We start from the raw sequence: 72,089 nt of genomic DNA, 5'->3' as shown, positions 1-72,089 counted from the left end.
TGGGATTCGAACCCACGGTGGGAATAAGGGAGGAGATATGGGGAGGGGAAGGGGAAGGATGTTTCCTGGAACCAAACCTCACATAAACCCGGACACTCACACACACACACACCCTAACCCGAACACTCACAGGGGCACTCACACTCACACACACCCATAGACTGTGATAAGGGAGACCATCTGAGGGGACACAGATGGCCTCGTGGACCCACAGGCATAACCGGACACACACGCAACCGGACTCTCACACACTCACACGGACACTCACAGGGATAAACACACACACAGACACACATCCATAGACACAAACTGTGATAAGGGAGACCATCTGAGGGGACACAGATGGCCTCCTGGACCCACAGGTATATATCAATATTTAAATATACATACATATTTATAAATATAACATATTTTTAAAAAATAAATAAATAAAATAAAAAATAAATATATATATATATATATATATATATATATATATATATATATATATATATATATGTGTGTGTGTGTATATATCACGAAAATGAACACGTGATTAAGAATGTGACAATGTCAGACCACGGAGGAAAATGAAACAGGAATTTCCTTGAGTACTTTCGTATATTAAATACATCTTCAGAAGGAATCTTCTTTCTGAAGATGTATTTAATATACGAAAGTACTTAAAGAAATTCCTGTTTCATTTTCCTCCGTGGTCTGACATATATATATATATATATATATATATATATATATATATATATATATATATATATATATATATATATATATATATATATATATATATATATGTCGTACCTAGTAGCCAGAACGCACTTCTCAGCCTACTATGCAAGGCCCGATTTGCCTAATAAGCCAAGTTTTCCTGAATTAATATAATTTCTCTAATTTTTTTCTTATGAAATGATAAAACTGTTCATTTCATTATGTATGAGTTAAGTTCTTTTCATTTGAGTTAAAACTAATGTAGATATATAACCGAACCTAACCAACCCTAAAATGGTTAACATAAATTGATTGGAATATGTATGTGGACGCTCAGTTAGTGTTACTGTAATTTATATGGTTAACGTTTGAATGACATAGTTTCCCCTCATTGTCACATTTTTTGTTACTATTTCGCTGTTCATTCTCACTCTCTCTGAATCCCGTTGACTAATTGTGCTCACGAGTGTTTGTTTAAGGTACGGTAACCATAAGCTTTTCACACAATAATTTGCAACTATTTAAGAAGATACATTTCTAAAGATTATTTAAGTTTCTAATAAATATTCTTTTTCCTAACATACAAGTCAATCACACAGTACCTAACTTCAGTCAGAAACACTTTTCTTACTTTATCTCGCAACGTCTTTTGCATATATATCCTATCTGAAAAAAATAACAATTTTAATTCATAACTGGCAACCCCCCTCCCCTCCAGAGCTTTCAAGGCCACCAAACATCATTCCTTTCCCTTAACCTCTCCCAAATTATCTTTTGCACCAATACACAAACTAGGGGGCTTTATTGCTGAGTGGACGTCGCTCCCGACTCGTAATCCTAGCTCATTCGATCCCCCGGTGATGGCACAAACGGAAATCAGCAGAGTTTCTATCATTCTGATGCCCTCTGTTACTTAGCAGTAAATATGTAAATGAGCGTTAGACAGCTGTTGCGGGCTGCTTCCTGGGTGTGTGTGTGTGTCTGTGTGTGTGTGGAATTTTTTTTATTAGTTAATAATAATTGATTGATTGGCAGTTGAGAGGCGGGCCGAAAGAGCAGAGCTCAACCCTCGCAAGCACAACTAGGTGAACACAACTAGATAAATACTAACAAACCACGATCTCGTACAATCCACTACACACACAACCCAGCCTCCCCCCCAACTCCCTAAATCACTCTACCTAAGTCATTAAAAAATTAAAACAAATCAATTAATACACCAAAAATACTAACTATAAATAAAGGACCAAATTTGAGACATACAGCGACTCCAGCGTGGTCTAGTCGGAAGAGAACGTGTTCTCATCTGGATAGATTGCGATCGAGCCTGTCGGAACGGGTGTGTAACTGCAGGGCACAAATATTTGTGTGTCCCCTCCTGTAGCAGCCTCTGTTTCGACAGGTTTCCTGGATAGCTAGAATTGACCTGGCCCTTGGAAAGTGGGGAAGGGGTGAAATCCGTTGGGCTCACGAATGGATACCTTGGATCCATGGACTTAGGGCAGGTCTAATCACCTGGGATTCGAACCCACGGTGGGAATAAGGGAGGAGATATGGGGAGGGGAAGGGGAAGGATGTTTCCTGGAACCAAACCTCACATAAACCCGGACACTCACACACACACACACCCTAACCCGAACACTCACAGGGGCACTCACACTCACACACACCCATAGACTGTGATAAGGGAGACCATCTGAGGGGACACAGATGGCCTCGTGGACCCACAGGCATAACCGGACACACACGCAACCGGACTCTCACACACTCACACGGACACTCACAGGGATAAACACACACACAGACACACATCCATAGACATAAACTGTGATAAGGGAGACCATCTGAGGGGACACAGATGGCCTCCTGGACCCACAGGTATATATCAATATTTAAATATACATACATATTTATAAATATAACATATTTTTAAAAAATAAATAAATAAAATAAAAAATAAATATATATATACATATATATATATATATATATATATATATATATATATATATATATATATATATATATATATATATATATATATATATATATATATATATATGTGTGTGTGTGTGTGTATATCACGAAAATGAACACGTGATTAAGAATGTGACAATGTCAGACCACGGAGGAAAATGAAACAGGAATTTCCTTGAGTACTTTCGTATATTAAATACATCTTCAGAAGGAATCTTCTTTCTGAAGATGTATTTAATATACGAAAGTACTTAAGGAAATTCCTGTTTCATTTTCCTCCGTGGTCTGACATTGTCATATATATATATATATATATATATATATATATATATATATATATATATGTCGTACCTAGTAGCCAGAACTCTCTTCTCAGCCTACTATTCAAGGCCCGATTTGCCTAATAAGCCAAGTTTTCCTGAATTAATATATTTACTATAATTTTTTTCTTATGAAATGATAAAGCAACCCTTTTCTCTATGTATGAGGTCAATTTTTTTTTATTGGAGTTAAAATTAACGTAGATATATGACCGAACCTAACCAACCCTACCTAACCTAACCTAACCTATATTTATAGGTAAGGTTAGGTTAGGTAGCCAAAAAAAGCTAGGTTAGGTTAGGTTAGGTAGGTTAGGTAGACGAAAAAACATTAATTCATGAAAACTTGGCTTATTAGGCAAATCGGGCCTTGAATAGTAGGCTGAGAAGTGCGTTCTGGCTATTAGGTACGACATATATATATATATATATATATATATATATATATATATATATATATATATATATATATATATATGCCGTACATAGTAGCCAGAACGCACTTCTCAGCCTACTATGCAAGGCCCGATTTGCCTAATAAGCCAAATTTTCCTGAATTAATATATTTTCTCTAATTTTTTTCTTATGAAATGATAAAACTGTTCATTTCATTATGTATGAGTTAAGTTCTTTTCATTTGAGTTAAAACTAATGTAGATACATAACCGAACCTAACCAACCCTAAAATGGTTAACATAAATTGATTGGAATATGTATGTGGACGCTCAGTTAGTGTTACTGTAATTTATATGGTTAACGTTTGAATGACATAGTTTCCCCTCATTGTCACATTTTTTGTTACTATTTCGCTGTTCATTCTCACTCTCTCTGAATCCCGTGGACTAATTGTGCTCACGAGTGTTTGTTTAAGGTACGGTAACCATAAGCTTTTCACACAATAATTTGCAACTATTTAAGAAGATACATTTCTAAAGATTATTTAAGTTTCTAATAAATATTCTTTTTCCTAACATACAAGTCAATCACACAGTACCTAACTTCAGTCAGAAACACTTTTCTTACTTTATCTCGCAACGTCTTTTGCATATATATCCTATCTGAAAAAAATAACAATTTTAATTCATAACTGGCAACCCCCCTCCCCTCCAGAGCTTTCAAGGCCACCAAACATCATTCCTTTCCCTTAACCTCTCCCAAATTATCTTTTGCACCAATACACAAACTAGGGGGCTTTATTGCTGAGTGGACGTCGCTCCCGACTCGTAATCCTAGCTCATTCGATCCCCCGGTGATGGCACAAACGGAAATCAGCAGAGTTTCTATCATTCTGATGCCCTCTGTTACTTAGCAGTAAATATGTAAATGAGCGTTAGACAGCTGTTGCGGGCTGCTTCCTGGGTGTGTGTGTGTGTGTCTGTGTGTGTGTGGAATTTTTTTTTATTAGTTAATAATAATTGATTGATTGGCAGTTGAGAGGCGGGCCGAAAGAGCAGAGCTCAACCCTCGCAAGCACAACTAGGTGAACACAACTAGATAAATACTAACAAACCACGATCTCGTACAATCCACTACACACACAACCCAGCCTCCCCCCCAACTCCCTAAATCACTCTACCTAAGTCATTAAAAAATTAAAACAAATCAATTAATACACCAAAAATACTAACTATAAATAAAGGAACCAAATTTGAGACATACAGCGACTCCAGCGTGGTCTAGTCGGAAGAGAACGTGTTCTCATCTGGATAGATTGCGATCGAGCCTGTCGGAACGGGTGTGTAACTGCAGGGCACAAATATTTGTGTGTCCCCTCCTGTAGCAGCCTCTGTTTCGACAGGTTTCCTGGATAGCTAGAATTGACCTGGCCCTTGGAAAGTGGGGAAGGGGTGAAATCCGTTGGGCTCACGGATGGATACCTTGGATCCATGGACTTAGGGCAGGTCTAATCACCTGGGATTCGAACCCACGGTGGGAATAAGGGAGGAGATATGGGGAGGGGAAGGGGAAGGATGTTTCCTGGAACCAAACCTCACATAAACCCGGACACTCACACACACACACACCCTCACCCGAACACTCACAGGGGCACTCACACTCACACACACCCATAGACTGTGATAAGGGAGACCATCTGAGGGGACACAGATGGCCTCGTGGACCCACAGGCATAACCGGACACACACGCAACCGGACTCTCACACACTCACACGGACACTCACAGGGATAAACACACACACAGACACACATCCATAGACACAAACTGTGATAAGGGAGACCATCTGAGGGGACACAGATGGCCTCCTGGACCCACAGGTATATATCAATATTTAAATATACATACATATTTATAAATATAACATATTTTTAAAAAATAAATAAATAAAATAAAAAATATATATATATATATATATATATAAATATATATATATATATATATATATATATATATATATATATATATATATATATATATATATATATATATATATATATATATATATATATGTGTGTGTGTGTATATCACGAAAATGAACACGTGATTAAGAATGTGACAATGTCAGACCACGGAGGAAAATGAAACAGGAATTTCCTTGAGTACTTTCGTATATTAAATACATCTTCAGAAGGAATCTTCTTTCTGAAGATGTATTTAATATACGAAAGTACTTAAAGAAATTCCTGTTTCATTTTCCTCCGTGGTCTGACATATATATATATATATATATATATATATATATATATATATATATATATATATATATATATATATATATATATATATATATGTCGTACCTAGTAGCCAGAACGCACTTCTCAGCCTACTATGCAAGGCCCGATTTGCCTAATAAGCCAAGTTTTCCTGAATTAATATAATTTCTCTAATTTTTTTCTTATGAAATGATAAAACTGTTCATTTCATTATGTATGAGTTAAGTTCTTTTCATTTGAGTTAAAACTAATGTAGATATATAACCGAACCTAACCAACCCTAAAATGGTTAACATAAATTGATTGGAATATGTATGTGGACGCTCAGTTAGTGTTACTGTAATTTATATGGTTAACGTTTGAATGACATAGTTTCCCCTCATTGTCACATTTTTTGTTACTATTTCGCTGTTCATTCTCACTCTCTCTGAATCCCGTTGACTAATTGTGCTCACGAGTGTTTGTTTAAGGTACGGTAACCATAAGCTTTTCACACAATAATTTGCAACTATTTAAGAAGATACATTTCTAAAGATTATTTAAGTTTCTAATAAATATTCTTTTTCCTAACATACAAGTCAATCACACAGTACCTAACTTCAGTCAGAAACACTTTTCTTACTTTATCTCGCAACGTCTTTTGCATATATATCCTATCTTAAAAAAATAACAATTTTAATTCATAACTGGCAACCCCCCTCCCCTCCAGAGCTTTCAAGGCCACCAAACATCATTCCTTTCCCTTAACCTCTCCCAAATTATCTTTTGCACCAATACACAAACTAGGGGGCTTTATTGCTGAGTGGACGTCGCTCCCGACTCGTAATCCTAGCTCATTCGATCCCCCGGTGATGGCACAAACGGAAATCAGCAGAGTTTCTATCATTCTGATGCCCTCTGTTACTTAGCAGTAAATATGTAAATGAGCGTTAGACAGCTGTTGCGGGCTGCTTCCTGGGTGTGTGTGTGTGTGGAATTTTTTTTTATTAGTTAATAATAATTGATTGATTGGCAGTTGAGAGGCGGGCCGAAAGAGCAGAGCTCAACCCTCGCAAGCACAACTAGGTGAACACAACTAGATAAATACTAACAAACCACGATCTCGTACAATCCACTACACACACAACCCAGCCTCCCCCCCAACTCCCTAAATCACTCTACCTAAGTCATTAAAAAATTAAAACAAATCAATTAATACACCAAAAATACTAACTATAAATAAAGGAACCAAATTTGAGACATACAGCGACTCCAGCGTGGTCTAGTCGGAAGAGAACGTGTTCTCATCTGGATAGATTGCGATCGAGCCTGTCGGAACGGGTGTGTAACTGCAGGGCACAAATATTTGTGTGTCCCCTCCTGTAGCTGCCTCTGTTTCGACAGGTTTCCTGGATAGCTAGAATTGACCTGGCCCTTGGAAAGTGGGGAAGGGGTGAAATCCGTTGGGCCCACGGATGGATACCTTGGATCCATGGACTTAGGGCAGGTCTAATCACCTGGGATTCGAACCCACGGTGGGAATAAGGGAGGAGATATGGGGAGGGGAAGGGGAAGGATGTTTCCTGGAACCAAACCTCACATAAACCCGGACACTCACACACACACACACCCTCACCCGAACACTCACAGGGGCACTCACACTCACACACACCCATAGACTGTGATAAGGGAGACCATCTGAGGGGACACAGATGGCCTCGTGGACCCACAGGCATAACCGGACACACACGCAACCGGACTCTCACACACTCACACGGACACTCACAGGGATAAACACACACACAGACACACATCCATAGACACAAACTGTGATAAGGGAGACCATCTGAGGGGACACAGATGGCCTCCTGGACCCACAGGTATATATCAATATTTAAATATACATACATATTTATAAATATAACATATTTTTAAGAAATAAATAAATAAAATAAAAAATAAATATATATATATATATATATATATATATATATATATATATATATATATATATATATATATATATATATATATATATATGTGTGTGTGTGTATATCACGAAAATGAACACGTGATTAAGAATGTGACAATGTCAGACCACGGAGGAAAATGAAACAGGAATTTCCTTGAGTACTTTCGTATATTAAATACATCTTCAGAAGGAATCTTCTTTCTGAAGATGTATTTAATATACGAAAGTACTTAAAGAAATTCCTGTTTCATTTTCCTCCGTGGTCTGACATATATATATATATATATATATATATATATATATATATATATATATATATATATATATATATATATATATATATATATATATATATATATATATATATATATGTCGTACCTAGTAGCCAGAACGCACTTCTCAGCCTACTATGCAAGGCCCGATTTGCCTAATAAGCCAAGTTTTCCTGAATTAATATAATTTCTCTAATTTTTTTCTTATGAAATGATAAAACTGTTCATTTCATTATGTATGAGTTAAGTTCTTTTCATTTGAGTTAAAACTAATGTAGATATATAACCGAACCTAACCAACCCTAAAATGGTTAACATAAATTGATTGGAATATGTATGTGGACGCTCAGTTAGTGTTACTGTAATTTATATGGTTAACGTTTGAATGACATAGTTTCCCCTCATTGTCACATTTTTTGTTACTATTTCGCTGTTCATTCTCACTCTCTCTGAATCCCGTTGACTAATTGTGCTCACGAGTGTTTGTTTAAGGTACGGTAACCATAAGCTTTTCACACAATAATTTGCAACTATTTAAGAAGATACATTTCTAAAGATTATTTAAGTTTCTAATAAATATTCTTTTTCCTAACATACAAGTCAATCACACAGTACCTAACTTCAGTCAGAAACACTTTTCTTACTTTATCTCGCAACGTCTTTTGCATATATATCCTATCTTAAAAAAATAACAATTTTAATTCATAACTGGCAACCCCCCTCCCCTCCAGAGCTTTCAAGGCCACCAAACATCATTCCTTTCCCTTAACCTCTCCCAAATTATCTTTTGCACCAATACACAAACTAGGGGGCTTTATTGCTGAGTGGACGTCGCTCCCGACTCGTAATCCTAGCTCATTCGATCCCCCGGTGATGGCACAAACGGAAATCAGCAGAGTTTCTATCATTCTGATGCCCTCTGTTACTTAGCAGTAAATATGTAAATGAGCGTTAGACAGCTGTTGCGGGCTGCTTCCTGGGTGTGTGTGTGTGTCTGTGTGTGTGTGGAATTTTCTTTATTAGTTAATAATAATTGATTGATTGGCAGTTGAGAGGCGGGCCGAAAGAGCAGAGCTCAACCCTCGCAAGCACAACTAGGTGAACACAACTAGATAAATACTAACAAACCACGATCTCGTACAATCCACTACACACACAACCCAGCCTCCCCCCCAACTCCCTAAATCACTCTACCTAAGTCATTAAAAAATTAAAACAAATCAATTAATACACCAAAAATACTAACTATAAATAAAGGAACCAAATTTGAGACATACAGCGACTCCAGCGTGGTCTAGTCGGAAGAGAACGTGTTCTCATCTGGATAGATTGCGATCGAGCCTGTCGGAACGGGTGTGTAACTGCAGGGCACAAATATTTGTGTGTCCCCTCTTGTAGCAGCCTCTGTTTCGACAGGTTTCCTGGATAGCTAGAATTGACCTGGCCCTTGGAAAGTGGGGAAGGGGTGAAATCCGTTGGGCTCACGGATGGATACCTTGGATCCATGGACTTAGGGCAGGTCTAATCACCTGGGATTCGAACCCACGGTGGGAATAAGGGAGGAGATATGGGGAGGGGAAGGGGAAGGATGTTTCCTGGAACCAAACCTCACATAAACCCGGACACTCACACACACACACACCCTAACCCGAACACTCACAGGGGCACTCACACTCACACACACCCATAGACTGTGATAAGGGAGACCATCTGAGGGGACACAGATGGCCTCGTGGACCCACAGGCATAACCGGACACACACGCAACCGGACTCTCACACACTCACACGGACACTCACAGGGATAAACACACACACAGACACACATCCATAGACACAAACTGTGATAAGGGAGACCATCTGAGGGGACACAGATGGCCTCCTGGACCCACAGGTATATATCAATATTTAAATATACATACATATTTATAAATATAACATATTTTTAAAAAATAAATAAATAAAATAAAAAATAAATATATATATACATATATATATATATATATATATATATATATATATATATATATATATATATATATATATATATATATATATATATATATATATATATATATATATATATGTGTGTGTGTGTGTGTGTGTGTATATCACGAAAATGAACACGTGATTAAGAATGTGACAATGTCAGACCACGGAGGAAAATGAAACAGGAATTTCCTTGAGTACTTTCGTATATTAAATACATCTTCAGAAGGAATCTTCTTTCTGAAGATGTATTTAATATACGAAAGTACTTAAAGAAATTCCTGTTTCATTTTCCTCCGTGGTCTGACATATATATATATATATATATATATATATATATATATATATATATATATATATATATATATATATATATATATATATATATATATATATATATATATATATATATATGTCGTACCTAGTAGCCAGAACGCACTTCTCAGCCTACTATGCAAGGCCCGATTTGCCTAATAAGCCAAGTTTTCCTGAATTAATATAATTTCTCTAATTTTTTTCTTATGAAATGATAAAACTGTTCATTTCATTATGTATGAGTTAAGTTCTTTTCATTTGAGTTAAAACTAATGTAGATATATAACCGAACCTAACCAACCCTAAAATGGTTAACATAAATTGATTGGAATATGTATGTGGACGCTCAGTTAGTGTTACTGTAATTTATATGGTTAACGTTTGAATGACATAGTTTCCCCTCATTGTCACATTTTTTGTTACTATTTCGCTGTTCATTCTCACTCTCTCTGAATCCCGTTGACTAATTGTGCTCACAAGTGTTTGTTTAAGGTACGGTAACCATAAGCTTTTCACACAATAATTTGCAACTATTTAAGAAGATACATTTCTAAAGATTATTTAAGTTTCTAATAAATATTCTTTTTCCTAACATACAAGTCAATCACACAGTACCTAACTTCAGTCAGAAACACTTTTCTTACTTTATCTCGCAACGTCTTTTGCATATATATCCTATCTGAAAAAAATAACAATTTTAATTCATAACTGGCAACCCCCCTCCCCTCCAGAGCTTTCAAGGCCACCAAACATCATTCCTTTCCCTTAACCTCTCCCAAATTATCTTTTGCACCAATACACAAACTAGGGGGCTTTATTGCTGAGTGGACGTCGCTCCCGACTCGTAATCCTAGCTCATTCGATCCCCCGGTGATGGCACAAACGGAAATCAGCAGAGTTTCTATCATTCTGATGCCCTCTGTTACTTAGCAGTAAATATGTAAATGAGCGTTAGACAGCTGTTGCGGGCTGCTTCCTGGGTGTGTGTGTGTGTGGAATTTTTTTTTATTAGTTAATAATAATTGATTGATTGGCAGTTGAGAGGCGGGCCGAAAGAGCAGAGCTCAACCCTCGCAAGCACAACTAGGTGAACACAACTAGATAAATACTAACAAACCACGATCTCGTACAATCCACTACACACACAACCCAGCCTCCCCCCCAACTCCCTAAATCACTCTACCTAAGTCATTAAAAAATTAAAACAAATCAATTAATACACCAAAAATACTAACTATAAATAAAGGAACCAAATTTGAGACATACAGCGACTCCAGCGTGGTCTAGTCGGAAGAGAACGTGTTCTCATCTGGATAGATTGCGATCGAGCCTGTCGGAACGGGTGTGTAACTGCAGGGCACAAATATTTGTGTGTCCCCTCCTGTAGCTGCCTCTGTTTCGACAGGTTTCCTGGATAGCTAGAATTGACCTGGCCCTTGGAAAGTGGGGAAGGGGTGAAATCCGTTGGGCCCACGGATGGATACCTTGGATCCATGGACTTAGGGCAGGTCTAATCACCTGGGATTCGAACCCACGGTGGGAATAAGGGAGGAGATATGGGGAGGGGAAGGGGAAGGATGTTTCCTGGAACCAAACCTCACATAAACCCGGACACTCACACACACACACACCCTCACCCGAACACTCACAGGGGCACTCACACTCACACACACCCATAGACTGTGATAAGGGAGACCATCTGAGGGGACACAGATGGCCTCGTGGACCCACAGGCATAACCGGACACACACGCAACCGGACTCTCACACACTCACACGGACACTCACAGGGATAAACACACACACAGACACACATCCATAGACACAAACTGTGATAAGGGAGACCATCTGAGGGGACACAGATGGCCTCCTGGACCCACAGGTATATATCAATATTTAAATATACATACATATTTATAAATATAACATATTTTTAAGAAATAAATAAATAAAATAAAAAATAAATATATATATATATATATATATATATATATATATATATATATATATATATATATATATATATATATATATATATATATATATATATATATATATGTGTGTGTGTGTATATCACGAAAATGAACACGTGATTAAGAATGTGACAATGTCAGACCACGGAGGAAAATGAAACAGGAATTTCCTTGAGTACTTTCGTATATTAAATACATCTTCAGAAGGAATCTTCTTTCTGAAGATGTATTTAATATACGAAAGTACTTAAAGAAATTCCTGTTTCATTTTCCTCCGTGGTCTGACATATATATATATATATATATATATATATATATATATATATATATATATATATATATATATATATATATATATATATATATGTCGTACCTAGTAGCCAGAACTTACTTCTCAGCCTACTATGCAAGGCCCGATTTGCCTAATAAGCCAAGTTTTCATGAATTAATGTTTTTTCGTCTACCTAACCTACCTAACCTAACCTAACCTAGCTTTTTTTGGCTACCTAACCTAACCTTACCTATATATATAGGTTAGGTTAGGTTAGGTAGGGTTGGTTAGGTTCGGTCATATATCTACGTTAATTTTAACTCCAATAAAAAAAATTGACCTCATACATAGTGAAAAGGGTTGCTTTATCATTTCATAAGAAAAAAATTATAGTAAATATATTAATTCAGGAAAACTTGGCTTATTAGGCAAATCGGGCCTTGAATAGTAGGCTGAGAAGTGAGTTCTGGCTACTAGGTACGACATATATATATATATATATATATATATATATATATACATGTCGTACCTAGTAGCCAGAACGCACTTCTCAGCCTACTATGCAAGGCCCGATTTGCCTAATAAGCCAAGTTTTCCTGAATTAATATAATTTCTCTAATTTTTTTCTTATGAAATGATAAAACTGTTCATTTCATTATGTATGAGTTAAGTTCTTTTCATTTGAGTTAAAACTAATGTAGATATATAACCGAACCTAACCAACCCTAAAATGGTTAACATAAATTGATTGGAATATGTATGTGGACGCTCAGTTAGTGTTACTGTAATTTATATGGTTAACGTTTGAATGACATAGTTTCCCCTCATTGTCACATTTTTTGTTACTATTTCGCTGTTCATTCTCACTCTCTCTGAATCCCGTTGACTAATTGTGCTCACGAGTGTTTGTTTAAGGTACGGTAACCATAAGCTTTTCACACAATAATTTGCAACTATTTAAGAAGATACATTTCTAAAGATTATTTAAGTTTCTAATAAATATTCTTTTTCCTAACATACAAGTCAATCACACAGTACCTAACTTCAGTCAGAAACACTTTTCTTACTTTATCTCGCAACGTCTTTTGCATATATATCCTATCTTAAAAAAATAACAATTTTAATTCATAACTGGCAACCCCCCTCCCCTCCAGAGCTTTCAAGGCCACCAAACATCATTCCTTTCCCTTAACCTCTCCCAAATTATCTTTTGCACCAATACACAAACTAGGGGGCTTTATTGCTGAGTGGACGTCGCTCCCGACTCGTAATCCTAGCTCATTCGATCCCCCGGTGATGGCACAAACGGAAATCAGCAGAGTTTCTATCATTCTGATGCCCTCTGTTACTTAGCAGTAAATATGTAAATGAGCGTTAGACAGCTGTTGCGGGCTGCTTCCTGGGTGTGTGTGTGTGTCTGTGTGTGTGTGGAATTTTCTTTATTAGTTAATAATAATTGATTGATTGGCAGTTGAGAGGCGGGCCGAAAGAGCAGAGCTCAACCCTCGCAAGCACAACTAGGTGAACACAACTAGATAAATACTAACAAACCACGATCTCGTACAATCCACTACACACACAACCCAGCCTCCCCCCCAACTCCCTAAATCACTCTACCTAAGTCATTAAAAAATTAAAACAAATCAATTAATACACCAAAAATACTAACTATAAATAAAGGAACCAAATTTGAGACATACAGCGACTCCAGCGTGGTCTAGTCGGAAGAGAACGTGTTCTCATCTGGATAGATTGCGATCGAGCCTGTCGGAACGGGTGTGTAACTGCAGGGCACAAATATTTGTGTGTCCCCTCCTGTAGCAGCCTCTGTTTCGACAGGTTTCCTGGATAGCTAGAATTGACCTGGCCCTTGGAAAGTGGGGAAGGGGTGAAATCCGTTGGGCTCACGGATGGATACCTTGGATCCATGGACTTAGGGCAGGTCTAATCACCTGGGATTCGAACCCACGGCGGGAATAAGGGAGGAGATATGGGGAGGGGAAGGGGAAGGATGTTTCCTGGAACCTAACCTCACATAAACCCGGACACTCACACACACACACACCCTCACCCGAACACTCACAGGGGCACTCACACTCACACACACCCATAGACTGTGATAAGGGAGACCATCTGAGGGGACACAGATGGCCTCGTGGACCCACAGGCATAACCGGACACACACGTAACCGGACTCTCACACACTCACACGGACACTCACAGGGATAAACACACACACAGACACACATCCATAGACACAAACTGTGATAAGGGAGACCATCTGAGGGGACACAGATGGCCTCCTGGACCCACAGGTATATATCAATATTTAAATATACATACATATTTATAAATATAACATATTTTTAAAAAATAAATAAATAAAATTAAAATATATATATATATATATATATATATATATATATATATATATATATATATATATATATATATATATATATATATATATATATATATGTGTGTGTGTGTGTGTATATCACGAAAATTAACACGTGATTAAGAATGTGACAATGTCAGACCACGGAGGAAAATGAAACAGGAATTTCCTTGAGTACTTTCGTATATTAAATACATCTTCAGAAGGAATCTTCTTTCTGAAGATGTATTTAATATACGAAAGTACTTAAGGAAATTCCTGTTTCATTTTCCTCCGTGGTCTGACATTGTCATATATATATATATATATATATATATATATATATATATATATATATATATATATATATATATATATATATATATATATATATATATATATATATATATATATATATATATATATATGCCGTACATAGTAGCCAGAACGCACTTCTCAGCCTACTATGCAAGGCCCGATTTGCCTAATAAGCCAAATTTTCCTGAATTAATATATTTTCTCTAATTTTTTTCTTATGAAATGATAAAACTGTTCATTTCATTATGTATGAGTTAAGTTCTTTTCATTTGAGTTAAAACTAATGTAGATACATAACCGAACCTAACCAACCCTAAAATGGTTAACATAAATTGATTGGAATATGTATGTGGACGCTCAGTTAGTGTTACTGTAATTTATATGGTTAACGTTTGAATGACATAGTTTCCCCTCATTGTCACATTTTTTGTTACTATTTTGCTGTTCATTCTCACTCTCTCTGAATCCCGTGGACTAATTGTGCTCACGAGTGTTTGTTTAAGGTACGGTAACCATAAGCTTTTCACACAATAATTTGCAACTATTTAAGAAGATACATTTCTAAAGATTATTTAAGTTTCTAATAAATATTCTTTTTCCTAACATACAAGTCAATCACACAGTACCTAACTTCAGTCAGAAACACTTTTCTTACTTTATCTCGCAACGTCTTTTGCATATATATCCTATCTTAAAAAAATAACAATTTTAATTCATAACTGGCAACCCCCCTCCCCTCCAGAGCTTTCAAGGCCACCAAACATCATTCCTTTCCCTTAACCTCTCCCAAATTATCTTTTGCACCAATACACAAACTAGGGGGCTTTATTGCTGAGTGGACGTCGCTCCCGACTCGTAATCCTAGCTCATTCGATCCCCCGGTGATGGCACAAACGGAAATCAGCAGAGTTTCTATCATTCTGATGCCCTCTGTTACTTAGCAGTAAATATGTAAATGAGCGTTAGACAGCTGTTGCGGGCTGCTTCCTGGGTGTGTGTGTGTGTGTCTGTGTGTGTGTGGAATTTTTTTTATTAGTTAATAATAATTGATTGATTGGCAGTTGAGAGGCGGGCCGAAAGAGAAGAGCTCAACCCTCGCAAGCACAACTAGGTGAACACAACTAGATAAATACTAACAAACCACGATCTCGTACAATCCACTACACACACAACCCAGCCTCCCCCCCAACTCCCTAAATCACTCTACCTAAGTCATTAAAAAATTAAAACAAATCAATTAATACACCAAAAATACTAACTATAAATAAAGGAACCAAATTTGAGACATACAGCGACTCCAGCGTGGTCTAGTCGGAAGAGAACGTGTTCTCATCTGGATAGATTGCGATCGAGCCTGTCGGAACGGGTGTGTAACTGCAGGGCACAAATATTTGTGTGTCCCCTCCTGTAGCTGCCTCTGTTTCGACAGGTTTCCTGGATAGCTAGAATTGACCTGGCCCTTGGAAAGTGGGGAAGGGGTGAAATCCGTTGGGCCCACGGATGGATACCTTGGATCCATGGACTTAGGGCAGGTCTAATCACCTGGGATTCGAACCCACGGTGGGAATAAGGGAGGAGATATGGGGAGGGGAAGGGGAAGGATGTTTCCTGGAACCAAACCTCACATAAACCCGGACACTCACACACACACACACCCTCACCCGAACACTCACAGGGGCACTCACACTCACACACACCCATAGACTGTGATAAGGGAGACCATCTGAGGGGACACAGATGGCCTCGTGGACCCACAGGCATAACCGGACACACACGCAACCGGACTCTCACACACTCACACGGACACTCACAGGGATAAACACACACACAGACACACATCCATAGACACAAACTGTGATAAGGGAGACCATCTGAGGGGACACAGATGGCCTCCTGGACCCACAGGTATATATCAATATTTAAATATACATACATATTTATAAATATAACATATTTTTAAAAAATAAATAAATATATATATATATATATATATATATATATATATATATATATATATATATATATATATATATATATATATATATATATATATATATATATGTGTGTGTGTGTGTGTATATCACGAAAATGAACACGTGATTAAGAATGTGACAATGTCAGACCACGGAGGAAAATGAAACAGGAATTTCCTTGAGTACTTTCGTATATTAAATACATCTTCAGAAGGAATCTTCTTTCTGAAGATGTATTTAATATACGAAAGTACTTAAAGAAATTCCTGTTTCATTTTCCTCCGTGGTCTGACATTGTCATATATATATATATATATATATATATATATATATATATATATATATATATATATATATATATATATATATATATATATATATATATATATATATGCCGTACATAGTAGCCAGAACGCACTTCTCAGCCTACTATGCAAGGCCCGATTTGCCTAATAAGCCAAGTTTTCCTGAATTAATATATTTTCTCTAATTTTTTTCTTATGAAATGATAAAACTGTTCATTTTATTATGTATGAGTTAAGTTCTTTTCATTTGAGTTAAAACTAATGTAGATATATAACCGAACCTAACCAACCCTAAAATGGTTAACATAAATTGATTGGAATATGTATGTGGACGCTCAGTTAGTGTTACTGTAATTTATATGGTTAACGTTTGAATGACATAGTTTCCCCTCATTGTCACATTTTTTGTTACTATTTCGCTGTTCATTCTCACTCTCTCTGAATCCCGTTGACTAATTGTGCTCACGAGTGTTTGTTTAAGGTACGGTAACCATAAGCTTTTCACACAATAATTTGCAACTATTTAAGAAGATACATTTCTAAAGATTATTTAAGTTTCTAATAAATATTCTTTTTCCTAACATACAAGTCAATCACACAGTACCTAACTTCAGTCAGAAACACTTTTCTTACTTTATCTCGCAACGTCTTTTGCATATATATCCTATCTTAAAAAAATAACTATTTTAATTCATAACTGGCAACCCCCCTCCCCTCCAGAGCTTTCAAGGCCACCAAACATCATTCCTTTCCCTTAACCTCTCCCAAATTATCTTTTGCACCAATACACAAACTAGGGGGCTTTATTGCTGAGTGGACGTCGCTCCCGACTCGTAATCCTAGCTCATTCGATCCCCCGGTGATGGCACAAACGGAAATCAGCAGAGTTTCTATCATTCTGATGCCCTCTGTTACTTAGCAGTAAATATGTAAATGAGCGTTAGACAGCTGTTGCGGGCTGCTTCCTGGGTGTGTGTGTGTGTCTGTGTGTGTGTGGAATTTTTTTTATTAGTTAATAATAATTGATTGATTGGCAGTTGAGAGGCGGGCCGAAAGAGCAGAGCTCAACCCTCGCAAGCACAACTAGGTGAACACAACTAGATAAATACTAACAAACCACGATCTCGTACAATCCACTACACACACAACCCAGCCTCCCCCCCAACTCCCTAAATCACTCTACCTAAGTCATTAAAAAATTAAAACAAATCAATTAATACACCAAAAATACTAACTATAAATAAAGGAACCAAATTTGAGACATACAGCGACTCCAGCGTGGTCTAGTCGGAAGAGAACGTGTTCTCATCTGGATAGATTGCGATCGAGCCTGTCGGAACGGGTGTGTAACTGCAGGGCACAAATATTTGGGTGTCCCCTCCTGTAGCAGCCTCTGTTTCGACAGGTTTCCTGGATAGCTAGAATTGACCTGGCCCTTGGAAAGTGGGGAAGGGGTGAAATCCGTTGGGCTCACGGATGGATACCTTGGATCCATGGACTTAGGGCAGGTCTAATCACCTGGGATTCGAACCCACGGTGGGAATAAGGGAGGAGATATGGGGAGGGGAAGGGGAAGGATGTTTCCTGGAACCTAACCTCACATAAACCCGGACACTCACACACACACACACCCTCACCCGAACACTCACAGGGGCACTCACACTCACACACACCCATAGACTGTGATAAGGGAGACCATCTGAGGGGACACAGATGGCCTCGTGGACCCACAGGCATAACCGGACACACACGTAACCGGACTCTCACACACTCACACGGACACTCACAGGGATAAACACACACACAGACACACATCCATAGACACAAACTGTGATAAGGGAGACCATCTGAGGGGACACAGATGGCCTCCTGGACCCACAGGTATATATCAATATTTAAATATACATACATATTTATAAATATAACATATTTTTAAAAAATAAATAAATAAAATTAAAATATATATATATATATATATATATATATATATATATATATATATATATATATATATATATATATATATATATATATATATATATATATATATATATATATATATATATATATATATATATGTGTGTGTGTGTGTGTATATCACGAAAATGAACACGTGATTAAGAATGTGACAATGTCAGACCACGGAGGAAAATGAAACAGGAATTTCCTTGAGTACTTTCGTATATTAAATACATCTTCAGAAGGAATCTTCTTTCTGAAGATGTATTTAATATACGAAAGTACTTAAGGAAATTCCTGTTTCATTTTCCTCCGTGGTCTGACATATATATATATATATATATATATATATATATATATATATATATATATATATATATATATATATATATGTCGTACCTAGTAGCCAGAACGCACTTCTCAGCCTACTATGCAAGGCCCGATTTGCCTAATAAGCCAAGTTTTTATGAATTAATTGTTTTTCGAATACCTAACCTACCTAACCTAACCTAACCTAACTTTTTCGGCTACCTAACCTAACCTAACATATTAACATAGGTTTGGTTAGGTTAGGTAGGGTTGGTTAGCTTCGGTCATATATCTACGTTAATTTTAACTACAATAACAAAAAATTGACCTCATACATAATGAAATGGGTAGCTTTATCATTTCATAAGAAAAAAATTTGAGAAAATATATTAATTCAGGAAAACTTGGCTTATTAGGCAAATGTGGCCTTGCATAGTAGGCTGAGAAGTGAGTTCTGGCTACTAGGTACGACATATATATATATATATATATATATATATATATATGTCGTACCTAGTAGCCAGAACGCACTTCTCAGCCTACTATGCAAGGCCCGATTTGCCTAATAAGCCAAGTTTTCCTGAATTAATATATTTTCTCTAATTTTTTTCTTATGAAATGATAAAACTGTTCATTTCATTATGTATGAGTTAAGTTCTTTTCATTTGAGTTAAAACTAATGTAGATATATAACCGAACCTAACCAACCCTAAAATGGTTAACATAAATTGATTGGAATATGTATGTGGACGCTCAGTTAGTGTTACTGTAATTTATATGGTTAACGTTTGAATGACATAGTTTCCCCTCATTGTCACATTTTTTGTTACTATTTCGCTGTTCATTCTCACTCTCTCTGAATCCCGTTGACTAATTGTGCTCACGAGTGTTTGTTTAAGGTACGGTAACCATAAGCTTTTCACACAATAATTTGCAACTATTTAAGAAGATACATTTCTAAAGATTATTTAAGTTTCTAATAAATATTCTTTTTCCTAACATACAAGTCAATCACACAGTACCTAACTTCAGTCAGAAACACTTTTCTTACTTTATCTCGCAACGTCTTTTGCATATATATCCTATCTTAAAAAAATAACAATTTTAATTCATAACTGGCAACCCCCCTCCCCTCCAGAGCTTTCAAGGCCACCAAACATCATTCCTTTCCCTTAACCTCTCCCAAATTATCTTTTGCACCAATACACAAACTAGGGGGCTTTATTGCTGAGTGGACGTCGCTCCCGACTCGTAATCCTAGCTCATTCGATCCCCCGGTGATGGCACAAACGGAAATCAGCAGAGTTTCTATCATTCTGATGCCCTCTGTTACTTAGCAGTAAATATGTAAATGAGCGTTAGACAGCTGTTGCGGGCTGCTTCCTGGGTGTGTGTGTGTGTCTGTGTGTGTGTGGAATTTTTTTTATTAGTTAATAATAATTGATTGATTGGCAGTTGAGAGGCGGGCCGAAAGAGCAGAGCTCAACCCTCGCAAGCACAACTAGGTGAACACAACTAGATAAATACTAACAAACCACGATCTCGTACAATCCACTACACACACAACCCAGCCTCCCCCCCAACTCCCTAAATCACTCTACCTAAGTCATTAAAAAATTAAAACAAATCAATTAATACACCAAAAATACTAACTATAAATAAAGGAACCAAATTTGAGACATACAGCGACTCCAGCGTGGTCTAGTCGGAAGAGAACGTGTTCTCATCTGGATAGATTGCGATCGAGCCTGTCGGAACGGGTGTGTAACTGCAGGGCACAAATATTTGTGTGTCCCCTCCTGTAGCAGCCTCTGTTTCGACAGGTTTCCTGGATAGCTAGAATTGACCTGGCCCTTGGAAAGTGGGGAAGGGGTGAAATCCGTTGGGCTCACGGATGGATACCTTGGATCCATGGACTTAGGGCAGGTCTAATCACCTGGGATTCGAACCCACGGTGGGAATAAGGGAGGAGATATGGGGAGGGGAAGGGGAAGGATGTTTCCTGGAACCAAACCTCACATAAACCCGGACACTCACACACACACACACCCTCACCCGAACACTCACAGGGGCACTCACACTCACACACACCCATAGACTGTGATAAGGGAGACCATCTGAGGGGACACAGATGGCCTCGTGGACCCACAGGCATAACCGGACACACACGTAACCGGACTCTTACACACTCACACGGACACTCACAGGGATAAACACACACACAGACACACATCCATAGACACAAACTGTGATAAGGGAGAACATCTGAGGGGACACAGATGGCCTCCTGGACCCACAGGTATATATCAATATTTAAATATACATACATATTTATAAATATAACATATTTTTAAAAAATAAATAAATAAAATTAAAAAAATATATATATATATATATATATATATATATATATATATATATATATATATATATATATATATATATATATATATATATATATATATATGTGTGTGTGTGTGTATATCACGAAAATGAACACGTGATTAAGAATGTGACAATGTCAGACCACGGAGGAAAATGAAACAGGAATTTCCTTGAGTACTTTCGTATATTAAATACATCTTCAGAAGGAATCTTCTTTCTGAAGATGTATTTAATATACGAAAGTACTTAAGGAAATTCCTGTTTCATTTTCCTCCGTGGTCTGACATATATATATATATATATATATATATATATATATATATATATATATATATATATATATATGTCGTACCTAGTAGCCAGAACGCACTTCTCAGCCTACTATGCAAGGCCCGATTTGCCTAATAAGCCAAGTTTTCCTGAATTAATATATTTTCTCTAATTTTTTTCTTATGAAATGATAAAACTGTTCATTTCATTATGTATGAGTTAAGTTCTTTTCATTTGAGTTAAAACTAATGTAGATATATAACCGAACCTAACCAACCCTAAAATGGTTAACATAAATTGATTGGAATATGTATGTGGACGCTCAGTTAGTGTTACTGTAATTTATATGGTTAACGTTTGAATGACATAGTTTCCCCTCATTGTCACATTTTTTGTTACTATTTCGCTGTTCATTCTCACTCTCTCTGAATCCCGTTGACTAATTGTGCTCACGAGTGTTTGTTTAAGGTACGGTAACCATAAGCTTTTCACACAATAATTTGCAACTATTTAAGAAGATACATTTCTAAAGATTATTTAAGTTTCTAATAAATATTCTTTTTCCTAACATACAAGTCAATCACACAGTACCTAACTTCAGTCAGAAACACTTTTCTTACTTTATCTCGCAACGTCTTTTGCATATATATCCTATCTTAAAAAAATAACAATTTTAATTCATAACTGGCAACCCCCCTCCCCTCCAGAGCTTTCAAGGCCACCAAACATCATTCCTTTCCCTTAACCTCTCCCAAATTATCTTTTGCACCAATACACAAACTAGGGGGCTTTATTGCTGAGTGGACGTCGCTCCCGACTCGTAATCCTAGCTCATTCGATCCCCCGGTGATGGCACAAACGGAAATCAGCAGAGTTTCTATCATTCTGATGCCCTCTGTTACTTAGCAGTAAATATGTAAATGAGCGTTAGACAGCTGTTGCGGGCTGCTTCCTATGTGTGTGTGTGTGTGTCTGTGTGTGTGTGGAATTTTTTTTATTAGTTAATAATAATTGATTGATTGGCAGTTGAGAGGCGGGCCGAAAGAGCAGAGCTCAACCCTCGCAAGCACAACTAGGTGAACACAACTAGATAAATACTAACAAACCACGATCTCGTACAATCCACTACACACACAACCCAGCCTCCCCCCCAACTCCCTAAATCACTCTACCTAAGTCATTAAAAAATTAAAACAAATCAATTAATACACCAAAAATACTAACTATAAATAAAGGAACCAAATTTGAGACATACAGCGACTCCAGCGTGGTCTAGTCGGAAGAGAACGTGTTCTCATCTGGATAGATTGCGATCGAGCCTGTCGGAACGGGTGTGTAACTGCAGGGCACAAATATTTGTGTGTCCCCTCCTGTAGCAGCCTCTGTTTCGACAGGTTTCCTGGATAGCTAGAATTGACCTGGCCCTTGGAAAGTGGGGAAGGGGTGAAATCCGTTGGGCTCACGGATGGATACCTTGGATCCATGGACTTAGGGCAGGTCTAATCACCTGGGATTCGAACCCACGGTGGGAATAAGGGAGGAGATATGGGGAGGGGGAAGGGGAAGGATGTTTCCTGGAACCAAACCTCACATAAACCCGGACACTCACACACACACACACCCTCACCCGAACACTCACAGGGGCACTCACACTCACACACACCCATAGACTGTGATAAGGGAGACCATCTGAGGGGACACAGATGGCCTCGTGGACCCACAGGCATAACCGGACACACACGTAACCGGACTCTTACACACTCACACGGACACTCACAGGGATAAACACACACACAGACACACATCCATAGACACAAACTGTGATAAGGGAGAACATCTGAGGGGACACAGATGGCCTCCTGGACCCACAGGTATATATCAATATTTAAATATACATACATATTTATAAATATAACATATTTTTAAAAAATAAATAAATAAAATTAAAAAAAAAAAATATATATATATATATATATATATATATATATATATATATATATATATATATATATATATATATATATATATATATATATGTGTGTGTGTGTGTATATCACGAAAATGAACACGTGATTAAGAATGTGACAATGTCAGACCACGGAGGAAAATGAAACAGGAATTTCCTTGAGTACTTTCGTATATTAAATACATCTTCAGAAGGAATCTTCTTTCTGAAGATGTATTTAATATACGAAAGTACTTAAGGAAATTCCTGTTTCATTTTCCTCCGTGGTCTGACATATATATATATATATATATATATATATATATATATATATATATATATATATATATATATATATATATATATATATATATATATATATATATATATATATATGTCGTACCTAGTAGCCAGAACGCACTTCTCAGCCTACTATGCAAGGCCCGATTTGCCTAATAAGCCAAGTTTTCCTGAATTAATATATTTTCTCTAATTTTTTTCTTATGAAATGATAAAACTGTTCATTTCATTATGTATGAGTTAAGTTCTTTTCATTTGAGTTAAAACTAATGTAGATATATAACCGAACCTAACCAACCCTAAAATGGTTAACATAAATTGATTGGAATATGTATGTGGACGCTCAGTTAGTGTTACTGTAATTTATATGGTTAACGTTTGAATGACATAGTTTCCCCTCATTGTCACATTTTTTGTTACTATTTCGCTGTTCATTCTCACTCTCTCTGAATCCCGTTGACTAATTGTGCTCACGAGTGTTTGTTTAAGGTACGGTAACCATAAGCTTTTCACACAATAATTTGCAACTATTTAAGAAGATACATTTCTAAAGATTATTTAAGTTTCTAATAAATATTCTTTTTCCTAACATACAAGTCAATCACACAGTACCTAACTTCAGTCAGAAACACTTTTCTTACTTTATCTCGCAACGTCTTTTGCATATATATCCTATCTTAAAAAAATAACAATTTTAATTCATAACTGGCAACCCCCCTCCCCTCCAGAGCTTTCAAGGCCACCAAACATCATTCCTTTCCCTTAACCTCTCCCAAATTATCTTTTGCACCAATACACAAACTAGGGGGCTTTATTGCTGAGTGGACGTCGCTCCCGACTCGTAATCCTAGCTCATTCGATCCCCCGGTGATGGCACAAACGGAAATCAGCAGAGTTTCTATCATTCTGATGCCCTCTGTTACTTAGCAGTAAATATGTAAATGAGCGTTAGACAGCTGTTGCGGGCTGCTTCCTGGTGTGTGTGTGTGTCTGTGTGTGTGTGGAATTTTTTTTTATTAGTTAATAATAATTGATTGATTGGCAGTTGAGAGGCGGGCCGAAAGAGCAGAGCTCAACCCTCGCAAGCACAACTAGGTGAACACAACTAGATAAATACTAACAAACCACGATCTCGTACAATCCACTACACACACAACCCAGCCTCCCCCCCAACTCCCTAAATCACTCTACCTAAGTCATTAAAAAATTAAAACAAATCAATTAATACACCAAAAATACTAACTATAAATAAAGGAACCAAATTTGAGACATACAGCGACTCCAGCGTGGTCTAGTCGGAAGAGAACGTGTTCTCATCTGGATAGATTGCGATCGAGCCTGTCGGAACGGGTGTGTAACTGCAGGGCACAAATATTTGTGTGTCCCCTCCTGTAGCAGCCTCTGTTTCGACAGGTTTCCTGGATAGCTAGAATTGACCTGGCCCTTGGAAAGTGGGGAAGGGGTGAAATCCGTTGGGCTCACGGATGGATACCTTGGATCCATGGACTTAGGGCAGGTCTAATCACCTGGGATTCGAACCCACGGTGGGAATAAGGGAGGAGATATGGGGAGGGGAAGGGGAAGGATGTTTCCTGGAACCAAACCTCACATAAACCCGGACACTCACACACACACACACCCTCACCCGAACACTCACAGGGGCACTCACACTCACACACACCCATAGACTGTGATAAGGGAGACCATCTGAGGGGACACAGATGGCCTCGTGGACCCACAGGCATAACCGGACACACACGTAACCGGACTCTTACACACTCACACGGACACTCACAGGGATAAACACACACACAGACACACATCCATAGACACAAACTGTGATAAGGGAGAACATCTGAGGGGACACAGATGGCCTCCTGGACCCACAGGTATATATCAATATTTAAATATACATACATATTTATAAATATAACATATTTTAAAAAATAAATAAATAAAATTAAAAAAAAAAAATATATATATATATATATATATATATATATATATATATATATATATATATATATATATATATATATATATATATATATATATATATATATGTGTGTGTGTGTGTATATCACGAAAATGAACACGTGATTAAGAATGTGACAATGTCAGACCACGGAGGAAAATGAAACAGGAATTTCCTTGAGTACTTTCGTATATTAAATACATCTTCAGAAGGAATCTTCTTTCTGAAGATGTATTTAATATACGAAAGTACTTAAGGAAATTCCTGTTTCATTTTCCTCCGTGGTCTGACATATATATATATATATATATATATATATATATATATATATATATATATATATATATATATATATATATGTCGTACCTAGTAGCCAGAACGCACTTCTCAGCCTACTATGCAAGGCCCGATTTGCCTAATAAGCCAAGTTTTCCTGAATTAATATATTTTCTCTAATTTTTTTCTTATGAAATGATAAAACTGTTCATTTCATTATGTATGAGTTAAGTTCTTTTCATTTGAGTTAAAACTAATGTAGATATATAACCGAACCTAACCAACCCTAAAATGGTTAACATAAATTGATTGGAATATGTATGTGGACGCTCAGTTAGTGTTACTGTAATTTATATGGTTAACGTTTGAATGACATAGTTTCCCCTCATTGTCACATTTTTTGTTACTATTTCGCTGTTCATTCTCACTCTCTCTGAATCCCGTTGACTAATTGTGCTCACGAGTGTTTGTTTAAGGTACGGTAACCATAAGCTTTTCACACAATAATTTGCAACTATTTAAGAAGATACATTTCTAAAGATTATTTAAGTTTCTAATAAATATTCTTTTTCCTAACATACAAGTCAATCACACAGTACCTAACTTCAGTCAGAAACACTTTTCTTACTTTATCTCGCAACGTCTTTTGCATATATATCCTATCTTAAAAAAATAACAATTTTAATTCATAACTGGCAACCCCCCTCCCCTCCAGAGCTTTCAAGGCCACCAAACATCATTCCTTTCCCTTAACCTCTCCCAAATTATCTTTTGCACCAATACACAAACTAGGGGGCTTTATTGCTGAGTGGACGTCGCTCCCGACTCGTAATCCTAGCTCATTCGATCCCCCGGTGATGGCACAAACGGAAATCAGCAGAGTTTCTATCATTCTGATGCCCTCTGTTACTTAGCAGTAAATATGTAAATGAGCGTTAGACAGCTGTTGCGGGCTGCTTCCTGGGTGTGTGTGTGTGTCTGTGTGTGTGTGGAATTTTTTTTATTAGTTAATAATAATTGATTGATTGGCAGTTGAGAGGCGGGCCGAAAGAGCAGAGCTCAACCCTCGCAAGCACAACTAGGTGAACACAACTAGATAAATACTAACAAACCACGATCTCGTACAATCCACTACACACACAACCCAGCCTCCCCCCCAACTCCCTAAATCACTCTACCTAAGTCATTAAAAAATTAAAACAAATCAATTAATACACCAAAAATACTAACTATAAATAAAGGAACCAAATTTGAGACATACAGCGACTCCAGCGTGGTCTAGTCGGAAGAGAACGTGTTCTCATCTGGATAGATTGCGATCGAGCCTGTCGGAACGGGTGTGTAACTGCAGGGCACAAATATTTGTGTGTCCCCTCCTGTAGCAGTTCTCTGTTTCGACAGGTTTCCTGGATAGCTAGAATTGACCTGGCCCTTGGAAAGTGGGGAAGGGGTGAAATCCGTTGGGCCCACGGATGGATACCTTGGATCCATGGACTTAGGGCAGGTCTAATCACCTGGGATTCGAACCCACGGTGGGAATAAGGGAGGAGATATGGGGAGGGGAAGGGGAAGGATGTTTCCTGGAACCAAACCTCACATAAACCTCGGACACTCACACACACACACACCCTCACCCGAACACTCACAGGGGCACTCACACTCACACACACCCATAGACTGTGATAAGGGAGACCATCTGAGGGGACACAGATGGCCTCGTGGACCCACAGGCATAACCGGACACACACGCTAACCGGACTCTCACACACTCACACGGACACTCACAGGGATAAACACACACACAGACACACATCCATAGACACAAACTGTGATAAGGGAGACCATCTGAGGGGACACAGATGGCCTCCTGGACCCACAGGTATATATCAATATTTAAATATACATACATATTTATAAATATAACATATTTTTAAAAAATAAATAAATAAAATAAAAAATATATATATATATATATATATATATATATATATATATATATATATATATATATATATATATATATATATATATATGTGTGTGTTATATCACGAAAATGAACACGTGATTAAGAATGTGACAATGTCAGACAACGGAGGAAAATGAAACAGGAATTTCCTTGAGTACTTTCGTGTATTAAATACATCTTCAGAAGGAATCTTCTTTCTGAAGATGTATTTAATATACGAAAGTACTTAAGGAAATTCCTGTTTCATTTTTCTCCGTGGTCTGACATTGTCATATATATATATATATATATATATATATATATATATATATATATATATATATATATATATATATATATATATATATATATATATATATATATATATATATATATATGTCGTACCTAGTAGCCAGAACGCACTTCTCAGCCTACTATGCAAGGCCCGATTTGCCTAATAAGCCAAGTTTTCCTGAATTAATATATTTTCTCTAATTTTTTTCTTATGAAATGATAAAACTGTTCATTTCATTATGTATGAGTTAAGTTCTTTTCATTTGAGTTAAAACTAATGTAGATATATAACCGAACCTAACCAACCCTAAAATGGTTAACATAAATTGATTGGAATATGTATGTGGACGCTCAGTTAGTGTTACTGTAATTTATATGGTTAACGTTTGAATGACATAGTTTCCCCTCATTGTCACATTTTTTGTTACTATTTCGCTGTTCATTCTCACTCTCTCTGAATCCCGTTGACTAATTGTGCTCACGAGTGTTTGTTTAAGGTACGGTAACCATAAGCTTTTCACACAATAATTTGCAACTATTTAAGAAGATACATTTCTAAAGATTATTTAAGTTTCTAATAAATATTCTTTTTCCTAACATACAAGTCAATCACACAGTACCTAACTTCAGTCAGAAACACTTTTCTTACTTTATCTCGCAACGTCTTTTGCATATATATCCTATCTTAAAAAAATAACAATTTTAATTCATAACTGGCAACCCCCCTCCCCTCCAGAGCTTTCAAGGCCACCAAACATCATTCCTTTCCCTTAACCTCTCCCAAATTATCTTTTGCACCAATACACAAACTAGGGGGCTTTATTGCTGAGTGGACGTCGCTCCCGACTCGTAATCCTAGCTCATTCGATCCCCCGGTGATGGCACAAACGGAAATCAGCAGAGTTTCTATCATTCTGATGCCCTCTGTTACTTAGCAGTAAATATGTAAATGAGCGTTAGACAGCTGTTGCGGGCTGCTTCCTATGGTGTGTGTGTGTGTCTGTGTGTGTGTGGAATTTTTTTTTATTAGTTAATAATAATTGATTGATTGGCAGTTGAGAGGCGGGCCGAAAGAGCAGAGCTCAACCCTCGCAAGCACAACTAGGTGAACACAACTAGATAAATACTAACAAACCACGATCTCGTACAATCCACTACACACACAACCCAGCCTCCCCCCCAACTCCCTAAATCACTCTACCTAAGTCATTAAAAAATTAAAACAAATCAATTAATACACCAAAAATACTAACTATAAATAAAGGAACCAAATTTGAGACATACAGCGACTCCAGCGTGGTCTAGTCGGAAGAGAACGTGTTCTCATCTGGATAGATTGCGATCGAGCCTGTCGGAACGGGTGTGTAACTGCAGGGCACAAATATTTGTGTGTCCCCTCCTGTAGCATGCCTCTGTTTCGACAGGTTTCCTGGATAGCTAGAATTGACCTGGCCCTTGGAAAGTGGGGAAGGGGTGAAATCCGTTGGGCCCACGGATGGATACCTTGGATCCATGGACTTAAGGGCAGGTCTAATCACCTGGGATTCGAACCCACGGTGGGAATAAGGGAGGAGATATGGGGAGGGGAAGGGGAAGGATGTTTCCTGGAACCAAACCTCACATAAACCCGGACACTCACACACACACACACCCTCACCCGAACACTCACAGGGGCACTCACACTCACACACACCCATAGACTGTGATAAGGGAGACCATCTGAGGGGACACAGATGGCCTCGTGGACCCACAGGCATAACCGGACACACACGCTAACCGGACTCTCACACACTCACACGGACACTCACAGGGATAAACACACACACAGACACACATCCATAGACACAAACTGTGATAAGGGAGAACATCTGAGGGGACACAGATGGCCTCCTGGACCCACAGGTATATATCAATATTTAAATATACATACATATTTATAAATATAACATATTTTTAAAAATAAATAAATAAAATAATATATATATATATATATATATATATATATATATATATATATATATATATATATATATATATATATATATATATATATATATATATATATATATATATATATATATATATATATATATATATATATATATATATATATATATATATATATATATGTGTGTGTATATCACGAAAATGAACACGTGATTAAGAATGTGACAATGTCAGACAACGGAGGAAAATGAACAGGAATTTCCTTGAGTACTTTCGTGTATTAAATACATCTTCAGAAGGAATCTTCTTTCTGAAGATGTATTTAATATACGAAAGTACTTAAGGAAATTCCTGTTTCATTTTCCTCCGTGGTCTGACATTGTCATATATATATATATATATATATATATATATATATATATATATATATATATATATATATATATATATATATATATATATATATATATATATAATATATATATATATATGTCGTACTTAGTAGCCAGAACGCACTTCTCAGCCTACTATGCAAGGCCCGATTTGCCTAATAAGCCAAGTTTTCCTGAATTAATATATTTTCTCTAATTTTTTTCTTATGAAATGATAAAACTGTTCATTTTCATTATGTATGAGTTAAGTTCTTTTCATTTGAGTTAAAACTAATGTAGATATATAACCGAACCTAACCAACCCTAAAATGGTTAACATAAATTGATTGGAATATGTATGTGGACGCTCAGTTAGTGTTACTGTAATTTATATGGTTAACGTTTGAATGACATAGTTTCCCCTCATTGTCACATTTTTTGTTACTATTTCGCTGTTCATTCTCACTCTCTCTGAATCCCGTTGACTAATTGTGCTCACGAGTGTTTGTTTAAGGTACGGTAACCATAAGCTTTTCACACAATAATTTGCAACTATTTAAGAAGATACATTTCTAAAGATTATTTAAGTTTCTAATAAATATTCTTTTTCCTAACATACAAGTCAATCACACAGTACCTAACTTCAGTCAGAAACACTTTTCTTACTTTATCTCGCAACGTCTTTTGCATATATATCCTATCTTAAAAAAATAACAATTTTAATTCATAACTGGCAACCCCCCTCCCCTCCAGAGCTTTCAAGGCCACCAAACATCATTCCTTTCCCTTAACCTCTCCCAAATTATCTTTTGCACCAATACACAAACTAGGGGGCTTTATTGCTGAGTGGACGTCGCTCCCGACTCGTAATCCTAGCTCATTCGATCCCCCGGTGATGGCACAAACGGAAATCAGCAGAGTTTCTGTCATTCTGATGCCCTCTGTTACTTAGCAGTAAATATGTAAATGAGCGTTAGACAGCTGTTGCGGGCTGCTTCCTATGGTGTGTGTGTGTGTCTGTGTGTGTGTGGAATTTTTTTTTATTAGTTAATAATAATTGATTGATTGGCAGTTGAGAGGCGGGCCGAAAGAGCAGAGCTCAACCCTCGCAAGCACAACTAGGTGAACACAACTAGATAAATACTAACAAACCACGATCTCGTACAATCCACTACACACACAACCCAGCCTCCCCCCCAACTCCCTAAATCACTCTACCTAAGTCATTAAAAAATTAAAACAAATCAATTAATACACCAAAAATACTAACTATAAATAAAGGAACCAAATTTGAGACATACAGCGACTCCAGCGTGGTCTAGTCGGAAGAGAACGTGTTCTCATCTGGATAGATTGCGATCGAGCCTGTCGGAACGGGTGTGTAACTGCAGGGCACAAATATTTGTGTGTCCCCTCCTGTAGCTGCCTCTGTTTCGACAGGTTTCCTGGATAGCTAGAACTGACCTGGCCCTTGGAAAGTGGGGAAGGGGTGAAATCCGTTGGGCCCACGGATGGATACCTTGGATCCATGGACTTAGGGCAGGTCTAATCACCTGGGATTCGAACCCACGGTGGGAATAAGGGAGGAGATATGGGGAGGGGAAGGGGAAGGATGTTTCCTGGAACCAAACCTCACATAAACCCGGACACTCACACACACACACACCCTCACCCGAACACTCACAGGGGCACTCACACTCACACACACCCATAGACTGTGATAAGGGAGACCATCTGAGGGGACACAGATGGCCTCGTGGACCCACAGGCATAACCGGACACACACGCAACCGGACTCTCACACACTCACACGGACACTCACAGGGATAAACACACACACAGACACACATCCATAGACACAAACTGTGATAAGGGAGACCATCTGAGGGGACACAGATGGCCTCCTGGACCCACAGGTATATATCAATATTTAAATATACATACATATTTATAAATATAACATATTTTTAAAAAATAAATAAATAAAATAAAAAATAAATATATATATATATATATATATATATATATATATATATATATATATATATATATATATATATATATATATATATATATATATATATATATATATATATATATGTGTGTGTATATCACGAAAATGAACACGTGATTAAGAATGTGACAATGTCAGACAACGGAGGAAAATGAAACAGGAATTTCCTTGAGTACTTTCGTATATTAAATACATCTTCAGAAGGAATCTTCTTTCTGAAGATGTATTTAATATACGAAAGTACTTAAGGAAATTCCTGTTTCATTTTCCTCCGTGGTCTGACATTGTCATATATATATATATATATATATATATATATATATATATATATATATATATATATATATATATATATATATATATATATATATATATATATATATATATATATATATATGTCGTACTTAGTAGCCAGAACGCACTTCTCAGCCTACTATGCAAGGCCCGATTTGCCTAATAAGCCAAGTTTTCCTGAATTAATATATTTTCTCTAATTTTTTCTTATGAAATGATTAAACTGTTCATTTTATTATGTATGAGTTAAGTTCTTTTCATTTGAGTTAAAACTAATGTAGATATATAACCGAACCTAACCAACCCTAAAATGGTTAACATAAATTGATTGGAATATGTATGTGGACGCTCAGTTAGTGTTACTGTAATTTATATGGTTAACGTTTGAATGACATAGTTTCCCCTCATTGTCACATTTTTTGTTACTATTTCGCTGTTCATTCTCACTCTCTCTGAATCCCGTTGACTAATTGTGCTCACGAGTGTTTGTTTAAGGTACGGTAACCATAAGCTTTTCACACAATAATTTGCAACTATTTAAGAAGATACATTTCTAAAGATTATTTAAGTTTCTAATAAATATTCTTTTTCCTAACATACAAGTCAATCACACAGTACCTAACTTCAGTCAGAAACACTTTTCTTACTTTATCTCGCAACGTCTTTTGCATATATATCCTATCTTAAAAAAATAACAATTTTAATTCATAACTGGCAACCCCCCTCCCCTCCAGAGCTTTCAAGGCCACCAAACATCATTCCTTTCCCTTAACCTCTCCCAAATTATCTTTTGCACCAATACACAAACTAGGGGGCTTTATTGCTGAGTGGACGTCGCTCCCGACTCGTAATCCTAGCTCATTCGATCCCCCGGTGATGGCACAAACGGAAATCAGCAGAGTTTCTGTCATTCTGATGCCCTCTGTTACTTAGCAGTAAATATGTAAATGAGCGTTAGACAGCTGTTGCGGGCTGCTTCCTGGGTGTGTGTGTGTGTCTGTGTGTGTGTGGAATTTTTTTTTATTAGTTAATAATAATTGATTGATTGGCAGTTGAGAGGCGGGCCGAAAGAGCAGAGCTCAACCCTCGCAAGCACAACTAGGTGAACACAACTAGATAAATACTAACAAACCACGATCTCGTACAATCCACTACACACACAACCCAGCCTCCCCCCCCAACTCCCTAAATCACTCTACCTAAGTCATTAAAAAATTAAAACAAATCAATTAATACACCAAAAATACTAACTATAAATAAAGGAACCAAATTTGAGACATACAGCGACTCCAGCGTGGTCTAGTCGGAAGAGAACGTGTTCTCATCTGGATAGATTGCGATCGAGCCTGTCGGAACGGGTGTGTAACTGCAGGGCACAAATATTTGTGTGTCCCCTCCTGTAGCTGCCTCTGTTTCGACAGGTTTCCTGGATAGCTAGAACTGACCTGGCCCTTGGAAAGTGGGGAAGGGGTGAAATCCGTTGGGCCCACGGATGGATACCTTGGATCCATGGACTTAAGGCAGGTCTAATCACCTGGGATTCGAACCCACGGTGGGAATAAGGGAGGAGATATGGGGAGGGGAAGGGGAAGGATGTTTCCTGGAACCAAACCTCACATAAACCCGGACACTCACACACACACACACCCTCACCCGAACACTCACAGGGGCACTCACACTCACACACACCCATAGACTGTGATAAGGGAGACCATCTGAGGGGACACAGATGGCCTCGTGGACCCACAGGCATAACCGGACACACACGCAACCGGACTCTCACACACTCACACGGACACTCACAGGGATAAACACACACACAGACACACATCCATAGACACAAACTGTGATAAGGGAGACCATCTGAGGGGACACAGATGGCCTCCTGGACCCACAGGTATATATCAATATTTAAATATACATACATATTTATAAATATAACATATTTTTAAAAAAATAAATAAATAAAATAAAAAATAAATATATATATATATATATATATATATATATATATATATATATATATATATATATATATATATATATATATATATATATATATATATATATATATATATATATATATATATATATATATATATATATATATATATATATATATATATATATGTGTGTGTATATCACGAAAATGAACACGTGATTAAGAATGTGACAATGTCAGACAACGGAGGAAAATGAAACAGGAATTTCCTTGAGTACTTTCGTGTATTAAATACATCTTCAGAAGGAATCTTCTTTCTGAAGATGTATTTAATATACGAAAGTACTTAAGGAAATTCCTGTTTCATTTTCCTCCGTGGTCTGACATTGTCATATATATATATATATATATATATATATATATATATATATATATATATATATATATATATATATATATATATATATATATATATATATATATATATATATGTCGTACTTAGTAGCCAGAACGCACTTCTCAGCCTACTATGCAAGGCCCGATTTGCCTAATAAGCCAAGTTTTCCTGAATTAATATATTTTCTCTAATTTTTTTCTTATGAAATGATAAAACTGTTCATTTTATTATGTATGAGTTAAGTTCTTTTCATTTGAGTTAAAACTAATGTAGATATATAACCGAACCTAACCAACCCTAAAATGGTTAACATAAATTGATTGGAATATGTATGTGGACGCTCAGTTAGTGTTACTGTAATTTATATGGTTAACGTTTGAATGACATAGTTTCCCCTCATTGTCACATTTTTTGTTACTATTTCGCTGTTCATTCTCACTCTCTCTGAATCCCGTTGACTAATTGTGCTCACGAGTGTTTGTTTAAGGTACGGTAACCATAAGCTTTTCACACAATAATTTGCAACTATTTAAGAAGATACATTTCTAAAGATTATTTAAGTTTCTAATAAATATTCTTTTTCCTAACATACAAGTCAATCACACAGTACCTAACTTCAGTCAGAAACACTTTTCTTACTTTATCTCGCAACGTCTTTTGCATATATATCCTATCTTAAAAAATAACAATTTTAATTCATAACTGGCAACCCCCCTCCCCTCCAGAGCTTTCAAGGCCACCAAACATCATTCCTTTCCCTTAACCTCTCCCAAATTATCTTTTGCACCAATACACAAACTAGGGGGCTTTATTGCTGAGTGGACGTCGCTCCCGACTCGTAATCCTAGCTCATTCGATCCCCCGGTGATGGCACAAACGGAAATCAGCAGAGTTTCTGTCATTCTGATGCCCTCTGTTACTTAGCAGTAAATATGTAAATGAGCGTTAGACAGCTGTTGCGGGCTGCTTCCTGGGTGTGTGTGTGTGTCTGTGTGTGTGTGGAATTTTTTTTTATTAGTTAATAATAATTGATTGATTGGCAGTTGAGAGGCGGGCCGAAAGAGCAGAGCTCAACCCTCGCAAGCACAACTAGGTGAACACAACTAGATAAATACTAACAAACCACGATCTCGTACAATCCACTACACACACAACCCAGCCTCCCCCCAACTCCCTAAATCACTCTACCTAAGTCATTAAAAAATTAAAACAAATCAATTAATACACCAAAAATACTAACTATAAATAAAGGAACCAAATTTGAGACATCAGCGACTCCAGCGTGGTCTAGTCGGAAGAGAACGTGTTCTCATCTGGATAGATTGCGATCGAGCCTGTCGGAACGGGTGTGTAACTGCAGGGCACAAATATTTGTGTGTCCCCTCCTGTAGCTGCCTCTGTTTCGACAGGTTTCCTGGATAGCTAGAACTGACCTGGCCCTTGGAAAGTGGGGAAGGGGTGAAATCCGTTGGGCCCACGGATGGATACCTTGGATCCATGGACTTAGGGCAGGTCTAATCACCTGGGATTCGAACCCACGGTGGGAATAAGGGAGGAGATATGGGGAGGGGAAGGGGAAGGATGTTTCCTGGAACCAAACCTCACATAAACCCGGACACTCACACACACACACACCCTCACCCGAACACTCACAGGGGCACTCACACTCACACACACCCATAGACTGTGATAAGGGAGACCATCTGAGGGGACACAGATGGCCTCGTGGACCCACAGGCATAACCGGACACACACGCAACCGGACTCTCACACACTCACACGGACACTCACAGGGATAAACACACACACAGACACACATCCATAGACACAAACTGTGATAAGGGAGACCATCTGAGGGGACACAGATGGCCTCCTGGACCCACAGGTATATATCAATATTTAAATATACATACATATTTATAAATATAACATATTTTTAAAAAATAAATAAATAAAATAAAAAATAAATATATATATATATATATATATATATATATATATATATATATATATGTCGTACCTAGTAGCCAGAACGCACTTTTCAGCCTACTATGCAAGGCCCGATTTGCCTAATAAGCCAAGTTTTCCTGAATTAATATATTTTCTCTATTTTTTTTCTTGTGAAATGATAAAGCTACCCATTTCATTATGTATGAGGTCAATTTGTTTTTATTTGATTTAAAATTAACGTAGATATATGACCGAACCTAACCAACCCTACCTAACCTAACCTAACCTATCTGTATAGGTTAGGTTAGGTTAGGTGGCCGAAAAAGTTAGGTTAGGTAGGTTAGGTAGTCGAAAAGCAATTAATTCAGGAAAACTTGGCTTATTAGGCAAATCGGGCCTTGCATAGTAGGCTGAAAAGTGCGTTCTGGCTACTAGGTACGACATATATATATATATATATATATATATATATATATATATATATATATGTGTGTGTATATCACGAAAATGAACACGTGATTAAGAATGTGACAATGTCAGACAACGGAGGAAAATGAAACAGGAATTTCCTTGAGTACTTTCGTATATTAAATACATCTTCAGAAGGAATCTTCTTTCTGAAGATGTATTTAATATACGAAAGTACTTAAGGAAATTCCTGTTTCATTTTCCTCCGTGGTCTGACATTGTCATATATATATATATATATATATATATATATATATATATATATATATATATATATATATATATATATATATATATATATATATATATATATATATATATATATATATATATATATATATATATATATATGTCGTACTTAGTAGCCAGAACGCACTTCTCAGCCTACTATGCAAGGCCCGATTTGCCTAATAAGCCAAGTTTTCCTGAATTAATATATTTTCTCTAATTTTTTTCTTATGAAATGATAAAACTGTTCATTTTATTATGTATGAGTTAAGTTCTTTTCATTTGAGTTAAAACTAATGTAGATATATAACCGAACCTAACCAACCCTAAAATGGTTAACATAAATTGATTGGAATATGTATGTGGACGCTCAGTTAGTGTTACTGTAATTTATATGGTTAACGTTTGAATGACATAGTTTCCCCTCATTGTCACATTTTTTGTTACTATTTCGCTGTTCATTCTCACTCTCTCTGAATCCCGTTGACTAATTGTGCTCACGAGTGTTTGTTTAAGGTACGGTAACCATAAGCTTTTCACACAATAATTTGCAACTATTTAAGAAGATACATTTCTAAAGATTATTTAAGTTTCTAATAAATATTCTTTTTCCTAACATACAAGTCAATCACACAGTACCTAACTTCAGTCAGAAACACTTTTCTTACTTTATCTCGCAACGTCTTTTGCATATATATCCTATCTTAAAAAAATAACAATTTTAATTCATAACTGGCAACCCCCCTCCCCTCCAGAGCTTTCAAGGCCACCAAACATCATTCCTTTCCCTTAACCTCTCCCAAATTATCTTTTGCACCAATACACAAACTAGGGGGCTTTATTGCTGAGTGGACGTCGCTCCCGACTCGTAATCCTAGCTCATTCGATCCCCCGGTGATGGCACAAACGGAAATCAGCAGAGTTTCTGTCATTCTGATGCCCTCTGTTACTTAGCAGTAAATATGTAAATGAGCGTTAGACAGCTGTTGCGGGCTGCTTCCTGGGTGTGTGTGTGTGTCTGTGTGTGTGTGGAATTTTTTTTTATTAGTTAATAATAATTGATTGATTGGCAGTTGAGAGGCGGGCCGAAAGAGCAGAGCTCAACCCTCGCAAGCACAACTAGGTGAACACAACTAGATAAATACTAACAAACCACGATCTCGTACAATCCACTACACACACAACCCAGCCTCCCCCCCCAACTCCCTAAATCACTCTACCTAAGTCATTAAAAATTAAAACAAATCAATTAATACACCAAAAATACTAACTATAAATAAAGGAACCAAATTTGAGACATACAGCGACTCCAGCGTGGTCTAGTCGGAAGAGAACGTGTTCTCATCTGGATAGATTGCGATCGAGCCTGTCGGAACGGGTGTGTAACTGCAGGGCACAAATATTTGTGTGTCCCCTCCTGTAGCTGCCTCTGTTTCGACAGGTTTCCTGGATAGCTAGAACTGACCTGGCCCTTGGAAAGTGGGGAAGGGGTGAAATCCGTTGGGCCCACGGATGGATACCTTGGATCCATGGACTTAGGGCAGGTCTAATCACCTGGGATTCGAACCCACGGTGGGAATAAGGGAGGAGATATGGGGAGGGGAAGGGGAAGGATGTTTCCTGGAACCAAACCTCACATAAACCCGGACACTCACACACACACACACCCTCACCCGAACACTCACAGGGGCACTCACACTCACACACACCCATAGACTGTGATAAGGGAGACCATCTGAGGGGACACAGATGGCCTCGTGGACCCACAGGCATAACCGGACACACACGCAACCGGACTCTCACACACTCACACGGACACTCACAGGGATAAACACACACACAGACACACATCCATAGACACAAACTGTGATAAGGGAGACCATCTGAGGGGACACAGATGGCCTCCTGGACCCACAGGTATATATCAATATTTAAATATACATACATATTTATAAATATAACATATTTTTAAAAAATAAATAAATAAAATAAAAAATAAATATATATATATATATATATATATATATATATATATATATATATATATATATATATATATATATATATATATATATGTGTGTGTATATCACGAAAATGAACACGTGATTAAGAATGTGACAATGTCAGACAACGGAGGAAAATGAAACAGGAATTTCCTTGAGTACTTTCGTATATTAAATACATCTTCAGAAGGAATCTTCTTTCTGAAGATGTATTTAATATACGAAAGTACTTAAGGAAATTCCTGTTTCATTTTCCTCCGTGGTCTGACATTGTCATATATAATATATATATATATATATATATATATATATATATATATATATATATATATATATATATATATATATATATATATATATATTTATATATATATATATATATATATATATATATATGTCGTACTTAGTAGCCAGAACGCACTTCTCAGCCTACTATGCAAGGCCCGATTTGCCTAATAAGCCAAGTTTTCCTGAATTAATATATTTTCTCTAATTTTTTTCTTATGAAATGATAAAACTGTTCATTTTATTATGTATGAGTTAAGTTCTTTTCATTTGAGTTAAAACTAATGTAGATATATAACCGAACCTAACCAACCCTAAAATGGTTAACATAAATTGATTGGAATATGTATGTGGACGCTCAGTTAGTGTTACTGTAATTTATATGGTTAACGTTTGAATGACATAGTTTCCCCTCATTGTCACATTTTTTGTTACTATTTCGCTGTTCATTCTCACTCTCTCTGAATCCCGTTGACTAATTGTGCTCACGAGTGTTTGTTTAAGGTACGGTAACCATAAGCTTTTCACACAATAATTTGCAACTATTTAAGAAGATACATTTCTAAAGATTATTAAGTTTCTAATAAATATTCTTTTTCCTAACATACAAGTCAATCACACAGTACCTAACTTCAGTCAGAAACACTTTTCTTACTTTATCTCGCAACGTCTTTTGCATATATATCCTATCTTAAAAAAATAACAATTTTAATTCATAACTGGCAACCCCCCTCCCCTCCAGAGCTTTCAAGGCCACCAAACATCATTCCTTTCCCTTAACCTCTCCCAAATTATCTTTTGCACCAATACACAAACTAGGGGGCTTTATTGCTGAGTGGACGTCGCTCCCGACTCGTAATCCTAGCTCATTCGATCCCCCGGTGATGGCACAAACGGAAATCAGCAGAGTTTCTGTCATTCTGATGCCCTCTGTTACTTAGCAGTAAATATGTAAATGAGCGTTAGACAGCTGTTGCGGGCTGCTTCCTGGGTGTGTGTGTGTGTCTGTGTGTGTGTGGAATTTTTTTTTTATTAGTTAATAATAATTGATTGATTGGCAGTTGAGAGGCGGGCCGAAAGAGCAGAGCTCAACCCTCGCAAGCACAACTAGGTGAACACAACTAGATAAATACTAACAAACCACGATCTCGTACAATCCACTACACACACAAACCAGCCTCCCCCCCAACTCCCTAAATCACTCTACCTAAGTCATTAAAAAATTAAAACAAATCAATTAATACACCAAAAATACTAACTATAAATAAAGGAACCAAATTTGAGACATACAGCGACTTCAGCGTGGTCTAGTCGGAAGAGAACGTGTTCTCATCTGGATAGATTGCGATCGAGCCTGTCGGAACGGGTGTGTAACTGCAGGGCACAAATATTTGTGTGTCCCCTCCTGTAGCTGCCTCTGTTTCGACAGGTTTCCTGGATAGCTAGAACTGACCTGGCCCTTGGAAAGTGGGGAAGGGGTGAAATCCGTTGGGCCCACGGATGGATACCTTGGATCCATGGACTTAGGGCAGGTCTAATCACCTGGGATTCGAACCCACGGTGGGAATAAGGGAGGAGATATGGGGAGGGGAAGGGGAAGGATGTTTCCTGGAACCAAACCTCACATAAACCCGGACACTCACACACACACCACACCCTCACCCGAACACTCACAGGGGCACTCACACTCACACACACCCATAGACTGTGATAAGGGAGACCATCTGAGGGGACACAGATGGCCTCGTGGACCCACAGGCATAACCGGACACACACGCAACCGGACTCTCACACACTCACACGGACACTCACAGGGATAAACACACACACAGACACACATCCATAGACACAAACTGTGATAAGGGAGACCATCTGAGGGGACACAGATGGCCTCCTGGACCCACAGGTATATATCAATATTTAAATATACATACATATTTATAAATATAACATATTTTTAAAAATAAATAAATAAAATAAAAAATAAATATATATATATATATAATATATATATATATATATATATATATATATATATATATATATATATATATGTGTGTGTGTATATCACGAAAATGAACACGTGATTAAGAATGTGACAATGTCAGACAACGGAGGAAAATGAAACAGGAATTTCCTTGAGTACTTTCGTATATTAAATACATCTTCAGAAGGAATCTTCTTTCTGAAGATGTATTTAATATACGAAAGTACTTAAGGAAATTCCTGTTTCATTTTCCTCCGTGGTCTGACATTGTCATATATATATATATATATATATATATATATATATATATATATATATATATATATATATATATATATATATATATATATATATATATATATATATATGTCGTACTTAGTAGCCAGAACGCACTTCTCAGCCTACTATGCAAGGCCCGATTTGCCTAATAAGCCAAGTTTTCCTGAATTAATATATTTTCTCTAATTTTTTTCTTATGAAATGATAAAACTGTTCATTTTATTATGTATGAGTTAAGTTCTTTTCATTTGAGTTAAAACTAATGTAGATATATAACCGAACCTAACCAACCCTAAAATGGTTAACATAAATTGATTGGAATATGTATGTGGACGCTCAGTTAGTGTTACTGTAATTTATATGGTTAACGTTTGAATGACATAGTTTCCCCTCATTGTCACATTTTTTGTTACTATTTCGCTGTTCATTCTCACTCTCTCTGAAGTCCCGTTGACTAATTGTGCTCACGAGTGTTTGTTTAAGGTACGGTAACCATAAGCTTTTCACACAATAATTTGCAACTATTTAAGAAGAATACATTTCTAAAGATTATCTAAGTTTCTAATAAATATTCTTTTTCCTAACATACAAGTCAATCACACAGTACCTAACTTCAGTCAGAAACACTTTTCTTACTTTATCTCGCAACGTCTTTTGCATATATATCCTATCTTAAAAAATAACAATTTTAATTCATAACTGGCAACCCCCCTCCCCTCCAGAGCTTTCAAGGCCACCAAACATCATTCCTTTCCCTTAACCTCTCCCAAATTATCTTTTGCACCAATACACAAACTAGGGGGCTTTATTGCTGAGTGGACGTCGCTCCCGACTCGTAATCCTAGCTCATTCGATCCCCCGGTGATGGCACAAACGGAAATCAGCAGAGTTTCTATCATTCTGATGCCCTCTGTTACTTAGCAGTAAATATGTAAATGAGCGTTAGACAGCTGTTGCGGGCTGCTTCCTGGGTGTGTGTGTGTGTCTGTGTGTGTGTGGAATTTTTTTTTATTAGTTAATTAATAATTGATTGATTGGCAGTTGAGAGGCGGGCCGAAAGAGCAGAGCTCAACCCTCGCAAGCACAACTAGGTGAACACAACTAGATAAATACTAACAAACCACGATCTCGTACAATCCACTACACACACAACCCAGCCTCCCCCCCAACTCCCTAAATCACTCTACCTAAGTCATTAAAAATTAAAACAAATCAATTAATACACCAAAAATACTAACTATAAATAAAGGAACCAAATTTGAGACATACAGCGACTCCAGCGTGGTCTAGTCGGAAGAGAACGTGTTCTCATCTGGATAGATTGCGATCGAGCCTGTCGGAACGGGTGTGTAACTGCAGGGCACAAATATTTGTGTGTCCCCTCCTGTAGCTGCCTCTGTTTCGACAGGTTTCCTGGATAGCTAGAATTGACCTGGCCCTTGGAAAGTGGGGAAGGGGTGAAATCCGTTGGGCCCACGGATGGATACCTTGGATCCATGGACTTAGGGCAGGTCTAATCACCTGGGATTCGAACCCACGGTGGGAATAAGGGAGGAGATATGGGGAGGGGAAGGGGAAGGATGTTTCCTGGAACCAAACCTCACATAAACCCGGACACTCACACACACACACACCCTCACCCGAACACTCACAGGGGCACTCACACTCACACACACCCATAGACTGTGATAAGGGAGACCATCTGAGGGGACACAGATGGCCTCGTGGACCCACAGGCATAACCGGACACACACGCAACCGGACTCTCACACACTCACACGGACACTCACAGGGATAAACACACACACAGACACACATCCATAGACACAAACTGTGATAAGGGAGACCATCTGAGGGGACACAGATGGCCTCCTGGACCCACAGGTATATATCAATATTTAAATATACATACATATTTATAAATATAACATATTTTTAAAAAATAAATAAATAAAATAAAATATATATATATATATATATATATATATATATATATATATATATATATATATATATATATATATATATATATATATATGTGTGTGTGTGTGTATATCACGAAAATGAACACGTGATTAAGAATGTGACAATGTCAGACCACGGAGGAAAATGAAACAGGAATTTCCTTGAGTACTTTCGTATATTAAATACATCTTCAGAAGGAATCTTCTTTCTGAAGATGTATTTAATATACGAAAGTACTTAAGGAAATTCCTGTTTCATTTTCCTCCGTGGTCTGACATTGTCATATATATATATATATATATATATATATATATATATATATATATATATATATATATATATATATATATATATATATATATATATATATATATATATATATATATATATATATATGTCGTACCTAGTAGCCAGAACGCACTTCTCAGCCTACTATGCAAGGCCCGATTTGCCTAATAAGCCAAGTTTTCCTGAATTAATATATTTTCTCTAATTTGTTTCTTATTAAATGATAAAACTGTTCATTTCATTATGTATGAGTTAAGTTCTTTTCATTTGAGTTAAAACTAATGTAGATATATAACCGAACCTAACCAACCCTAAAATGGTTAACATAAATTGATTGGAATATGTATGTGGACGCTCAGTTAGTGTTACTGTAATTTATATGGTTAACGTTTGAATAACATAGTTTCCCCTCATTGTCACATTTTTTGTTACTATTTCGCTGTTCATTCTCACTCTCTCTGAATCCCGTTGACTAATTGTGCTCTCGAGTGTTTGTTTAAGGTACGGTAACCATAAGCTTTTCACACAATAATTTGCAACTATTTAAGAAGAAACATTTCTAAAGATTATCTAAGTTTCTAATAAATATTCTTTTTCCTAACATACAAGTCAATCACACAGTACCTAACTTCAGTCAGAAACACTTTTCTTACTTTATCTCGCAACGTCTTTTGCATATATATCCTATCTTAAAAAAATAACAATTTTAATTCATAACTGGCAATCCCCCTCCCCTCCAGAGCTTTCAAGGCCACCAAACATCATTCCTTTCCCTTAACCTCTCTCAAATTATCTTTTGCACCAATACACAAACTAGGGGGCTTTATTGCTGAGTGGACGTCGCTCCCGACTCGTAATCCTAGCTCATTCGATCCCCCGGTGATGGCACAAACGGAAATCAGCAGAGTTTCTATCATTCTGATGCCCTCTGTTACTTAGCAGTAAATATGTAAATGAGCGTTAGACAGCTGTTGCGGGCTGCTTCCTGGGTGTGTGTGTGTGTCTGTGTGTGTGTGGAATTTTTTTTTATTAGTTATTAATAATTGATTGATTGGCAGTTGAGAGGCGGGCCGAAAGAGCAGAGCTCAACCCTCGCAAGCACAACTAGGTGAACACAACTAGATAAATACTAACAAACCACGATCTCGTACAATCCACTACACACACAACCCAGCCTCCCCCCCAACTCCCTAAATCACTCTACCTAAGTCATTAAAAAATTAAAACAAATCAATTAATACACCAAAATACTAACTATAAATAAAGGAACCAAATTTGAGACATACAGCGACTCCAGCGTGGTCTAGTCGGAAGAGAACGTGTTCTCATCTGGATAGATTGCGATCGAGCCTGTCGGAACGGGTGTGTAACTGCAGGGCACAAATATTTGTGTGTCCCCTCCTGTAGCTGCCTCTGTTTCGACAGGTTTCCTGGATAGCTAGAATTGACCTGGCCCTTGGAAAGTGGGGAAAGGGTGAAATCCGTTGGGCCCACGGATGGATACCTTGGATCCATGGACTTAGGGCAGGTCTAATCACCTGGGATTCGAACCCACGGTGGGAATAAGGAAGGAGATATGGGGAGGGGAAGGGGAAGGATGTTTCCTGGAACCAAACCTCACATAAACCCGTACACTCACACCCTCACCCGAACACTCACAGGGGCACTCACACTCACACACACCCATAGACTGTGATAAGGGAGACCATCTGAGGGGACACAGATGGCCTCGTGGACCCACAGGCATAACCGGACACACACGCAACCGGACTCTCACACACTCACACGGACACTCACAGGGATAAACACACACACAGACACACATCCATAGACACAAACTGTGATAAGGGAGACCATCTGAGGGGACACAGATGGCCTCCTGGACCCACAGGTATATATCAATATTTAAATATACATACATATTTATAAATATAACATATTTTTAAAAAATAAATAAATAAAATAAAATATATATATATATATATATACTCACCCACACACCCTTCCTTATATATATATATATATATATATATATAAAATATATATATATATATATATATATATATATATATATATATATATATATATATATATATATATATATATATATATATATATATATATATATGTGTGTGTGTGTGTGTATATCACGAAAATGAACACGTGATTAAGAATGTGACAATGTCAGACCACGGAGGAAAATGAAACAGGAATTTCCTTGAGTACTTTCGTATATTAAATACATCTTCAGAAGGAATCTTCTTTCTGAAGATGTATTTAATATACGAAAGTACTTAAGGAAATTCCTGTTTCATTTTCCTCCGTGGTCTGACATTGTCATATATATATATATATATATATATATATATATATATATATATATATATATATATATATATATATATATATATATATATATATATATATATATATATATATATATATATATATATATATATATATATATATATATATATATATATATATATATGTCGTACCTAGTAGCCAGAACGCACTTCTCAGCCTACTATGCAAGGCCCGATTTGCCTAATAAGCCAAGTTTTCCTGAATTAATATATTTTCTCTAATTTTTTTCTTATTAAATGATAAAACTGTTCATTTCATTATGTATGAGTTAAGTTCTTTTCATTTGAGTTAAAACTAATGTAGATATATAACCGAACCTAACCAACCCTAAAATGGTTAACATAAATTGATTGGAATATGTATGTGGACGCTCAGTTAGTGTTACTGTAATTTATATGGTTAACGTTTGAATGACATAGTTTCCCCTCATTGTCACATTTTTTGTTACTATTTCGCTGTTCATTCTCACTCTCTCTGAATCCCGTTGACTAATTGTGCTCACGAGTGTTTGTTTAAGGTACGGTAACCATAAGCTTTTCACACAATAATTTGCAACTATTTAAGAAGAAACATTTCTAAAGATTATCTAAGTTTCTAATAAATATTCTTTTTCCTAACATACAAGTCAATCACACAGTACCTAACTTCAGTCAGAAACACTTTTCTTACTTTATCTCGCAACGTCTTTTGCATATATATCCTATCTTAAAAAATAACAATTTTAATTCATAACTGGCAACCCCCCTCCCCTCCAGAGCTTTCAAGGCCACCAAACATCATTCCTTTCCCTTAACCTCTCCCAAATTATCTTTTGCACCAATACACAAACTAGGGGGCTTTATTGCTGAGTGGACGTCGCTCCCGACTCGTAATCCTAGCTCATTCGATCCCCCGGTGATGGCACAAACGGAAATCAGCAGAGTTTCTATCATTCTGATGCCCTCTGTTACTTAGCAGTAAATATGTAAATGAGCGTTAGACAGCTGTTGCGGGCTGCTTCCTGGGTGTGTGTGTGTGTCTGTGTGTGTGTGGAATTTTTTTTATTAGTTATTAATAATTGATTGATTGGCAGTTGAGAGGCGGGCCGAAAGAGCAGAGCTCAACCCTCGCAAGCACAACTAGGTGAACACAACTAGATAAATACTAACAAACCACGATCTCGTACAATCCACTACACACACAACCCAGCCTCCCCCCCAACTCCCTAAATCACTCTACCTAAGTCATTAAAAAATTAAAACAAATCAATTAATACACCAAAAATACTAACTATAAATAAAGGAACCAAATTTGAGACATACAGCGACTCCAGCGTGGTCTAGTCGGAAGAGAACGTGTTCTCATCTGGATAGATTGCGATCGAGCCTGTCGGAACGGGTGTGTAACTGCAGGGCACAAATATTTGTGTGTCCCCTCCTGTAGCTGCCTCTGTTTCGACAGGTTTCCTGGATAGCTAGAATTGACCTGGCCCTTGGAAAGTGGGGAAAGGGTGAAATCCGTTGGGCCCACGGATGGATACCTTGGATCCATGGACTTAGGGCAGGTCTAATCACCTGGGATTCGAACCCACGGTGGGAATAAGGAAGGAGATATGGGGAGGGGAAGGGGAAGGATGTTTCCTGGAACCAAACCTCACATAAACCCGTACACTCACACACACACACACCCTCACCCGAACACTCACAGGGGCACTCACACTCACACACACCCATAGACTGTGATAAGGGAGACCATCTGAGGGGACACAGATGGCCTCGTGGACCCACAGGCATAACCGGACACACACGCAACCGGACTCTCACACACTCACACGGACACTCACAGGGATAAACACACACACAGACACACATCCATAGACACAAACTGTGATAAGGGAGACCATCTGAGGGGACACAGATGGCCTCCTGGACCCACAGGTATATATCAATATTTAAATATACATACATATTTATAAATATAACATATTTTTAAAAAATAAATAAATAAAATAAAATATATATATATATATATATATATATATATATATATATATATATATATATATATATATATATATATATATATATATATATATATATATGTGTGTGTGTATATCACGAAAATGAACACGTGATTAAGAATGTGACAATGTCAGACCACGGAGGAAAATGAAACAGGAATTTCCTTGAGTACTTTCGTATATTAAATACATCTTCAGAAGGAATCTTCTTTCTGAAGATGTATTTAATATACGAAAGTACTTAAGGAAATTCCTGTTTCATTTTCCTCCGTGGTCTGACATTGTCATATATATATATATGTCGTACCTAGTAGCCAGAACTCACTTCTCAGCCTACTATTCAAGGCCCGATTTGCCTAATAAGCCAAGTTTTCCTGAATTAATATATTTACTATAATTTTTTTCTTATGAAATGATAAAGCTACCCTTTTCACTATGTATGAGGTCAATTTTTTTTTATTGGAGTTAAAATTAACGTAGATATATGACCGAACCTAACCAACCCTACCTAACCTAACCTAACCTATATATATAGGTAAGGTTAGGTTAGGTAGCCAAAAAAAGCTAGGTTAGGTTAGGTTAGGTAGGTTAGGTCGACGAAAAAACATTAATTCATGAAAACTTGGCTTATTAGGCAAATCGGGCCTTGCATAGTAGGCTGAGAAGTGAGTTCTGGCTACTAGGTACGACATATATATATATATATATATATATATATATATATATATATATATATATATATATATATATATATGTCGTACCTAGTAGCCAGAACGCACTTCTCAGCCTACTATGCAAGGCCCGATTTGCCTAATAAGCCAAGTTTTCCTGAATTAATATATTTTCTCTAATTTTTTTCTTATTAAATGATAAAACTGTTCATTTCATTATGTATGAGTTAAGTTCTTTTCATTTGAGTTAAAACTAATGTAGATATATAACCGAACCTAACCAACCCTAAAATGGTTAACATAAATTGATTGGAATATGTATGTGGACGCTCAGTTAGTGTTACTGTAATTTATATGGTTAACGTTTGAATGACATAGTTTCCCCTCATTGTCACATTTTTTGTTACTATTTCGCTGTTCATTCTCACTCTCTCTGAATCCCGTTGACTAATTGTGCTCACGAGTGTTTGTTTAAGGTACGGTAACCATAAGCTTTTCACACAATAATTTGCAACTATTTAAGAAGAAACATTTCTAAAGATTATCTAAGTTTCTAATAAATATTCTTTTTCCTAACATACAAGTCAATCACACAGTACCTAACTTCAGTCAGAAACACTTTTCTTACTTTATCTCGCAACGTCTTTTGCATATATATCCTATCTTAAAGAAATAACAATTTTAATTCATAACTGGCAACCCCCCTCCCCTCCAGAGCTTTCAAGGCCACCAAACATCATTCCTTTCCCTTAACCTCTCCCAAATTATCTTTTGCACCAATACACAAACTAGGGGGCTTTATTGCTGAGTGGACGTCGCTCCCGACTCGTAATCCTAGCTCATTCGATCCCCCGGTGATGGCACAAACGGAAATCAGCAGAGTTTCTATCATTCTGATGCCCTCTGTTACTTAGCAGTAAATATGTAAATGAGCGTTAGACAGCTGTTGCGGGCTGCTTCCTGGGTGTGTGTGTGTGTCTGTGTGTGTGTGGAATTTTTTTTTATTAGTTATTAATAATTGATTGATTGGCAGTTGAGAGGCGGGCCGAAAGAGCAGAGCTCAACCCTCGCAAGCACAACTAGGTGAACACAACTAGATAAATACTAACAAACCACGATCTCGTACAATCCACTACACACACAACCCAGCCTCCCCCCCAACTCCCTAAATCACTCTACCTAAGTCATTAAAAAATTAAAACAAATCAATTAATACACCAAAAATACTAACTATAAATAAAGGAACCAAATTTGAGACATACAGCGACTCCAGCGTGGTCTAGTCGGAAGAGAACGTGTTCTCATCTGGATAGATTGCGATCGAGCCTGTCGGAACGGGTGTGTAACTGCAGGGCACAAATATTTGTGTGTCCCCTCCTGTAGCTGCCTCTGTTTCGACAGGTTTCCTGGATAGCTAGAATTGACCTGGCCCTTGGAAAGTGGGGAAAGGGTGAAATCCGTTGGGCCCACGGATGGATACCTTGGATCCATGGACTTAGGGCAGGTCTAATCACCTGGGATTCGAACCCACGGTGGGAATAAGGAAGGAGATATGGGGAGGGGAAGGGGAAGGATGTTTCCTGGAACCAAACCTCACATAAACCCGTACACTCACACACACACACACCCTCACCCGAACACTCACAGGGGCACTCACACTCACACACACCCATAGACTGTGATAAGGGAGACCATCTGAGGGGACACAGATGGCCTCGTGGACCCACAGGCATAACCGGACACACACGCAACCGGACTCTCACACACTCACACGGACACTCACAGGGATAAACACACACACAGACACACATCCATAGACACAAACTGTGATAAGGGAGACCATCTGAGGGGACACAGATGGCCTCCTGGACCCACAGGTATATATCAATATTTAAATATACATACATATTTATAAATATAACATATTTTTAAAAAATAAATAAATAAAATAAAATATATATATATATATATATATATATATATATATATATATATATATATATATATATATATATATATATATATATATATATATATATATATATATATATATATATATATGTGTGTGTGTGTGTATATCACGAAAATGAACACGTGATTAAGAATGTGACAATGTCAGACCACGGAGGAAAATGAAACAGGAATTTCCTTGAGTACTTTCGTATATTAAATACATCTTCAGAAGGAATCTTCTTTCTGAAGATGTATTTAATATACGAAAGTACTTAAGGAAATTCCTGTTTCATTTTCCTCCGTGGTCTGACATTGTCATATATATATATATATATATATATATATATATATATATATATATATATATATATATATATATATATATATATATATATATATATATATATATATATATATATATATATATATATATATATATATATATATATATATATATATATATATATATATGTCGTACCTAGTAGCCAGAACGCACTTCTCAGCCTACTATGCAAGGCCCGATTTGCCTAATAAGCCAAGTTTTCCTGAATTAATATATTTTCTCTAATTTTTTTCTTATTAAATGATAAAACTGTTCATTTCATTATGTATGAGTTAAGTTCTTTTCATTTGAGTTAAAACTAATGTAGATATATAACCGAACCTAACCAACCCTAAAATGGTTAACATAAATTGATTGGAATATGTATGTGGACGCTCAGTTAGTGTTACTGTAATTTATATGGTTAACGTTTGAATGACATAGTTTCCCCTCATTGTCACATTTTTTGTTACTATTTCGCTGTTCATTCTCACTCTCTCTGAATCCCGTTGACTAATTGTGCTCACGAGTGTTTGTTTAAGGTACGGTAACCATAAGCTTTTCACACAATAATTTGCAACTATTTAAGAAGAAACATTTCTAAAGATTATCTAAGTTTCTAATAAATATTCTTTTTCCTAACATACAAGTCAATCACACAGTACCTAACTTCAGTCAGAAACACTTTTCTTACTTTATCTCGCAACGTCTTTTGCATATATATCCTATCTTAAAGAAATAACAATTTTAATTCATAACTGGCAACCCTCCAGAGCTTTCAAGGCCACCAAACATCATTCCTTTCCCTTAACCTCTCCCAAATTATCTTTTGCACCAATACACAAACTAGGGGGCTTTATTGCTGAGTGGACGTCGCTCCCGACTCGTAATCCTAGCTCATTCGATCCCCCGGTGATGGCACAAACGGAAATCAGCAGAGTTTCTATCATTCTGATGCCCTCTGTTACTTAGCAGTAAATATGTAAATGAGCGTTAGACAGCTGTTGCGGGCTGCTTCCTGGGTGTGTGTGTGTGTCTGTGTGTGTGTGGAATTTTTTTTTATTAGTTATTAATAATTGATTGATTGGCAGTTGAGAGGCGGGCCGAAAGAGCAGAGCTCAACCCTCGCAAGCACAACTAGGTGAACACAACTAGATAAATACTAACAAACCACGATCTCGTACAATCCACTACACACACAACCCAGCCTCCCCCCCAACTCCCTAAATCACTCTACCTAAGTCATTAAAAAATTAAAACAAATCAATTAATACACCAAAAATACTAACTATAAATAAAGGAACCAAATTTGAGACATACAGCGACTCCAGCGTGGTCTAGTCGGAAGAGAACGTGTTCTCATCTGGATAGATTGCGATCGAGCCTGTCGGAACGGGTGTGTAACTGCAGGGCACAAATATTTGTGTGTCCCCTCCTGTAGCTGCCTCTGTTTCGACAGGTTTCCTGGATAGCTAGAATTGACCTGGCCCTTGGAAAGTGGGGAAAGGGTGAAATCCGTTGGGCCCACGGATGGATACCTTGGATCCATGGACTTAGGGCAGGTCTAATCACCTGGGATTCGAACCCACGGTGGGAATAAGGAAGGAGATATGGGGAGGGGAAGGGGAAGGATGTTTCCTGGAACCAAACCTCACATAAACCCGTACACTCACACACACACACACCCTCACCCGAACACTCACAGGGGCACTCACACTCACACACACCCATAGACTGTGATAAGGGAGACCATCTGAGGGGACACAGATGGCCTCGTGGACCCACAGGCATAACCGGACACACACGCAACCGGACTCTCACACACTCACACGGACACTCACAGGGATAAACACACACACAGACACACATCCATAGACACAAACTGTGATAAGGGAGACCATCTGAGGGGACACAGATGGCCTCCTGGACCCACAGGTATATATCAATATTTAAATATACATACATATTTATAAATATAACATATTTTTAAAAAATAAATAAATAAAATATATATATATATATATATATATATATATATATATATATATATATATATATATATATATATATATATATATATATATGTGTGTGTGTGTGTGTATATCACGAAAATGAACACGTGATTAAGAATGTGACAATGTCAGACCACGGAGGAAAATGAAACAGGAATTTCCTTGAGTACTTTCGTATATTAAATACATCTTCAGAAGGAATCTTCTTTCTGAAGATGTATTTAATATACGAAAGTACTTAAGGAAATTCCTGTTTCATTTTCCTCCGTGGTCTGACATTGTCATATATATATATATATATATATATATATATATATATATATATATATATATATATATATATATATATATATATATATATATATATATATATATATATATATATATATATATATATGTCGTACCTAGTAGCCAGAACGCACTTCTCAGCCTACTATGCAAGGCCCGATTTGCCTAATAAGCCAAGTTTTCCTGAATTAATATATTTTCTCTAATTTGTTTCTTATTAAATGATAAAACTGTTCATTTCATTATGTATGAGTTAAGTTCTTTTCATTTGAGTTAAAACTAATGTAGATATATAACCGAACCTAACCAACCCTAAAATGGTTAACATAAATTGATTGGAATATGTATGTGGACGCTCAGTTAGTGTTACTGTAATTTATATGGTTAACGTTTGAATAACATAGTTTCCCCTCATTGTCACATTTTTTGTTACTATTTCGCTGTTCATTCTCACTCTCTCTGAATCCCGTTGACTAATTGTGCTCTCGAGTGTTTGTTTAAGGTACGGTAACCATAAGCTTTTCACACAATAATTTGCAACTATTTAAGAAGAAACATTTCTAAAGATTATCTAAGTTTCTAATAAATATTCTTTTTCCTAACATACAAGTCAATCACACAGTACCTAACTTCAGTCAGAAACACTTTTCTTACTTTATCTCGCAACGTCTTTTGCATATATATCCTATCTTAAAAAAATAACAATTTTAATTCATAACTGGCAATCCCCCTCCCCTCCAGAGCTTTCAAGGCCACCAAACATCATTCCTTTCCCTTAACCTCTCTCAAATTATCTTTTGCACCAATACACAAACTAGGGGGCTTTATTGCTGAGTGGACGTCGCTCCCGACTCGTAATCCTAGCTCATTCGATCCCCCGGTGATGGCACAAACGGAAATCAGCAGAGTTTCTATCATTCTGATGCCCTCTGTTACTTAGCAGTAAATATGTAAATGAGCGTTAGACAGCTGTTGCGGGCTGCTTCCTGGGTGTGTGTGTGTGTCTGTGTGTGTGTGGAATTTTTTTTTATTAGTTATTAATAATTGATTGATTGGCAGTTGAGAGGCGGGCCGAAAGAGCAGAGCTCAACCCTCGCAAGCACAACTAGGTGAACACAACTAGATAAATACTAACAAACCACGATCTCGTACAATCCACTACACACACAACCCAGCCTCCCCCCCAACTCCCTAAATCACTCTACCTAAGTCATTAAAAAATTAAAACAAATCAATTAATACACCAAAAATACTAACTATAAATAAAGGAACCAAATTTGAGACATACAGCGACTCCAGCGTGGTCTAGTCGGAAGAGAACGTGTTCTCATCTGGATAGATTGCGATCGAGCCTGTCGGAACGGGTGTGTAACTGCAGGGCACAAATATTTGTGTGTCCCCTCCTGTAGCTGCCTCTGTTTCGACAGGTTTCCTGGATAGCTAGAATTGACCTGGCCCTTGGAAAGTGGGGAAAGGGTGAAATCCGTTGGGCCCACGGATGGATACCTTGGATCCATGGACTTAGGGCAGGTCTAATCACCTGGGATTCGAACCCACGGTGGGAATAAGGAAGGAGATATGGGGAGGGGAAGGGGAAGGATGTTTCCTGGAACCAAACCTCACATAAACCCGTACACTCACACACACACACACCCTCACCCGAACACTCACAGGGGCACTCACACTCACACACACCCATAGACTGTGATAAGGGAGACCATCTGAGGGGACACAGATGGCCTCGTGGACCCACAGGCATAACCGGACACACACGCAACCGGACTCTCACACACTCACACGGACACTCACAGGGATAAACACACACACAGACACACATCCATAGACACAAACTGTGATAAGGGAGACCATCTGAGGGGACACAGATGGCCTCCTGGACCCACAGGTATATATCAATATTTAAATATACATACATATTTATAAATATAACATATTTTTAAAAAATAAATAAATAAAATAAAATATATATATATATATATATATATATATATATATATATATATATATATATATATATATATATATATATATATATATATATATATATGTGTGTGTGTGTATATCACGAAAATGAACACGTGATTAAGAATGTGACAATGTCAGACCACGGAGGAAAATGAAACAGGAATTTCCTTGAGTACTTTCGTATATTAAATACATCTTCAGAAGGAATCTTCTTTCTGAAGATGTATTTAATATACGAAAGTACTTAAGGAAATTCCTGTTTCATTTTCCTCCGTGGTCTGACATTGTCATATATATATATATGTCGTACCTAGTAGCCAGAACTCACTTCTCAGCCTACTATTCAAGGCCCGATTTGCCTAATAAGCCAAGTTTTCCTGAATTAATATATTTACTATAATTTTTTTCTTATGAAATGATAAAGCTACCCTTTTCACTATGTATGAGGTCAATTTTTTTTTATTGGAGTTAAAATTAACGTAGATATATGACCGAACCTAACCAACCCTACCTAACCTAACCTAACCTATATATATAGGTAAGGTTAGGTTAGGTAGCCAAAAAAAGCTAGGTTAGGTTAGGTTAGGTAGGTTAGGTCGACGAAAAAACATTAATTCATGAAAACTTGGCTTATTAGGCAAATCGGGCCTTGCATAGTAGGCTGAGAAGTGAGTTCTGGCTACTAGGTACGACATATATATATATATATATATATATATATATATATATATATATATATATATATATATATATATATATATATATATATATATATATATATATATATATATGTCGTACCTAGTAGCCAGAACGCACTTCTCAGCCTACTATGCAAGGCCCGATTTGCCTAATAAGCCAAGTTTTCCTGAATTAATATATTTTCTCTAATTTTTTTCTTATTAAATGATAAAACTGTTCATTTCATTATGTATGAGTTAAGTTCTTTTCATTTGAGTTAAAACTAATGTAGATATATAACCGAACCTAACCAACCCTAAAATGGTTAACATAAATTGATTGGAATATGTATGTGGACGCTCAGTTAGTGTTACTGTAATTTATATGGTTAACGTTTGAATGACATAGTTTCCCCTCATTGTCACATTTTTTGTTACTATTTCGCTGTTCATTCTCACTCTCTCTGAATCCCGTTGACTAATTGTGCTCACGAGTGTTTGTTTAAGGTACGGTAACCATAAGCTTTTCACACAATAATTTGCAACTATTTAAGAAGAAACATTTCTAAAGATTATATAAGTTTCTAATAAATATTCTTTTTCCTAACATACAAGTCAATCACACAGTACCTAACTTCAGTCAGAAACACTTTTCTTACTTTATCTCGCAACGTCTTTTGCATATATATCCTATCTTAAAAAAATAACAATTTTAATTCATAACTGGCAATCCCCCTCCCCTCCAGAGCTTTCAAGGCCACCAAACATCATTCCTTTCCCTTAACCTCTCTCAAATTATCTTTTGCACCAATACACAAACTAGGGGGCTTTATTGCTGAGTGGACGTCGCTCCCGACTCGTAATCCTAGCTCATTCGATCCCCCGGTGATGGCACAAACGGAAATCAGCAGAGTTTCTATCATTCTGATGCCCTCTGTTACTTAGCAGTAAATATGTAAATGAGCGTTAGACAGCTGTTGCGGGCTGCTTCCTGGGTGTGTGTGTGTGTCTGTGTGTGTGTGGAATTTTTTTTATTAGTTATTAATAATTGATTGATTGGCAGTTGAGAGGCGGGCCGAAAGAGCAGAGCTCAACCCTCGCAAGCACAACTAGGTGAACACAACTAGATAAATACTAACAAACCACGATCTCGTACAATCCACTACACACACAACCCAGCCTCCCCCCCAACTCCCTAAATCACTCTACCTAAGTCATTAAAAAATTAAAACAAATCAATTAATACACCAAAAATACTAACTATAAATAAAGGAACCAAATTTGAGACATACAGCGACTCCAGCGTGGTCTAGTCGGAAGAGAACGTGTTCTCATCTGGATAGATTGCGATCGAGCCTGTCGGAACGGGTGTGTAACTGCAGGGCACAAATATTTGTGTGTCCCCTCCTGTAGCTGCCTCTGTTTCGACAGGTTTCCTGGATAGCTAGAATTGACCTGGCCCTTGGAAAGTGGGGAAAGGGTGAAATCCGTTGGGCCCACGGATGGATACCTTGGATCCATGGACTTAGGGCAGGTCTAATCACCTGGGATTCGAACCCACGGTGGGAATAAGGAAGGAGATATGGGGAGGGGAAGGGGAAGGATGTTTCCTGGAACCAAACCTCACATAAACCCGTACACTCACACACACACACACCCTCACCCGAACACTCACAGGGGCACTCACACTCACACACACCCATAGACTGTGATAAGGGAGACCATCTGAGGGGACACAGATGGCCTCGTGGACCCACAGGCATAACCGGACACACACGCAACCGGACTCTCACACACTCACACGGACACTCACAGGGATAAACACACACACAGACACACATCCATAGACACAAACTGTGATAAGGGAGACCATCTGAGGGGACACAGATGGCCTCCTGGACCCACAGGTATATATCAATATTTAAATATACATACATATTTATAAATATAACATATTTTTAAAAAATAAATAAATAAAATAAAATATATATATATATATATATATATATATATATATATATATATATATATATATATATATATATATATATATATATATATATATATATATATATATATATATATATATATATGTGTGTGTGTGTGTGTATATCACGAAAATGAACACGTGATTAAGAATGTGACAATGTCAGACCACGGAGGAAAATGAAACAGGAATTTCCTTGAGTACTTTCGTATATTAAATACATCTTCAGAAGGAATCTTCTTTCTGAAGATGTATTTAATATACGAAAGTACTTAAGGAAATTCCTGTTTCATTTTCCTCCGTGGTCTGACATTGTCATATATATATATATATATATATATATATATATATATATATATATATATATATATATATATATATATATATATATATATATATATATGTCGTACCTAGTAGCCAGAACGCACTTCTCAGCCTACTATGCAAGGCCCGATTTGCCTAATAAGCCAAGTTTTCCTGAATTAATATATTTTCTCTAATTTTTTTCTTATTAAATGATAAAACTGTTCATTTCATTATGTATGAGTTAAGTTCTTTTCATTTGAGTTAAAACTAATGTAGATATATAACCGAACCTAACCAACCCTAAAATGGTTAACATAAATTGATTGGAATATGTATGTGGACGCTCAGTTAGTGTTACTGTAATTTATATGGTTAACGTTTGAATGACATAGTTTCCCCTCATTGTCACATTTTTTGTTACTATTTCGCTGTTCATTCTCACTCTCTCTGAATCCCGTTGACTAATTGTGCTCACGAGTGTTTGTTTAAGGTACGGTAACCATAAGCTTTTCACACAATAATTTGCAACTATTTAAGAAGAAACATTTCTAAAGATTATCTAAGTTTCTAATAAATATTCTTTTTCCTAACATACAAGTCAATCACACAGTACCTAACTTCAGTCAGAAACACTTTTCTTACTTTATCTCGCAACGTCTTTTGCATATATATCCTATCTTAAAGAAATAACAATTTTAATTCATAACTGGCAACCCTCCAGAGCTTTCAAGGCCACCAAACATCATTCCTTTCCCTTAACCTCTCCCAAATTATCTTTTGCACCAATACACAAACTAGGGGGCTTTATTGCTGAGTGGACGTCGCTCCCGACTCGTAATCCTAGCTCATTCGATCCCCCGGTGATGGCACAAACGGAAATCAGCAGAGTTTCTATCATTCTGATGCCCTCTGTTACTTAGCAGTAAATATGTAAATGAGCGTTAGACAGCTGTTGCGGGCTGCTTCCTGGGTGTGTGTGTGTGTCTGTGTGTGTGTGGAATTTTTTTTTATTAGTTATTAATAATTGATTGATTGGCAGTTGAGAGGCGGGCCGAAAGAGCAGAGCTCAACCCTCGCAAGCACAACTAGGTGAACACAACTAGATAAATACTAACAAACCACGATCTCGTACAATCCACTACACACACAACCCAGCCTCCCCCCCAACTCCCTAAATCACTCTACCTAAGTCATTAAAAAATTAAAACAAATCAATTAATACACCAAAAATACTAACTATAAATAAAGGAACCAAATTTGAGACATACAGCGACTCCAGCGTGGTCTAGTCGGAAGAGAACGTGTTCTCATCTGGATAGATTGCGATCGAGCCTGTCGGAACGGGTGTGTAACTGCAGGGCACAAATATTTGTGTGTCCCCTCCTGTAGCTGCCTCTGTTTCGACAGGTTTCCTGGATAGCTAGAATTGACCTGGCCCTTGGAAAGTGGGGAAAGGGTGAAATCCGTTGGGCCCACGGATGGATACCTTGGATCCATGGACTTAGGGCAGGTCTAATCACCTGGGATTCGAACCCACGGTGGGAATAAGGAAGGAGATATGGGGAGGGGAAGGGGAAGGATGTTTCCTGGAACCAAACCTCACATAAACCCGTACACTCACACACACACACACCCTCACCCGAACACTCACAGGGGCACTCACACTCACACACACCCATAGACTGTGATAAGGGAGACCATCTGAGGGGACACAGATGGCCTCGTGGACCCACAGGCATAACCGGACACACACGCAACCGGACTCTCACACACTCACACGGACACTCACAGGGATAAACACACACACAGACACACATCCATAGACACAAACTGTGATAAGGGAGACCATCTGAGGGGACACAGATGGCCTCCTGGACCCACAGGTATATATCAATATTTAAATATACATACATATTTATAAATATAACATATTTTTAAAAAATAAATAAATAAAATAAAATATATATATATATATATATATATATATATATATATATATATATATATATATATATATATATATATATATATATATATATATATATATATATGTGTGTGTGTGTATATCACGAAAATGAACACGTGATTAAGAATGTGACAATGTCAGACCACGGAGGAAAATGAAACAGGAATTTCCTTGAGTACTTTCGTATATTAAATACATCTTCAGAAGGAATCTTCTTTCTGAAGATGTATTTAATATACGAAAGTACTTAAGGAAATTCCTGTTTCATTTTCCTCCGTGGTCTGACATTGTCATATATATATATATGTCGTACCTAGTAGCCAGAACTCACTTCTCAGCCTACTATTCAAGGCCCGATTTGCCTAATAAGCCAAGTTTTCCTGAATTAATATATTTACTATAATTTTTTTCTTATGAAATGATAAAGCTACCCTTTTCACTATGTATGAGGTCAATTTTTTTTTATTGGAGTTAAAATTAACGTAGATATATGACCGAACCTAACCAACCCTACCTAACCTAACCTAACCTATATATATAGGTAAGGTTAGGTTAGGTAGCCAAAAAAAGCTAGGTTAGGTTAGGTTAGGTAGGTTAGGTCGACGAAAAAACATTAATTCATGAAAACTTGGCTTATTAGGCAAATCGGGCCTTGCATAGTAGGCTGAGAAGTGAGTTCTGGCTACTAGGTACGACATATATATATATATATATATATATATATATATATATATATATATATATATATATATATATATATATATATATATATATTATCCTATATATATATATATATATATATATATATATATATATATATATATATATATTATCCTATATATATATATATATATATATATATATATATATATATATATATATATATATATATATATATATATGTCGTACCTAGTAGCCAGAACGCACTTCTCAGCCTACTATGCAAGGCCCGATTTGCCTAATAAGCCAAGTTTTCCTGAATTAATATATTTTCTCTAATTTTTTTCTTATTAAATGATAAAACTGTTCATTTCATTATGTATGAGTTAAGTTCTTTTCATTTGAGTTAAAACTAATGTAGATATATAACCGAACCTAACCAACCCTAAAATGGTTAACATAAATTGATTGGAATATGTATGTGGACGCTCAGTTAGTGTTACTGTAATTTATATGGTTAACGTTTGAATGACATAGTTTCCCCTCATTGTCACATTTTTTGTTACTATTTCGCTGTTCATTCTCACTCTCTCTGAATCCCGTTGACTAATTGTGCTCACGAGTGTTTGTTTAAGGTACGGTAACCATAAGCTTTTCACACAATAATTTGCAACTATTTAAGAAGAAACATTTCTAAAGATTATATAAGTTTCTAATAAATATTCTTTTTCCTAACATACAAGTCAATCACACAGTACCTAACTTCAGTCAGAAACACTTTTCTTACTTTATCTCGCAACGTCTTTTGCATATATATCCTATCTTAAAAAAATAACAATTTTAATTCATAACTGGCAATCCCCCTCCCCTCCAGAGCTTTCAAGGCCACCAAACATCATTCCTTTCCCTTAACCTCTCTCAAATTATCTTTTGCACCAATACACAAACTAGGGGGCTTTATTGCTGAGTGGACGTCGCTCCCGACTCGTAATCCTAGCTCATTCGATCCCCCGGTGATGGCACAAACGGAAATCAGCAGAGTTTCTATCATTCTGATGCCCTCTGTTACTTAGCAGTAAATATGTAAATGAGCGTTAGACAGCTGTTGCGGGCTGCTTCCTGGGTGTGTGTGTGTGTCTGTGTGTGTGTGGAATTTTTTTTATTAGTTATTAATAATTGATTGATTGGCAGTTGAGAGGCGGGCCGAAAGAGCAGAGCTCAACCCTCGCAAGCACAACTAGGTGAACACAACTAGATAAATACTAACAAACCACGATCTCGTACAATCCACTACACACACAACCCAGCCTCCCCCCCAACTCCCTAAATCACTCTACCTAAGTCATTAAAAAATTAAAACAAATCAATTAATACACCAAAAATACTAACTATAAATAAAGGAACCAAATTTGAGACATACAGCGACTCCAGCGTGGTCTAGTCGGAAGAGAACGTGTTCTCATCTGGATAGATTGCGATCGAGCCTGTCGGAACGGGTGTGTAACTGCAGGGCACAAATATTTGTGTGTCCCCTCCTGTAGCTGCCTCTGTTTCGACAGGTTTCCTGGATAGCTAGAATTGACCTGGCCCTTGGAAAGTGGGGAAAGGGTGAAATCCGTTGGGCCCACGGATGGATACCTTGGATCCATGGACTTAGGGCAGGTCTAATCACCTGGGATTCGAACCCACGGTGGGAATAAGGAAGGAGATATGGGGAGGGGAAGGGGAAGGATGTTTCCTGGAACCAAACCTCACATAAACCCGTACACTCACACACACACACACCCTCACCCGAACACTCACAGGGGCACTCACACTCACACACACCCATAGACTGTGATAAGGGAGACCATCTGAGGGGACACAGATGGCCTCGTGGACCCACAGGCATAACCGGACACACACGCAACCGGACTCTCACACACTCACACGGACACTCACAGGGATAAACACACACACAGACACACATCCATAGACACAAACTGTGATAAGGGAGACCATCTGAGGGGACACAGATGGCCTCCTGGACCCACAGGTATATATCAATATTTAAATATACATACATATTTATAAATATAACATATTTTTAAAAAATAAATAAATAAAATAAAATATATATATATATATATATATATATATATATATATATATATATATATATATATATATATATATATATATATATATATATGTGTGTGTGTGTATATCACGAAAATGAACACGTGATTAAGAATGTGACAATGTCAGACCACGGAGGAAAATGAAACAGGAATTTCCTTGAGTACTTTCGTATATTAAATACATCTTCAGAAGGAATCTTCTTTCTGAAGATGTATTTAATATACGAAAGTACTTAAGGAAATTCCTGTTTCATTTTCCTCCGTGGTCTGACATTGTCATATATATATATATGTCGTACCTAGTAGCCAGAACTCACTTCTCAGCCTACTATTCAAGGCCCGATTTGCCTAATAAGCCAAGTTTTCCTGAATTAATATATTTACTATAATTTTTTTCTTATGAAATGATAAAGCTACCCTTTTCACTATGTATGAGGTCAATTTTTTTTTATTGGAGTTAAAATTAACGTAGATATATGACCGAACCTAACCAACCCTACCTAACCTAACCTAACCTATATATATAGGTAAGGTTAGGTTAGGTAGCCAAAAAAAGCTAGGTTAGGTTAGGTTAGGTAGGTTAGGTCGACGAAAAAACATTAATTCATGAAAACTTGGCTTATTAGGCAAATCGGGCCTTGCATAGTAGGCTGAGAAGTGAGTTCTGGCTACTAGGTACGACATATATATATATATATATATATATATATATATATATATATATATATATATATATATATATATATATATATATATATATATATATATATATATATATATATATATATATATATATATATATATATATATATATATTATCCTATATATATATATATATATATATATATATATATATATATATATATATATATATATATATATATGTCGTACCTAGTAGCCAGAACGCACTTCTCAGCCTACTATGCAAGGCCCGATTTGCCTAATAAGCCAAGTTTTCCTGAATTAATATATTTTCTCTAATTTTTTTCTTATTAAATGATAAAACTGTTCATTTCATTATGTATGAGTTAAGTTCTTTTCATTTGAGTTAAAACTAATGTAGATATATAACCGAACCTAACCAACCCTAAAATGGTTAACATAAATTGATTGGAATATGTATGTGGACGCTCAGTTAGTGTTACTGTAATTTATATGGTTAACGTTTGAATGACATAGTTTCCCCTCATTGTCACATTTTTTGTTACTATTTCGCTGTTCATTCTCACTCTCTCTGAATCCCGTTGACTAATTGTGCTCACGAGTGTTTGTTTAAGGTACGGTAACCATAAGCTTTTCACACAATAATTTGCAACTATTTAAGAAGAAACATTTCTAAAGATTATATAAGTTTCTAATAAATATTCTTTTTCCTAACATACAAGTCAATCACACAGTACCTAACTTCAGTCAGAAACACTTTTCTTACTTTATCTCGCAACGTCTTTTGCATATATATCCTATCTTAAAAAAATAACAATTTTAATTCATAACTGGCAATCCCCCTCCCCTCCAGAGCTTTCAAGGCCACCAAACATCATTCCTTTCCCTTAACCTCTCTCAAATTATCTTTTGCACCAATACACAAACTAGGGGGCTTTATTGCTGAGTGGACGTCGCTCCCGACTCGTAATCCTAGCTCATTCGATCCCCCGGTGATGGCACAAACGGAAATCAGCAGAGTTTCTATCATTCTGATGCCCTCTGTTACTTAGCAGTAAATATGTAAATGAGCGTTAGACAGCTGTTGCGGGCTGCTTCCTGGGTGTGTGTGTGTGTCTGTGTGTGTGTGGAATTTTTTTTATTAGTTATTAATAATTGATTGATTGGCAGTTGAGAGGCGGGCCGAAAGAGCAGAGCTCAACCCTCGCAAGCACAACTAGGTGAACACAACTAGATAAATACTAACAAACCACGATCTCGTACAATCCACTACACACACAACCCAGCCTCCCCCCCAACTCCCTAAATCACTCTACCTAAGTCATTAAAAAATTAAAACAAATCAATTAATACACCAAAAATACTAACTATAAATAAAGGAACCAAATTTGAGACATACAGCGACTCCAGCGTGGTCTAGTCGGAAGAGAACGTGTTCTCATCTGGATAGATTGCGATCGAGCCTGTCGGAACGGGTGTGTAACTGCAGGGCACAAATATTTGTGTGTCCCCTCCTGTAGCTGCCTCTGTTTCGACAGGTTTCCTGGATAGCTAGAATTGACCTGGCCCTTGGAAAGTGGGGAAAGGGTGAAATCCGTTGGGCCCACGGATGGATACCTTGGATCCATGGACTTAGGGCAGGTCTAATCACCTGGGATTCGAACCCACGGTGGGAATAAGGAAGGAGATATGGGGAGGGGAAGGGGAAGGATGTTTCCTGGAACCAAACCTCACATAAACCCGTACACTCACACACACACACACCCTCACCCGAACACTCACAGGGGCACTCACACTCACACACACCCATAGACTGTGATAAGGGAGACCATCTGAGGGGACACAGATGGCCTCGTGGACCCACAGGCATAACCGGACACACACGCAACCGGACTCTCACACACTCACACGGACACTCACAGGGATAAACACACACACAGACACACATCCATAGACACAAACTGTGATAAGGGAGACCATCTGAGGGGACACAGATGGCCTCCTGGACCCACAGGTATATATCAATATTTAAATATACATACATATTTATAAATATAACATATTTTTAAAAAATAAATAAATAAAATAAAATATATATATATATATATATATATATATATATATATATATATATATATATATATATATATATATATATATATATATATATATATATATATATATATATGTGTGTGTGTGTATATCACGAAAATGAACACGTGATTAAGAATGTGACAATGTCAGACCACGGAGGAAAATGAAACAGGAATTTCCTTGAGTACTTTCGTATATTAAATACATCTTCAGAAGGAATCTTCTTTCTGAAGATGTATTTAATATACGAAAGTACTTAAGGAAATTCCTGTTTCATTTTCCTCCGTGGTCTGACATTGTCATATATATATATATATGTCGTACCTAGTAGCCAGAACTCACTTCTCAGCCTACTATTCAAGGCCCGATTTGCCTAATAAGCCAAGTTTTCCTGAATTAATATATTTACTATAATTTTTTTCTTATGAAATGATAAAGCTACCCTTTTCACTATGTATGAGGTCAATTTTTTTTTATTGGAGTTAAAATTAACGTAGATATATGACCGAACCTAACCAACCCTACCTAACCTAACCTAACCTATATATATAGGTAAGGTTAGGTTAGGTAGCCAAAAAAAGCTAGGTTAGGTTAGGTTAGGTAGGTTAGGTCGACGAAAAAACATTAATTCATGAAAACTTGGCTTATTAGGCAAATCGGGCCTTGCATAGTAGGCTGAGAAGTGAGTTCTGGCTACTAGGTACGACATATATATATATATATATATATATATATATATATATATATATATATATATATATATATATATATATATATATATATATATATATATATATATATATATATATATATATATATATGTCGTACCTAGTAGCCAGAACGCACTTCTCAGCCTACTATGCAAGGCCCGATTTGCCTAATAAGCCAAGTTTTCCTGAATTAATATATTTTCTCTAATTTTTTTCTTATTAAATGATAAAACTGTTCATTTCATTATGTATGAGTTAAGTTCTTTTCATTTGAGTTAAAACTAATGTAGATATATAACCGAACCTAACCAACCCTAAAATGGTTAACATAAATTGATTGGAATATGTATGTGGACGCTCAGTTAGTGTTACTGTAATTTATATGGTTAACGTTTGAATGACATAGTTTCCCCTCATTGTCACATTTTTTGTTACTATTTCGCTGTTCATTCTCACTCTCTCTGAATCCCGTTGACTAATTGTGCTCACGAGTGTTTGTTTAAGGTACGGTAACCATAAGCTTTTCACACAATAATTTGCAACTATTTAAGAAGAAACATTTCTAAAGATTATATAAGTTTCTAATAAATATTCTTTTTCTTAACATACAAGTCAATCACACAGTACCTAACTTCAGTCAGAAACACTTTTCTTACTTTATCTCGCAACGTCTTTTGCATATATATCCTATCTTAAAAAAATAACAATTTTAATTCATAACTGGCAATCCCCCTCCCCTCCAGAGCTTTCAAGGCCACCAAACATCATTCCTTTCCCTTAACCTCTCTCAAATTATCTTTTGCACCAATACACAAACTAGGGGGCTTTATTGCTGAGTGGACGTCGCTCCCGACTCGTAATCCTAGCTCATTCGATCCCCCGGTGATGGCACAAACGGAAATCAGCAGAGTTTCTATCATTCTGATGCCCTCTGTTACTTAGCAGTAAATATGTAAATGAGCGTTAGACAGCTGTTGCGGGCTGCTTCCTGGGTGTGTGTGTGTGTCTGTGTGTGTGTGGAATTTTTTTTTATTAGTTATTAATAATTGATTGATTGGCAGTTGAGAGGCGGGCCGAAAGAGCAGAGCTCAACCCTCGCAAGCACAACTAGGTGAACACAACTAGATAAATACTAACAAACCACGATCTCGTACAATCCACTACACACACAACCCAGCCTCCCCCCCAACTCCCTAAATCACTCTACCTAAGTCATTAAAAAATTAAAACAAATCAATTAATACACCAAAAATACTAACTATAAATAAAGGAACCAAATTTGAGACATACAGCGACTCCAGCGTGGTCTAGTCGGAAGAGAACGTGTTCTCATCTGGATAGATTGCGATCGAGCCTGTCGGAACGGGTGTGTAACTGCAGGGCACAAATATTTGTGTGTCCCCTCCTGTAGCTGCCTCTGTTTCGACAGGTTTCCTGGATAGCTAGAATTGACCTGGCCCTTGGAAAGTGGGGAAAGGGTGAAATCCGTTGGGCCCACGGATGGATACCTTGGATCCATGGACTTAGGGCAGGTCTAATCACCTGGGATTCGAACCCACGGTGGGAATAAGGAAGGAGATATGGGGAGGGGAAGGGGAAGGATGTTTCCTGGAACCAAACCTCACATAAACCCGTACACTCACACACACACACACCCTCACCCGAACACTCACAGGGGCACTCACACTCACACACACCCATAGACTGTGATAAGGGAGACCATCTGAGGGGACACAGATGGCCTCGTGGACCCACAGGCATAACCGGACACACACGCAACCGGACTCTCACACACTCACACGGACACTCACAGGGATAAACACACACACAGACACACATCCATAGACACAAACTGTGATAAGGGAGACCATCTGAGGGGACACAGATGGCCTCCTGGACCCACAGGTATATATCAATATTTAAATATACATACATATTTATAAATATAACATATTTTTAAAAAATAAATAAATAAAATAAAATATATATATATATATATATATATATATATATATATATATATATATATATATATATATATATATATATATATATATATATATATATATATATATGTGTGTGTGTATATCACGAAAATGAACACGTGATTAAGAATGTGACAATGTCAGACCACGGAGGAAAATGAAACAGGAATTTCCTTGAGTACTTTCGTATATTAAATACATCTTCAGAAGGAATCTTCTTTCTGAAGATGTATTTAATATACGAAAGTACTTAAGGAAATTCCTGTTTCATTTTCCTCCGTGGTCTGACATTGTCATATATATATATATGTCGTACCTAGTAGCCAGAACTCACTTCTCAGCCTACTATTCAAGGCCCGATTTGCCTAATAAGCCAAGTTTTCCTGAATTAATATATTTACTATAATTTTTTTCTTATGAAATGATAAAGCTACCCTTTTCACTATGTATGAGGTCAATTTTTTTTTATTGGAGTTAAAATTAACGTAGATATATGACCGAACCTAACCAACCCTACCTAACCTAACCTAACCTATATATATAGGTAAGGTTAGGTTAGGTAGCCAAAAAAAGCTAGGTTAGGTTAGGTTAGGTAGGTTAGGTCGACGAAAAAACATTAATTCATGAAAACTTGGCTTATTAGGCAAATCGGGCCTTGCATAGTAGGCTGAGAAGTGAGTTCTGGCTACTAGGTACGACATATATATATATATATATATATATATATATATATATATATATATATATATATATATATATATATATATATATATATATATATATATATATATATGTCGTACCTAGTAGCCAGAACGCACTTCTCAGCCTACTATGCAAGGCCCGATTTGCCTAATAAGCCAAGTTTTCCTGAATTAATATATTTTCTCTAATTTTTTTCTTATTAAATGATAAAACTGTTCATTTCATTATGTATGAGTTAAGTTCTTTTCATTTGAGTTAAAACTAATGTAGATATATAACCGAACCTAACCAACCCTAAAATGGTTAACATAAATTGATTGGAATATGTATGTGGACGCTCAGTTAGTGTTACTGTAATTTATATGGTTAACGTTTGAATGACATAGTTTCCCCTCATTGTCACATTTTTTTTTACTATTTCGCTGTTCATTCTCACTCTCTCTGAATCCCGTTGACTAATTGTGCTCACGAGTGTTTGTTTAAGGTACGGTAACCATAAGCTTTTCACACAATAATTTGCAACTATTTAAGAAGAAACATTTCTAAAGATTATATAAGTTTCTAATAAATATTCTTTTTCCTAACATACAAGTCAATCACACAGTACCTAACTTCAGTCAGAAACACTTTTCTTACTTTATCTCGCAACGTCTTTTGCATATATATCCTATCTTAAAAAAATAACAATTTTAATTCATAACTGGCAATCCCCCTCCCCTCCAGAGCTTTCAAGGCCACCAAACATCATTCCTTTCCCTTAACCTCTCTCAAATTATCTTTTGCACCAATACACAAACTAGGGGGCTTTATTGCTGAGTGGACGTCGCTCCCGACTCGTAATCCTAGCTCATTCGATCCCCCGGTGATGGCACAAACGGAAATCAGCAGAGTTTCTATCATTCTGATGCCCTCTGTTACTTAGCAGTAAATATGTAAATGAGCGTTAGACAGCTGTTGCGGGCTGCTTCCTGGGTGTGTGTGTGTGTCTGTGTGTGTGTGGAATTTTTTTTTATTAGTTATTAATAATTGATTGATTGGCAGTTGAGAGGCGGGCCGAAAGAGCAGAGCTCAACCCTCGCAAGCACAACTAGGTGAACACAACTAGATAAATACTAACAAACCACGATCTCGTACA

The sequence above is a fragment of the Procambarus clarkii genome, chromosome 35, assembly GCF_040958095.1.
Source record: "Procambarus clarkii isolate CNS0578487 chromosome 35, FALCON_Pclarkii_2.0, whole genome shotgun sequence".
NCBI classification, from domain to species: Eukaryota; Metazoa; Arthropoda; class Malacostraca; order Decapoda; family Cambaridae; genus Procambarus; species Procambarus clarkii.
This window is presented reverse-complemented; position numbering follows the sequence as displayed.